General features: G+C 47.8%; 1 protein-coding gene across 2 annotated transcripts; it reads right to left on the bottom strand.

Annotated features, from left to right (window-relative positions):
• Positions 1 to 9054: 9054 nt before the first annotated feature.
• C1QTNF12 (C1q and TNF related 12) lies at positions 9055 to 49209 on the bottom strand. 2 transcript variants are annotated; one of them, XM_061601485.1, is made up of 8 exons: positions 43328 to 49207; positions 29689 to 29808; positions 27385 to 27496; positions 24745 to 24926; positions 20620 to 20728; positions 18230 to 18320; positions 13862 to 13940; positions 9055 to 12406 (listed from the first exon to the last, which is right to left on the bottom strand). In XM_061601485.1, exons 1-8 carry the CDS (start codon positions 43514 to 43516, stop codon positions 12308 to 12310), a joined length of 981 nt encoding a protein of 326 aa, XP_061457469.1. In that variant the 5' UTR covers positions 43517 to 49207; the 3' UTR covers positions 9055 to 12307. The 2 variants fall into 2 exon arrangements, with proteins under 2 accessions (XP_061457469.1, XP_061457470.1); XM_061601486.1 differs by lacking the exon at positions 29689 to 29808 and having other exon boundaries at positions 43328 to 49209.
• Between the last annotated feature and the right edge of the window lie 2930 nt (positions 49210 to 52139).

Below are 52139 nucleotides of genomic sequence, written 5' to 3' on the forward strand. Positions count from 1 at the left end.
GTGGCATGCCTGATGGCTCTGAGAATTAAAGGACAAAATTGATGGCTTGCCCCTGAATTTCTGATAAATGTTCAGAGATAGACTACTTCTGAACATGGAGGCCCCATTCCGTTTGTTTTTGTACGTAACCCAGAGAACTATTGTGACTGCGTGGCTGACACATGGAATAAATAAAAACAAGGAAATTAGAAAAGCTAACATTTTACCATTTTAATGTACAAACACAGCGACCACAGAAGATAAAATCAGAGGAGTGGCAGAGAACGTGGCGATGGATTCCTTCCTTCCATGGTCATAAGTGGATTACGCTCTTGAGCGGCTGAGCTTGGATGTTGGAGTAAAAGAGCCATTGATTTGAGAACACCGCCTCAGCAGGTTTATGATGGCATTAAAGAGGGAACTAAGGGGGTCCACCCTCATGCACATACCCTCCCCTCTGAAACTGGTAGGGTTGTCACTGAGGAATGTGTGAAAGAATGAGATTAGGAAGAGGTTAGGAAAACAGAGAGGGGGCGTCATGTCGTGGCCCAGAGGCCAGCTGCCAACTGGGACGCCCTGAGTTCGAATTTCACCTCTATCCAGAGAGACAGCAACTTCAAGCCTCCCCATCACCATTCCTGCTGTCGCTTTGTAGAGTTCTTCTGGACCTTTAACCCAGGCGTAAAGCCCTTCAAAGAGAGGATTGGTTTGTCTTCTCCGAAGCAGGAGATACGGCCACCCTGACTGTTCATCACAAAGCAAACCTTGGCCAGTCCCTTCATGGCGAATGACTACCCTATCCATGCTGATTGCTCGTTGCTTCCGAAAACTAGGCCTCAAAGGAACATTTCCCCACCCATTGGTTCCTGAGATAATTTGCTGGGGCTCCAGGGTGAAGGGGCAAGAATTGAAGCATTATCGAAATGGGAAAACAGCACCATGCTGTTTATTTATTTATTTATTGCTGTAATTACCTATATTTCTGGCATTTATACCCCGCCCTGTTGCCCAGAGGGACTCTCAGGGTAGCTTACAAAAGAAAATTAAAAAATAAATCCATACCAAGATGGTCCCTGCTCTCAGGCTTACAATTTTTAAAAAGCACATGACACACAAGGGAAAAAAGCCTTTCCCCTCAATATAACACATTTTTGGGTGTTATTTTATTCTGTGTTTTTGCTAATTTATGCATTTCTACGCACACTTCGCCCAGCCTATGCGTTTTTGAACACTATTGCTTTGCTGGAGAACCACACGGCAAAATTTGGAGAGGTGCGAATTTTGACGGTTCCCGTAGCGTTTCGAAAAGTGTAAATTAGGCCAATGCAAACGGAATCGAATTTCCTTCACATCCGTCGTTCCTACAGTCCTCAATGGAAATGAGACATCCTTCTATGCTGGAGGTATGTGAAACCCTGTAGATTCTCCTTTTCTGAAAAATACCGCCTGCCCAGGAGCCTTCAAATTCCCTTCTTGCAAAGCAACAAACAAATTCAGTTTAACTCAGTTTAGGCAAAATCCAGTGGAACCCAGGGACATAAATCTCCCTGACCTTCTTGAGTACATCTGCTCATCTTTTCAATGCCCTGATATTAAGCTATCCATGAAAGGCCTTCGACGTTTTGCTTAAGAAGGAAGAGACGGTGTTCACCTGAGGAAGGAATGTACCTTGGTGGTAGAGCCTCTGCTTTGCATGCAGAAGGTGCCAGGCTCAATCCCCAATGGCATCTCCAGGTAGGGCTGGGAATGTCCCCTGTCTGAAATTCTGTGGAGCTGCTGCCAGTCAGGGTAGACAATAGTGAGCTAGATGGACCAGAGGTCTAACTTGGTCTAAGGGAACTGCCGTAGCTCAATGGTAGAGCCTTGCATGCAGAAGGTCCCAGGATCAATCCCCAGAATCTTTAAGTAGGGCTGGGAGTGTCCCCTGCCTGAAAACTTGGAGAACAGCTGTCAGTCAGTGTAGACAATACTGAGCTGTATAGACCTACGGTCTGACTCGGTATGAAGCAGCTTCTTGTGGAATATGTTTACTCCAGGTGAATTTTGACAGGGATTCCACTATGGGATGAAAAAACTTAACAGTGAATCCCAGGCTGCAGGCTGGGGTTAAAGGTGGATTTGGGTTTTCGGAGGAAAAGTGAAGACTATTGTAATAGATTAATGCAAAGTCTTTCCTCACCACCATTGCGCCTTCCCTTCTGTCAGGCACACAAGCCTCTCTCTCATCCCCGTTTGTTATCAGATTCGCCATCCTCACGAGGCTTAGGCTAATAGCGCCATCAAGTATAGTCAAGAGAGTGAGAGAAAAAATGGTTCTTATCAGCAGAGATTGGTATCGTTCCTTAATATAGCTCAAGGCTCAGCCTTAATTTGCTAAAATTGGCGGGAAAAAGCTTGAAGAATGTGGTTCATTAAGAAAGGCTGGAGAGGGAGGCAATTGTGGCTGTAGATTTGGAACTAAGATGTCTAGCACCTCAGACCGTCTGTCTGTCCATCTCTCTGTTTCTGGCCTTTGTTGTCCAGAATTATAGAGGCTATAAAATATAAAGGTTATAAACGAAGGAGAAAAATTGGTGCCATTCATAATATATATTATTGTTATTGTTATTATTATTATTATTTCTTCTACCCCGCCTTTTGGCCAAAAGGCCCTCAAGGCGGTTTACAAAAAAATAAACACAAATATAAAAATGCATCAATGAAAGCAATTCAATTTACAAAAAGCAGCAGTTACAACATGCAATAAAAATACATTAACAAATCACAAAGCAAAAATATATAATTAATTGTTGCAGTAATAATATAACATAATACTGCAACAATTCATTGGTTAATTCATTAGATTGATTGATTTCAAAACGTTTCACTGACATAGGCCACATCTGCACTGTGAAGTGCTATGACGCCACTTTAAACAGTCATGGCTTCCCCCAAATCATCCTGGGAAGTGTAGTCTCTGACGGGTGTTGAGAGTTGTTAGGAGACCCCTGTTCCCTTCACAGAGCTCCAATTCCCAGAGTTCCCTGGGAACAGAGATTGACTGTGAAACCACCGTAGGATTCAGTAAAATGGCAGGTAGGTGGGGGCTGGTTGAGGTTGGTGGGGCACTGCCCCATTGAACTGTGGGAGACAACACAGCACATGCCCCAATACCATGCCCAGGTCCCTGCTCCATTGCCTCCCCATCACTTCACCCCATCTGTGCTTCAGTAAACGGAATCTCATGCAGCTGTGCCTTGTGATGCAGTGGCAGGAAGCATCAGCTCTGTAAACCAACTTCCCAATCAATAAGGGAGGCTGCAAATTGCCATCCCCGCAGGTCCTTTGATTTACTGCCCGAAGACAGAATGATCGCCTCATTCCAACTGCGGGCCAAACCGAGCTCTCCAGTCTGCAAGCCAGAGCAAGAGAAAGGGGTTGGCAGCCTTGCCATTCTAGCAAACCGTCCTCCACAGCTTTTCCTCTCACCTCGTTTTCCCTTGAGAAATCCAAACAGAGACATTATGGATGGGGGTCAGCCTTTGTGAACAGAAGAGGGTATAATGTTTCCCACAGTGTTGTCAGTCCGCTCCCAGTTCTTTTCCCCACCATACCAGGTCATCAAGGAACCAGTCCCGGCGCCAGCAGTCAGTCAGGCCGGGCACTTGCCAGGGACCCAGAAGCTTGACAGGGCCTCTCTCTGCCTTGACCCAGCCACACTGTCATTTCATCACCCTTCCTTTTCAGCAGCAGACTACAGTGCCGCTTTTGAATGGGAGCCATGCCCAGTTCCCACCCCTTCTCTCTTGTACCCACCTCACCCCAGTTTCACAAAAATATTCCCCCCTGCAGAAAGAGACTGTTTGTCTGCTTTCTGGGAAGAGACCTTTCTCTGAAATTTTCAAGAGGTGGGGGTGCTGCTTACCTTACTGGTCTCACCAGGAAGTGAGGCTGGTAGGAAGCTGTAAAGCAAGGAGGGAACACCTTTGTTCAGCCCGAGGGTCACGTTCCCTCATCAGCAAGCTTTCAGGGGCTGCCAGCCAGTGGTGGCTGGGGTGCCAGATTCAGTCCCCAACATCTCTAGGTAGGACTGAGAGACACCCGTCTGAAACCCTGGAAAGCCGCTGCCAGTCAGTGCAGGCAGTACTGAGCTCGATGGACTAATGATCTGACTCTGCATAAGGCAGCTTCGATGTTCCTGTGTCTTAAGGGCAGGGCCGTGGTTCAGTGGTACAGCATCTACCTTGCATGCAGAAGGTCCCGGGTTCAATCCCCAATGGCATCTCCAGAGAGGGCTGGGAATGTCCCCTGCCTGATACACTGCCAGTCAGTGCAGACAATATTGAGCTAAACAAACCAATGGTCTGGTTGGGTATAAGACAGCTTCCTGTGTTCCTATAGTGTAAAATTGGTGGAATATCCATGGGGTGGCCCTAGATTTTGCCATGGGTTGGCTGTTTATTTAAACTCTTCCTTTTTGTCCTTCGAAGACAGCTCTGGTTTTTCAGGGTTAAGGCCTGCTGCATGCAGAGAGGCAGGAAAACAGCAACGGCGGTATCTCGTTGCTAAGCTCTTGCGGCTGAGCCAAATTTCAAGGGATAGATAGATCGAGGACTGTGATGATATTCCCAGTTCTGATGCAACCGATGAATAGTTGAAGCCTCCAGCAAGATCTTAGGAAATATTACCTCCAACAGCAAATTACCCTCACATCCTGCCCCACCCAAAAACATACAAACGTCCCACCCTAGCAACAAAGAGCTCGTCGAAGCCCCCTCTCCACCAACAGTGATCCACTGCCCATGGCAGACCCCCAAGAAGTTCCCTGCCATCCCTCACCCTCGCCTTGGACGTCCTTGATGTCACAGGTCAGGACCAATCTTCCATTTTGGTTCTCTCATTTTCTCATTTTTCCAATCTTAAATTTCGTTCTCTCCATTTCTGCCTTTGTTCAGCACTAGTTAGGCCTCATCTTGAGAACTGCATCCAGTTCTAGACACCCTTTAAGAAGGATGCAGACAAACTGGAACGGGTTCAGAGGAGGGCAATGAGGTTGATCAGGGGACTGGAAACAAAGCCCTGTGAGGAGAGACTGAAAGCACTGGGCATGTTTAGCCCGGAGAAGAGAAGACTGAGGAGAAATATGACAGCACTCTTCAAGTACATGAAAGGCTGCCACACAGAGGAGGGCCAGGATCTCTTCTCGATCATCCCAGAGTGCAGGACATGGAATAATGGACTCAAGCTGCAGTAAGCCAGATTTCAGCTAAACATCAGGGAAAACTTCCTAACTGTTAGGGCAATACAACAATGGAACCAGTTACTTAGGGAGGTGGTGGGCTCTCCAACACTGGAGGCCTTCAGGAGGCAGCTCGACAGCTGCCTGTCGGGGATGCTTTAAGTTGAATTCCTGCATTGAGTAGGGGGTTGGACTCGATGGTCTTATAGGCGCCTTACACTCTATTCTTCTATGATTTTGCAGCAATTTGCAAATCTTTTTTTTAAATTTTCATGAAAAATCTTCAGCATTTTCGTGCGTCTCCTAAGAAGTACATTTTGGTATGTTGATTTGACTAGTGCACACATTTTTGCAAGCAATTTCTCTTCAGAGAATGCATTTCTGTATGTTATTTTCACTCAGGTATGCATTTCAACGCACACTTTCCTCTAACATATACATTTTTGTACACATTCCTTGACTGGCGAGCCGCATCCAAAAATTTGGGCAGGTGCGAATTTTAAAGCATGGCTATGTTTCACGTCCTGTATGTTTTCAAAAGTGCAAATTTGGTAGATTCACCTTTAAATGCGAACTGAATTGAAATTCTCCCCTTTTCCTAGTCAGTCTCAGCTGCAGGTATGAGGCTTGCGTTACACAAGTCTGAATATTCCATGGGCATGCAGTCAGTCCCTCTGTCTCTCACATACACACAACTACACACAGCCAGAGTCTCACGTACACAGACTCATGCTCCACACCCCAAACAGACCGTCAGTCACAAATCCACGCACGCAAATCCACCCACGCGCACGTTGTTTGCTTGTAAACTCCCCAAGGATAGCTATTGCTTAAGCAGAGGAATGGTTCCGCGGGGTGCGGCTAGAGGCATTTGGAGACAAGGGGAATTGTTTCCACGGAATTGGTAGACCTTCTTTGCTGATTGGGAGTGCCCCTGTTCATGGTCTCAGCCAGCCACTCAAGCCCTCCTCTGGCATACTCCATTCCATGCCCCCTCCCCTTTGTAGAGTGCTATGGAGCTCAGGTCCTACTTGCGGGCTTCTCATTGGGGAGTCTGTTTAGCCACTGTGTGAACAGGATGCTGGACTAGATGGGCCTCTGGCCTGATCTAGCAGGCTCTTGTCATGTTCTACCTCCAACGTTGGAGGCAGTATGAATGTCAGTTCCTGGGAATCGCAGGTTGGGAGAGCACTGCTGCACCCATGTCATAAACATAAAGAGAGCCCTGCAACATCAGGCCAGTGGCCCATCTAGTCAAGCATCCTGTTCTCCCAGTGGCCAACCAGATGCCCACTATGGGAAGCCCCAAAGCAGGACCTGGGCACTAGAGCACTCTCTCCACTCGTAAGTCCCAGCAACTGGCATTCAGAGGCATCCTGCCTCCGACAGTCGAGGCCATCGTGGCTGGTAGCCATTGCTAGCCTCCATAAATGTGTCTAAGCCCTTTTTGAAGCCAGCCAAGGAGAGGACAATGGATAAGAACGTAAGAAGAGCCCTACAGTTGGAGTAGGCCTAGTGGTGCCCATCTAGTCTAGCTCAGGTCCTGCTCGCGGGCTTCCCAGAAGCATCTGGTTAGCCACTGTGTGAACAGGATGCTGGACTAGATGGGCCTCTGGCCTGATCTAGCAGGGCTCTTGTCATGTTCTACCTCCACAGTCGGAGGCAATATGAAAGTCAGTTCCTGGGAATCGCTGGTCAGGAGACCACTGCTGCATCCCTGTCATAAAAATATAAGGAGAGCCCTGCAACATCAGCTCTTGTTCTGACAGTGGCCAACCAGGAGGCCTATGGTAGGGATGGCATGAAGTGTCCATTTCAATCCTCTCATTTTCTCATCTTTCTAATCTTAAATTTGGTTCTCCCCATTTCTGCAGCAATTTGTGAATGTTATTTTTTTTAATCCCCACGATTTCTTTAAAATCCTCATGAAAATTCTTCAGTATTTGAGTGTGACTTTCTCCGAATAAATACATCTTTGCAGCAAGTTTTGACTAACGTGCACATTTATTGTACGTTGTTTGTATATGATTTTATCACCCGTATATTAGTTTTTGTGCACCCTTTCCCCTAGTAGAGGCATTTTCGTACAAATTGCTTGGTCAGAGAACTGGATCACAAAATCCAGAGAAGTGCGTATTTCCATGGATGGCTGAGTTTCAGTGCTCATCTTGTTCTGGAAAGTGCAGATTTTATAAAATCAGCTTTGAATGCGAACCAAATTGAATTTCATGCACATGAAGGGAAGTGGACCAGCAGGACCCGAGTGCGATTGCATTCCCCCCTCCTGCGGTTTCCAGCAACTGGTAGACAGAAGCTGCCTCCTCCTGTGTCCTGCTTGCTGCTTCCTGTAATGGGCATCTGGTTGTCCACTGTGAGCGTAGGATGCTGGATCAGATGGGCCTCTGGCCTGATCCAGCAGTGAGGCTCTTCTGATGTTCTTATTGCTAACCCACTTCTCATGAAATGCCAAGATTTGTTTTTCTTTTGTTATTATATGAAAAAAAACAGGACAAGGGATTTTATACAAAGGGTTAAACACTCTGCCCCCTCGGAAGACGTTTACATACCCTGAGCTTTTCGCCTTTCCTGGACGAGTGAAAGCTGCGAGCCGCAGCTAATCCAACGTAAATACCCATGGAGTCAGTCTGGAGTGTGGCATCAAAATCATTCACAAAAACCTGAAATCTGAAGAGGGCTTAAAGAAACACACAAAAACACCCCAAACTTGTCAAATCCCTGCCAGGGAAAATATTCAAAGGCTGCACGAGAGTGGAGCCACAGCGCTGTCTGGGTGCCAGAGGGATTGGCCATATTAGCAGCCTACGAACAGGAGGTGATGGGGGGAGAGGGCTGGGGGAGGTATGGAACCCTCGCAGTTCGGACAATCTGCGTCTCGTACCCTGACCCAAGCCGGCATCTACTTGGGGACAAGCTCTGTTCATTTGAATGAGGCTTACTCATCAGCACGGATAGGTGAGAAATTTGATTCGGTTCGCATTCTGAGCCGAACCGATCAAACTGGCACGCACTTCCCTGAACGTTTGCAGTGCAGTTCTCCAACCAAGTAAGGTCGACAGAAATGCAGATATTAGGGGGAAATGAACGTATTCGTGAAAATAACATATGTATCAGCAAGTGTGAATTTGATGGATTCCACTCTGAATGTGGACCTAGTCAATTTTCTTCCCCGTCTCTGTTGGGAGGCCCTTTGAGATGGTTGCTGGACTCCAAACCCCCATCAACCCTGACCATTGGCTGGGGACTGACAGAAGATGGAGTTGAATGACCTCTACTGGGCCACCTGATCTCCATACCTGCCTTAGTTGCAAGGAAGCTGCCCATCATGCTTGAGAGCAAAAACGTATTTGGTGCTTTCTGGGATACAATGCACATCCCCTTTTGGTCCAGAAAGAACAAGAAAAAGTGTACCCCAGTTATCAAAAGACTGGGAAATGCTGCACACTCTTTATGCCGGTCACCAGTTCCCCTTCAGCCCTGGCCACTGGCCACTCTGAAGCTCATGAGAGATGGAGTCCAACAATAGCTGGAGGTCACCAGGTTCTTGGTTCCTGTCCTAACCACTGTGTATCTACTACCCACTGAAATTCATGGGCATGGCACACCTACATGCATCAATTTCGGTGGGCCTGCTTTGATAGAACTAATGTTGGATACAACCTCATAATAAACAAAATAACAGACATATGTTGGGTTGTATCCAGTGTTAGCCCTACTTGGAGTAGACCCACTAAAATTAATGGGCATGACTAATTTAGACCCATTCATTTCAGGGGATCTACTCCAAGTAGGACTTAGATGCAACCCAATATATTTGGGGGGGGGAAATTTGCTATACATTTGGACACCTCTTAAGACAGCGTAACCAAATTTGGGATGATCGTTCCTGAGATGAAGGACCCAGTTTTCCTCTATGCTTGGATACAATTGGACACCCTTTTGAAGCAAGACAGCAGACTGAACCTTCCAAAACTGCACTGTTTAATCAAATTGGACATGGTTGTTGCTGAGATCAAGGGCCAGGTTTTCTTCTATGTTTGGAAACAATTGGACGCCATTTTGAATCAAGAAGGCAGACCGAACCTTTCAAAATGGTAGAATTAGAATTCCCGAGCTTAGAATTCCCAGGTACAAAACTGCTAGTTTAAAATATTTTAAACCCATTGGGTTTTATCCAATTACGCCCTACTCAGAGATGACTCACTGACATTAACATATCTAAATTAGTCCTGTCCATTAATTTCAATAGATTGTCTCCAGTGCTGTGCCAGCGGACTTTAGCTGGTTCAACGGGACTTCTGTCTCCTCCCTTCCCCCTGTGCACCCCAAACTCTGTTCTATCCCTCCAGATTTTGAGGGCAGATGGGGAGCTGGGGGGGGGGAGAGAGAGAGATGAAGTTCCATTTGCGTGCACAGAAGTCCGTTGCGCTAGCCGAGCTGCTGTGCTGGATACGGCCCAATGAGTCTACTCTAAGTAGGACTAGCATTGGAAACAACCCATCATGGGGCTTAAATGAGAAGCTGAGAGCCAAGTTCTCTCTTATAAACAGAGCTTTTAAGCAGGACTTAAAATAGCGCAATAAAAAGAATGTTCATGCCACATTTTTCAGCGCATGTGCTCATCGCCACTGAGGCCAAGCAGGCCCCATAAAGAAGTCAACACTCTCCTCGCCAGTCAGCCGATCCCGTGCCAGGCTGCTTGGCAGCCAGTCCAGTGCGCAATGATATGTTTACAACTTTATATGCGTGCCCAGGGGGCTGCTGTGTATACCGTATGACTAAATACACAGATTTATTTATATATCTTATTAAAACATAAGATGATAAAAGAATCAGCCAAGACTCTGCTATAATGGTTGCACTTGTTTGAAATACCTCCCATTTCTTGACTTCCTCTTATACAATTATTTTTAAACTAACAAACAAAAATCACCCAGCTTGCAAGAAATGTTTAATTTTTACGAGACTCGGGGCAGGACTAAATGTTGTAAGAGAAGTGGAATGGCCGCCATAAAGGGCAGCTCTGCATCAAGTCTGTCTCCTTGGTCATTTGTTCTGATTAAACAATGTTGTGTGTTTGTCAGGACCCACCCGAGCCTGGCCCCAGAGCATAATAAGTCCTCCTCCCCAAAAGGAAGAACATCTAGCCCTTACCATGGCTCCCGGCACGTATTAGGATCATGGGGAATGACATTTCTCATGGCTCCATCTGAGGCCACCATTCCAGATGACCCTATGCCCTACGAGGCTGAAATGCCAGGAGTTGTGTCCAAAGCTAGCCCTACTCAGTGTAAACCCATTGAAGTTAATGGACCTGATTCGCTTAGGTCCACTGTTGTCAGTGGGGCTGCTCTGAGTTAGGCTTAGTTGGATACAACCCCATGGGACCCAATGCCCCCTGATGGCACCCCCACCCAGTTGCAGCTCCTCCATTGTCACATCTAAGACTGTAAAAGCACAGGCAATGATGGGTCCATCCCAAATTCCAGCATCGGAGATGCAGTAAGTACTTCGCAGGCCAAGGATTCCTCTCCTTCATCTGCACTTGGGATGGACACATGTAACATTTTGTCCTACCCTAAGAGAGTGACTTTGAAATCCAACAGAAGTCTGAAGGGGATTTCGTAAACACTCAGAAACAGCACGGAGGGTGCAGGATTGGTGCCGATTGTTAGCAGTCCACAGTTATATGTCAGACGTCAGCACGGCAGAACAGAAGTTAGCAGAGATTTGCCAGCCAGCGTTGCAGGGCTTGCTCCCAAACATGTCCATTCGTCTGGTTTAGAGGCCGTATGCGGATGGGGCGGTTCCCCTTTTCATTCACTTGTGAAGGAGCGTGACAAAACCCACACCTTGGTCTTGGCAGAAACCAGTGTGGCGATACAGCGCCAATTCCAAATCGCTCCAGTCTTTGCGCTCCTCAGCCATCGTATAGTGAGGCGGGGAGCTTGCGGTCGAGGAGGGATAATTTAAATAATATACAGTTCTCTTTCCCCCCAATTATAATAATTAAACTATTTCTTCAACTCACACAGAGCCATCTCATATCTCAAAACAACAACACCACCACAACCCACACACTTGAGAAGCAGCTAATGACGATCTCTTAAAACGGTTGGAATATCAGTGGAATTCAGGGGTGTTACAATGACAGAGAAGGTGGATAGGTGGGACCTCTTTCTTTAAATGGGGCAAAATAGGGATTCATCATTTCTTAATCAACTTTTTCCTCATAGCTCTGACTCACCCCCCCCATTTGAACAGTTTTGCAATTATTTTACATTATCTTATTTATGATATTTGTATCCCTTCCTTCCTTTGGGAAGGCCTAAGCGGCTGACGGGGTGGGAGAAGCCCTGCTGCTCTCTGCATCCATTTTTGCAAGACGTACATTTGCATCCTCAACAGGAACGCTGAGGAAATGGTTTGACATGAAATTGCAATCATCGTGTGCATGTTTTAATTAAACAAAACTGAAGCAAATCAGGCAGGGTGAAATCAGAAACCAGGCACACTTGCAGGAGGGTGACTGTCCCACTGAGTGTGGACAGAGAACAGGGACAAAAAAGCCTGTATGCAACTGACTTGTGGAGTTTCCTAAATGATGCCAGGGACCTTCCTCGTGAAAAGCAGGTGCTCTGTTATTGAGCTACCTTTGTTTTTTTCCTTATGCCCTCAACATCCCAGTCACCCACAATGCCCCAAAGGTCCCCAATTGGTTTGAGACGGATGTCCCTGGACGTTTGGTCCTAAACTGTACCCCAAAGCCAGTGAAGTTTTGGTTCTACGAGCTGAGACCGTAGGCCAGGATCTGAGGAAGTGAAGATGACCTGTGGATATATTTGGGACGGAAATAAATCTGGTCTTTGGTTCAGTGGCCAGAACTTATCTCTACCCTTGATTTTTGTTGTCCCGCATTGCTGCTGCACCCCTGGAAGAAGAGAGAGTTTTTTGCGTCGCTCAGTTAGAGAACGCCAATGGCAATGAGGAGGCAATCCTCCGGATTAGGGGTTTGTCAAAGTACAGACGTGCAGGTCCTCGGATGCATTATTTCCCCCATACACACCGTCCTGGGTTGAGGGTTTTCCCGGATTAGACTCCCACAAGCATTCCCATGAAATCGGATCCATTCTGAATGGTGACGGGGGCACCAGCACTGTTATCTACGAAGATGGATGTGTACTGCCCGGCCTGCATCATAGACGTCAGAAGGGGAGGGGAGAGAGAGAGAGAAGGATGAAGTGTAATGTATAAAGGCTACCTGTGAATTCCGGTTGGATCAACAAAGTGGTCTGTGAGCAGCCTTCACCAGCATTGGTGAGCCCTCCAAATGGTTTCAGCTACAACTCCCATCCAACCCTACCCTGGGGCAGGTGAGAGTCAATGGAGCTGGTGCTTATTGGGACTGGTAGGGCAGAAGGCAGGAAAGGCCAGAGTAGGTGGAGACAGTGTTGTTGTTATGTGCCTCCAAGTCGATTACGACTTATGGCGACCCTATAAATCAGTGACCTCCAAGAGCATCTGTCATGAACCACCCTGTTCAGATCTTGTAAGTTCAGGTCTGTGGCTTCCTTTATGGAATCAATCCATCTCTTGTTTGGCCTTCCTCTATTTCTACTCCCTTCTGTTGCACTCAGGTCCTGCTTGTGGGCTTCCCAGAAGACTACAGAGAATCTGGGGTTTTATGGTTTTGTTTGGCCAAAATTTCAGGATCCCTCTAGGAACATGCGAAGCTGCCTTTGTCAGATCGGCGGTCCATCTAGTTCAGTATTGTCCACACTGACTGGCAGCGGCTCTCCAGGATTTCAGGCAGGGGGCCTTCCCACCCCTACCTGGAGATGTCATCGGGGACTGAACCGGGGACCATCGGCCGTGTTGGCTGGGGCTGATAGGGGTTGGAGTCCCAGCCACATCTTGAAGGCACCCAATGTTGGCTGCCCCTGTTCTACAGCAGGAGTGGGGAGCCTGTGGCCATTGGAACATAGGAGTGTGCCTTATACTGAGCCAGACCCTTGGTCCATTGAGCTCAGTATTGCCTACTCTGGCTGGCAGCAAGATGCCAGGCAGGAGCTTTACCCAGCCCTGCTTGGAGCCACCAGTATCTCCAAGGTGGAGCTATCTGCTTTGCACGCAGAAGGTCCCAAGTTCAATCCCCAGCATATCCGGGTAGGGCTGCCCAAAGCCCTGGAAAGCCTCTGCCAGTCCGTGTAGGCAATACTGAGTTCCATGGACCAATGATCTGACTCGGTACAAGGCAGCTTCCTGTGTTCTTCTTGTGAACCTGGGACCTTCTGCATGCAAGGCAGATGCTGTTCCACTGAGCTACAGCCCTTCCCGTCAGACATAAGAAGCTGCTTATGCTGAATCAGACTGTTGGTCCACCTAGCTCAGTGTTGCTGACACTGACTGGCAGCAGCTCTCCAGGGTTTCAGGAAGGGAATCTGTCCCAGCCCTACCTGGAGATGCCGGGGATTGAACCCAGGGACCTTCTGCATGCAAGGCAGACGCTCTGCCACTGAGCTATGGCCCTTCCCCTCTGCTGGTACCTATTGTAAAAATGGCAGCCCCGTGGGCAGGGCATGGAGCTTGTTGCAATTAACTGTGGTGTCCCCCACGCTATGAGACCACGAGGTGCATAACCCTCACCTGTAGCTGCAGCAACCCATGGACATAAACGGTGAAGATCTTGCTGTTACTTTCCAGGCCAGTAATAACTTCCAAAGACCTACAAGACACAAAAGAAAGGGAATCCGGTGTTCACTGGCCAGTGTGGCATAGAGACAAGCTATGAACTGGGAGTTCAAATCGTACATAGTCTCCATCATGTAATAGCTGGTAATGGGGACATGCTTAGGTAGTACTTATTATCCATATCCTTGCACCAGAAATACCATCTGAGCTCCACCAGCAGCACCACCAAACCCCCAACCACAGGGAGGAAGTCCTTTGCCGACTTGCTGTATGCTATGCTCACCAATGGCTCGTGGCCCCCAGAAGGCTGCCCAGAAGGGAATATGGCCCTCGGGGTGGGAAAAATGTCCCCCATCCTGCCTTTTAAATGACTGATGGTGCCTCCAACCTCTCCCACAAAGCTTCCCCTGTGCATCAGGAACAAAAGTCAACACGAGAGAACTGATGGGACTTTTTTTTGCCATAACCTTCTTTCCAAGGAAAAGTGTTTCCAAGAGGTTTGGGGGCTGGGAATGGGGAGCTGAGGAAGGTTTGTCAACAAGAGAAGAACTGGCATGGAAGCCCAGCCGCAGCCACATCCCGACAGGCAGGACCTCCTGATGGGAAAGAGGGACAATATGGATGGGAACGTTTGCAAGCAACATACCAGAGAAATTAAAAGGTCCTAAGGGTGGTATTCAGTTAAGTTCTACTCAGAACAGACCCACCCAAATTAATGGACCTAAGTTAGTCATGCCTGTTCATAATAGTGAGTTGCAGTCAACTAACGTCTACCCAGAGTAGACCCATTGAAATTAATGGAGGTAAGTTGTATTTTTTATTATTATTATTATTATTATTATTATTATTATTATTATTATTATTATTATTATTATTATTATTATTAATCTTCTGCCCTTCCTCCCAGATTCCAACACAGACGGAGACTGGTATAAGGTCTCTACTGCAAAGGCTTGTTGGAAGGTGAAGGTCTTCAGTAGGTGCCGAAAAGGCAACAGAGACGGCACCTGTCTAGTATTTAAGGAAAGGCAATGGGTTAAAGTTAATGGGTTGTATTCAGCTAACTTCTACTCAGAGTAGACCCACTGAAATCAACAGTCCTAAGTAGTCCTGTCCATTCATTTCAATGGATCTGCTCTGAGGGAGACCAGCACTGGCGGCAAAATTCAATGGGTCTACTCTGAGCAGGGCTAACGGGGATACGACAGTAGGTCTGCTCTGAGTAGGACTAACTTTGCTGACAATCCCATGTTTATAAATGACTCTCCCTCCCTCCCACCTCACTCTCACCACTCTTGCCAGGGTGTGGCTTGTTTGGGCTTGCTCTCAGATCGGCATTGCAACAGGCCTTATACCATACGGAGCCAGGTTGCCACACCCAGCAGGTGCAGGCAAAGTCCTCATGAAGCGACACAGCCAAGCTGGGCAGGTGGAAAAGGCATGCCCTGAGCTAAAGAATGCCCTGGCCTCATGAAGTTTCATAACCAATGAGGTAACGGAAGGAAGCAAAACATGATCATGTCATGCCACTGCTCCAATTAAGGTAATTTTTTAAAAAAGAAAGTTGACAGCCACCAGGTCCAAACCTATCTTCTAACGTTCACCCATATCCACTCTTAATCAGAGATGGTCCAGTGGCAACAGCCCCTAGTGAATCAGGGGCTCTTTTCTTTTGGAATTGCGACAGTAAGAATCATTCCATTGATAGCTTAAGGGTTAATTCAGTTAATGCTGAAGTCAACTAGCCAAGAGGGGGACAGATGGAGCTATTGCTTAGCAACCAGGCAGAGTGGCATGATCTTCGCTGAGGTAGCAAGTGCTTTGATTGACTGTGTAGTTCTGAGGGAGTTTTCCTCTCTCTGTATTTTAATTGAGTGCCTTCCTGCTCTGAACAAGGCCTGAACCAAGAAAGACAAAACATCTCTCTTCCTTTCTTCACAAATTATACCATAATTTCCCCCCGCTGATGTTGTTCAGTATACTCAGTAAAGTATTATCAGAATGTTTTTCTCTCCAGAATTCATCTGTGTTATTTAAGTGACTTTGCTAATGTTTTCCCACCCATTCCGGCAATTTGAGTAGCTTTTTCGAGCATGGTCAATCACTCCAAAATGGAAACAAGGCTGTGGCTCACGTGGTAGAGCACATGCTGTTGCTGATAGAAGAGGCTGTAGGTTTAATTTAACCCCAACATCTCCAGGTAGGGTTGGGAAAGATTGTTGTCTGAAACCCTACAGGGACTGCTCAATCAAATTCTTCCCAATCCCTAATTGGCATTTTGTCGCCTGATCACCTAGGCACTCTCTTAGAGGTGATCCTGCAACATTGATGTAAGCTGATCCACTGACATATTTTGTGCTTGTTTTACAAATGTAATGTTATTGTTGACTTTATGCTAGCCACTGCTATATCTGCCAAACCATCAGGGGTTCTGCTGGCTGCCACCATGATATCTGCCAAACTAAGAGGGGTTTTGCTGGCAACCACCGTAACTGCCAAACTATCAGGGTTTCTGCTGGTCACAGCCATGATATCTGCCAAACTATCAGGGGGTCTGCCGGTCACAGCCATGATATCTGCCAAACTAAGAGGGGTTTTGCTGGCAACCACCATAACTGCCAAACTATCAGGGTTTCTGCTGGTCACAGCCATGATATCTGCCAAACTATCAGGGGGTCTGCCGGTCACAGCCATGATATCTGCCAAACTAAGAGGGGTTTTGCTGGCAACCACCATAACTGCCAAACTATCAGGGTTTCTGCTGGTCACAGCCATGATATCTGCCAAACTATCAGGGGGTCTGCCGGTCACAGCCATGATATCTGCCAAACTATCAGGGGTTCTGCCCAGAGCTTGGAAAAGTTACTTTTTTGAACTACAACTCCCATCAGCCCCAGCCAGCGCCATGCTGGCTGGGGCTGATGGGAGTTGTAGTTCAAAAAAGTAACTTTTCCAAGCTCTGGTTCTGCCCTCTGCTCTCACCCCTGCTACAAAGAGGAACTTATTGCCATCTCCAAGGCTTCTTGCAAGCCAACAAAAGGTAAGAAAGAGGCCAGTGGTTCATTTTTCTTTTTTAATTCTCTGGCATCCCACATCTTCTGCTCCATTTCTCCAATAAAACTGTTTCAATTAGAACTTCAACAGCGAGATTGGTTTCCATCTGAGCCACATGGAAAGGGCTTTTAGGTACAGCCGTGTTCCCAAACCCTGCATGTGGCTCTGCTTTTTGGCTCCTGTGGAGTTTCAGGGGCTGTCAGCAGAGAGCCGTCTGAGGGCATTATTTTTCTTTCTTTGTGGGGGCCGGTAGCGCAGGTGTGATGGACAAAGAACCATCAGGCGGGAAAAGGCCCAAGATGGAAATTCTTATGCAAGAGAAACATGGAAGGCATGTTGGAAAGGACTGAGTGAACACCGTTGCCCTCTGCTGAATGAACCACAGATCTTTAAACTTTGACACAGGCTTTCTGAGAAGGTGCAGACCTCTCATGAGGTACAGATGGTTGCCATGGAAGCCTTCTGAGGAGGGACTACACTATCCATTGAAGATGTAAAAACAGAGGGTAGGAAATGTTTTTCAGCCCAAGGGCTGCATTCCTTTCTTGCCATAACCCAGTGGTGGGCGTGCCCACAGACAAAAGTAGGTGGAGCAATGAATGTAAAAACTACCTCTGTACCGTAGGCTCGTTTCTACGCAACCCTTTCTGTGTTCCATCCAGGAAAGGCAGAGGCATGATCAGAGTTCAGAGTTCACATTCCAGCCAGACAAAAACATTAAAGGACGGTGCAGCACAGCCGGCGCCAGAGGGCGGTCAGGTTGGGCACTGGCCGAGAGCCCCTGCAGCACAGAGGGCCCCCTGAAAGGTCATTCCTTAGGGTGGGAAGGTGGCGCTCCCACTCTGTGATCTGCGCCAGCATTGGGTCCTGCAACCCAACCCTGCTGTGGATCACAGAGAACTCCCAGGCACCCCCCCAATATAGACAATGCAGGCTTCAATAAGTCTGCACACATGTTCCACCTACCTCTCCTGTCAGTGTGAATGCCGTGCACCCTGTGCGCACATGCTTGCCATCACCCAAGGTAGCGGCAGGGGCTTCCCTAAGGGGCTGACGCCCTTGCCACCATCTTGGTTGATGGCAGGCATGCGCTCTACACACGCACTTCATTCAACATGACACAAGAGGTAGATTAGCTTATTAGCCCCACACCATCTGTAGGGGGTATTGGGTTATGGCCCTTCAGGCCCACGGCAGGCTGGTGCCCAGTCATGCCTGGCACTGGCCCCTGTGACAAAATAATAATGCAGCAGTATTGAGGCAACTCACGTGTAACGATGACAGAGAGATTCAATACAGATCAGCACCCGGACGTTGTCTCTTGCCCGAAGCTGCAGTTTGCTTTTCAGCTCACTGTGGTCTTGAGGAGAAAAGTTATAAGAAAGAAAGAAAAATTACAGAGATGAAGCGAAAGAATTTCCGCATAGATTTTGAATATGGGTGAAATTGCCAAGCCTGAAATGCTGAGTTTTTAAATCTCCGTTTTCCATTTTAAAACAAAGACACCTCCAAATCTTTAAATGTGTGAATCCATTTAAAAAGAGGCATGCCGGCCGTGTCGGCTGGTGCCCCTTGCGACTGGCGGGGCGGAAGGGTGGGAGCCCAACAGTAGGCTGCGCCTGCCCTCTTCTCTGCTGAGTTCTACGAGGGGCAATCCTGAGACGAAGGGGAAGGAAGCTGATGGTCAAGGCCGCCTCTTAATTGGCTGTAAGTCGGAAGACAGACAGGTGAGGGCAGGCTGAAGTTGGTGCAGCAGCAAGCTCAAAGGGAGTGTCCAAAGGATGCTCAATTATTCTGATGACACTGAGCATCAACCGGGATGCCAGCACAGAACAGGAGGAACCAAATAGGTCCAGAAATCAAGCAGTGGAAGGTGTGGAATTGGGCCCGGATGCCGCATTTGAACTGGAGCCTGTCAGCTGGGGAGGATCCTTGACCCAGAGCCCCCTTGAACTAGCATCCCCTGAGGAAATGACCCACTTTATGTCAGGGGTCTCACATGACCTGGTGACTGCTGGCTCAGCGCAGGCAATGCCAAGGAGAAAAGCTGACTGCAAGGCAAGGGAAGGGGAATCCTTTCCAGCCCAAGGGCCACATTCCCTTCTGGGTGACCCTTTGGGGGAAGCCACATGCCAGGGGTGGGTGGGGCCACAGGCAAAAGTGGGCGGATCAAAGGATGTTACCTTTGTATGGTCGGGTAGCTTCTACACAGACTTGCACACCCCTTTCTGGCCTCCATCTAGGCAACCAAGAGGCATTAGCAGGATTCAAGGACACGTTCTAGCCAGGGAAAAACACTCAAGGACAGTGCCCAGCAGGACCAGTGAGGGATGCAGCCTGGGGGAAGAGGAAGTGGCTAGGAATGATCCCAAGGACCAGACAGAGAGGGCTGGAGGGCCACATCCAGACTCTAGGCCATTCAGACCCTAAGCCAATGAGGTGCTGGCACCAGGCTCTCCACTCCTCAGGGAGGGAGCGGTCCCTGGAAGGATAGTCTGGAGCAATCAAAAGGCGCAGTTGAGCTGTGGATTTTGTTGCAGCAAGTTGGCTGCTTGGAGCTATCCAAGGTCCTGATCAACCCTACCTGCCCGACTAAAATACCATCATGCATCTGGCAGACCCCCATGGGCTCCTCTGCATCCACACTGTGCATTTAAAGCACTATTGTGCCACTTTAGCAGTCATGGATCACCCCAAAGAACCCTGGGAAGTATCATATGTTAAGGGTGCTGAGAGAGATCCACATTCCCCTCACAGAGCTACAATTCCCAGAGTTCCCCGGAAAGAGGGATTGATTGTTAAACTCTCTGGGAATTATAGTTCTCACAATTCTCAGCACCATTAACAAACTACAGTTCCCACGATCCTTTGGGGAAAGCCATGGCAACTAAGGTGTTATAATAGTGCTTTGAAATGGATAGTGCAGATGCGGCCGCTGTCAACTAACTCCCCGTCAGCAGCATGCCTCAAAATGAGGAGGCAAAAAAACCACTTTTGCAAAGCTTCCTTTTCTTGCCGCTCGCGGGTGGTTTTTAACTCATCAAAGGCCATTAGGCAAATGTTTATTGATCTGCCTGCACAAGAATTGTATGACCTGGCTCCACGCTTTACACATCAATGGCTTGCTTTTCCTTTGTGCGTGAAATCAACAGCATCCACCATTACAAATGTTTGAAAAACTGGTTTCTCAATTTGTTTTAACTCTCGTGGCTTGGGTGGGGAACCTCAGTCCTGTAGACGAAATGTGACCCTCCAAGCCTCTCCATCTGGCCCTCGGGACTCTCTCCCAGGCCGCTCCTCTCACTGGCCCTTCTTTGCGCCCTCCTGGAGAGCTTTTGCCTGACTGGAATGTGTCCTCATGCCTGTTGTTTGCCCGGATGGAGGGCACAGAAGGGAACGTGAGTGTTTGCAGAAACTAGATTACTGCACAAAGGTCAATTGTACATGCGTTGCTCCACCCATTTTTGCCTCTGGCCCCGCCCACCACTGGCATGTGGCCCTCAAAAGGTTGCCCAGAAGGGAATGTGGCCCTCAGGTTGAAAAGGGTCCCCCACCCTTTGTTGTGGGAGCCTGTCTCCACAGGCTGAAATTCAACATTCGTTTTCCTGGTTGGCAAAGCAACAGGATCTGCAGCGGCACAAGCAAGAGCTACCACTCACCAATGTGGATGTTGGCCGAAAACTGATAAATGCCCGGTATAGATGCTGTAAATCTCCCGGTTGTTAAATTTAACCCAGATCCTCGAAGGAAAGCGCCTTTGGCTAAAGGCTGTGGAGTAAAAGAACGTCATTGTCATGAATAAAAGATTATATTTGAGGGCCTGTCCAACTTTATGATGCAATTCAATTGTACGGAGCAGGTAATAGGAAATCCCTCTCATTGACCCTGGAGAGCTGTTGCCAACCCAAAGAGAAATGCCAGGCTCCAAGGACAAACGTTGCAATCTGGCATGATGCAGCTTTTAAAGTACCTAAGTGGATAGACGACGCTTTCAAAGGGAACCAAGCATTTCAAGTGTCTCAGGGAGGTCTCACACATACACTCCCTAGCCTAGGGATGCCAGTGAATTCTGACAAAAGCAGAGATGCGAGCAAGATATGCCGATGCTCTCTGATTCATCCAGTGTCTGCAATGTGCACCAATCCAGTGAACAGAACCAGTATGTACTCTTTTTGTTGCTTTCAGACTGGCAATGATAAGTAATTGATTATTACCCCCAAAACCCTTTTGCATTGCGCTTCCTTTGCGTTGAAATGAATGGGGGCGGAATGACATCACGACAACGTAACTCATGACATTTACATAATCAATTACGTAAGTCACATAATTTTGCCACAGTGCACAGCAAGACAAAAAACAAAACAAAACCACAACCCGCAGCTATTGGCAGAAGACAAACTGCAGCAGGATGGAAACAGTGATGCAAGTGACGAAGACAGGACTGGACAGAAAACAATGCCTTCTTACAGCCTCGCCCTGGCCCTACCAAAATCGCTTTCTTTGGGAGGAGGAGGATTTAGCGACCTTTGTTTTTCTTCACCGTCATCTCTACGTTTTTGTAGGGGGAAGCGATGAGGCCCAAAGGCCCCCCACCCTCCCGATTTAGCTGCACCCACACGAGGGAGATGTCTCCAATCACACAGCTCGCAAGAGAGATTATCGGATTTAGGCTAAAATAAACTCAGCGCTGTGTGTTTATTGTTATCTTTGGCTCGCACTTTGTAGGTTTGGCTCAAGTCAGGGCGAAAGAGAAAATTAGCTTTAATGCGCCAAGAAAATAGAAGAGTTTCTGCTGTTGCTGCCACATCAGAATTTGGTTTACTCAGGATGGAGAGCAGTCTATTTTTGCCTAGGTAACTTTACTACTACGACTACTACGACTACTACGACTACTACTACTACTACTACTACTAATAATAATAACAATAATAACAATAATAATAATAATAATAATAATATGCATGACGATTAAGATGATGTTTGTAAAGGCCCCCAAAGTGGTGAATAGCATAATACAACAAAAGCTACCACAAAAGTACAAATACAGATACACAATAAATCATCAGTCAAAACAGTCAAAATAAGATAGCAAAATCATCAAATAACTTACCAAGACTAAAAGAAAGTCTTCCCAAGCTATATGAATGCTCTCACTAACCCCGACATCCACCCTCTTAAGGACTAGAAACCTGAACAGATAACCAGGGGTGTAGTCATCCAGGGTCTTGGGGGGGGTCTTAGACCCTGGGGGAGCAGGGTCTCTATGTCTCCAGCATCCTACTAGCCAATCAGTATGAAAAGGGAGTGTGTTGCTACTGAGAAGAGTCTTCTAACTTGCTTTCTTGTCCGTTTCTGCTGATTGGAGCCAATTCGAGTGAAAGGAAGTGAGTTAGCCACTGAGAAGACTCTTCTCAGTAGCTAATACTCTCTCTTTTCATGTTTATTGGCTCCTAGGGACATCTGTTGTTGTGGGAGAAGTCATTAACACGGATCTGATTCTCAACCCAGCAGCAAAAAAAAGGGGGAGGGGTGCGGCTGTGACTATCATGAAGGGACCCTGCATGTCTGAATTTGCCACTACACTACTGCAAACAAGAAGAAATACTGGAGAAAAGCTTCAAGGCACTGTTGCCCAGCTCCATTGCAGAGTAGATCCATTGAAATTAACAGACACAAGTAACTAAGGTCCATTGATTTCAATGGGTCTGCTTAGAGTATACCTTAAGAGCATACAACCCTCACGTGCCTTTTGGTCCATGTAGAACAGACAGGTTTGTGCTCTTAGTCTCCCAGCACCATCTTCACTGCACGGTTGCTTGAGTTAATCCAACGGCTACAGAGTTAGAGTTGAGCTACATGATCAGCAGACTCACTTGATCCATCCGCTGGAGGATTGTACCACTTCAGAGTCCAAGCCGGGGGGGGGGACAGGACTAAATCTGGCCAAAGGCCATGCATAAGGCAGTTTTGGATTTTTCTCAGTTGCTGGGCCTTTCACTCCCCTTTCAAATTAACACACACCCCCAAATTTTAGGGGAAAGCTGCCAGCTCCATTCCTTATCCATTTCATGAAAAGCAATTACATTAAAACAGAGGCAGCGACTTAATTCCTCCGAAACCGCGGACTTGAAATGGAAGGCAATTTTCCGGCACCAGCAAATTGCCGCTTGATAAAACATTCCTGTTCCTTCATGTCTTTCTCTCTTAGCGGCTTTCCCGTTCTCTCTCTCTCTCTCTCTCTCTCTCTCTCTCTCTCCCTCCGTCTCTCTTCCAAAAAGAAAGAAAGTCTCCTTCCTTCAGAGAAAGGCCACAGCTCAGTGGCAGAGCATCACCTTTACAAGAAGGATTAAGACACAAGATCAACAGATTGGTTCTGATGTTCTTAGGTATAAGGAGGTCAGAAGAGCCTGGTTGCTGGATCAGGCCAGTGGCCCATCTAGTCCAGCATCCTGTTCTCCCAGTGGCCAACCAGATGCCCCAATGGGAAGCCCCCAAGCCGGTCCTGAGCGCAAGAGCAACTCTCCCCGCTTGTGATTCACAGCAACTGACACTCAGAGGCTTACAACATGCAGGTACACCCCAAGGCAAAGGTGTTGAAAAACGCTGCTATGACAAGGGCCTATTTTCCCTTTTCGCTGCCCTGAGACAATTCCCTCTCATCACGCTGTTGGCGCCCACAGCTGTGCCGCAGACACGGCGCTGCGTTCATGCACCAAACAGGTCCCGCTCAGGCTCACAAGAGCTGGCACACAGTCGCCCGTTGGCATGGGCAGGCACCAGGAACCCGCCAAACGTAATTAAGAAGTAACTGATTCCCTCCATGATGGCTCCGGCCCACGCACTGATGGCTATTAAGATGTCTTCAGCTTCCTTCTCTGCGCCAATTAGAGTGGCACCGGGATTATCCTTCGAAAAGGCTCTGCTCCCGTCAACACATCCATGCATACCTGTGAATCAGAGATGCAAGGTTCTCTCCAACAAAGCAGAGGAGGCTGGTCTATTAGGCCCCAGCAGTCTTGGCCTTCCTATTGTCAGCACCCACTTGTCTGTTTACTTACAAGCTGCCCAGGGTGGGTGGGGATAGGAACAGGGGGGAAATTTGGTTCAGTTAGCATTTCAAGCTGAATCAAATGTACCCTTTCTGAAACAATACGAGGACCAAAACACAGCCCTCCTTCAAAACGTGCACTTGCACGAATTCTGCAATGTGGTTCGCCAACCAAGCGATCTTTACCAAAAATAATAACAGATAAGGATAAAGTGTGCATAAAATGTGAGTACCACTCCCTATATAAATGTATATATGTGTATTTGTTGCTTTGAAAACTATCTGTGTGTGTGTGTTGTATTTTATGCATTTTAATTGCATTTTATGTCTTTTATTTTAATGTTTTTGTGATCTCTACTGTGTACAATGTTTATTGTGTACATGTTTGATTTTACCGTAAGCCGCCCTGTGTGCCCTATTCTAGGGTAGAAGGACGGGACAGAAATATTTTAAACAAATAAATAATTAAAATGAACCTATTGCTGAAACTCACACGCAAACATGCCTTACCTGTGGAGAAATTGCTTGCTAAAAAAAAAAAAAAAAAAGTGTTTATTTGGAGAAAATTGCATTACACCCTCAGGTTGCTGCGGGAATGTCGAGAACTGGATTTCAGATTACCAGTCGACAGTACAGAGCTAGATGGACCAACGGCCTGACTTGGGGCAAGTCAGCCTCCTACGCCCGTACGAAAGGCACCAAGCACACACGCCAGCCAAGCCATCCCTTTCCTCACCATCTGGAAGTTCTGGAGTTCCACCAAAGTTTTCTTATCCACCACTATCTGGCCTTTCAGTTTGCAGTGGAAAGCCTCCTCTATTCGCCGATAGGGAGAGAGATCCTCCAGGGAGAGCAGCAACGGGGGCGCCTCGCTTGGATGGGCTGGCAAAGCGGGAGAGGCCCGCCGTTCGGTGGCTTCTGTAGGAAAAGGAACAAAGTAGAGAAAGCCATCTTACTCTCTGCCGTTGGCCCTTGGATTTTTGGTTCTCTTCCTCGCTTGGGCCAGTGTGGCGTAGTGGTTAAGGTGCTGGACTGTGACCTGGGAGACCAGGGTTCAAATCCCCACACAGCCATGAAGCTCACTGGGTGACCTTGGGCCAGTCACTGCCTCTCAGCCTCAGAGGGAGGCAATGGTAAACCCCCTCTGAATACCGCTTACCATGAAAACCCTGTTCATAGGGTCGCCATAAGTCGGAATCGACTTGAAGGCAGTCCATTTCCATTCTTCTGTTAGATACATCTGTTAAAGTCTGTTTTTATGATGTTTTAGAGTATTTATAGAGGGAGAGCCAGTGTGGCGTAATGGTTAAGGTGTTGGCCTATGACCTGGGAGACCAGGGTTCGAATCCCCACACAGCCATGAAGCTCACTGGGTGACCTGGGACCAGTCACTGCCTCTCAGCCTCAGAGGAAGGCAATGGGAAACCCCCTCTGAATACCGCTTACCATGAAAACCCTGTTCATAGGGTCGCCATAAGTCGGAATTGACTTGAGGACAGTCCATTTCCATTTCCTCACTTGGAATGGAAGAGAGCATTCGCTAATTTATTTGTATGATTGCATTGATATCCCACTTTTCTTGCAAGGAGGTCAAGGTGGCATACAAACATCGTCCCCCCCCCTTCAGTTGTATCCTCACAACAAAACCTGCAAGGTAGGTTAGGGTGACAGCCAGTGACTCACCCAACAAGCTTCATGGTGCAGTGGGGATTTGGACCCTGGTCTCCCAGGTTGTAGCCCAACACTCTAACCGCTTTGCCACACTGGTTTTTTTAAAAAACCCTTTTCTGCAGGCTCTTAAATGACATGATTGCATCCAGCAGAGATGCTGGTGGCTAAGCATTGCAATCTCTAGTGAAAGTTCCTAGCCTGAACATCGGAAATGGAAGGAACAATGCTTTGCAATTCAATTCTGTGGTCAGTGGAGCTCACTCCTGAGCAGGGGTGTAGTTGCCTGGGGTCTCAAAGGGACCTTAGACCCCTTACTTTTTTGGGAACAGGATCCTTAAGTCTCCTGCATCCTTTGAGCCTATCAACATGAAAGGGGAGTGTGTTAGCCACTGATTTGCCTCCTTGTCCTTTCCCGCTGATTGGAGCCAATCAGAGTGAAAGGAGGTGGGTCAGCCACTGAGAAGACTCTTCTCAGTAGCTAACACTCTCCCGTCATGCTGACTGGCTCCTAAGGACATCTGTTGTTGTGGCAGAAGGTGTGAGCGGGAAGTGTGGATATGAAGATGGAGAGCAAGCAAGCGAGTGAGGGGGGCGTGGCTGTGACTATCATGAAGGGACCCTGCACTTCTGAATTTGCCACTACACTACTGCTCCCAGGTAGGGACGGGGGTAGAAATTGGATGCACTTCATATTTAAATCCGAATTTATCAAATTCTCACTTTCCAAAACAAGATGACAATTGGGGGGAAAAAAACCATCCTACAAAATTCCCACTTATCCAAATTTTGCAATGCAGTTCTCCGGCTGAACGGTGTATTCAAAAAGGCATATATTAGATACAAGCGTGCATCAAAACACACTGATTCATGAGAGCGACGTACAAAAATGTATTATATTGGGAGAGATTGCAAAAAACGTGCACACGAGTCAAAACTGCATACTCAAATGTGTGCGTCAAGAGAAATCCTCATTAAAATGCTGGAGAATCCGTGGAGGACCGAACGGAAAAATGGGTGAAGTGAAATTGACAGAGCCTTCCATGCTTACTCCCAGGTAACCAGGCGTTTACAATGTCCGAAGCAGCGGCTCCCAAACGTTTTGTCCGCAGACCACTTGAAAACTACCAAGGGTTCATGATTTTCCTGCATGGTGCTAGACAGGAACATTACAAGCTCCCATATACTGAGTCAGAGCCCTGGTCTGTCTAGCTCAGTATTGTACACAGTGAGCGGCAGTGATTTCTCCAGAGAGACTTTCCTAGTGCCACCCAGAGATGCCACTGGGGATTGAATGTGGGACCTTCTGCACACAGAACAGGTGCTCTGCCCCAAGCTACGGCCCTTTCCCCAGCATATTGAATTCTTCAATGTCTTTAACAAGACGTTTTAAACTGTGTTTGCGTCGCTTCATTCATTTCTTATACTGCACGTTCTTGTACTACAATTGATTCTTCGCAGACCCACTGCTGCCCACCTGAATGGATCTCGCAGACCACCATTTGGGAACCCCTGTCCCAATACCAGGGCCATAAAGGAAAGCCACTGACAGGCTTTTCTTTGCAACAGGCATTTTACACCTGAAATCAACAGCCCCTCTAACCAAGTCACAAATGATGGCGAGAAAGGTGAAATGCGGGAGGCAGCTTGCGAGAAAAAGACGCTTGCTGATCTTTGAAGGAGACGGGCCTTTCTAGGACCTACTTACCTCTTAACATCTCCTTAAACTCCTGCAATAAGATTTCCTGAGTGACTTCCGCCCCCGGGGCACCAGGAGGTCCCGGAGGTCCCGGGGGGCCCGGAGGTCCAACAAGCCCTCTCTAAAAAGACAGGAGAGAGGAGAAGACTGTCAGAAACATCCCGAGGCAAACACTTATTTATTTATTTACATCTCACACTTCCTCCCAAAGGAGCGCAGAGCAGCCAACACCCCAAGGACAAAAACATCTGAAAAACAATTCCAGTACGCATGCGGACTGGGAAAGGTCTCTGGTTGGACAAGGAAGGTCTTCGGCAGGCGCCAAAAAAGACAACAGAGACGGTGCCTGTCTGATATTTAACGGGAGGGAATTCCATAATCCCAATATTGCAATCTCTGCTTTTCATGGTCTTTCCATTTTGCACAGGCCCCAAAGGTGGGCTTCAACATGAGCCTGTTTTAAAGGTGCCATCTATTTTGATCCGCTGTAAACAAGGACAAATGTCCTACGCTGGGTCAGAAGCGACAGGTCCACTGCGCCCAAGATCATCTCTCTGTAAGATCTTAGGCAGATCCATTTAGACAAAAACCACAGATCCTTTTAACTGGAGACACCAGGGACGGAATTTGGGGATGTTCTGAAGGCAAATCATGTGATGTTCTGCCAGAGGAGGAGAAGGCCATCAATGTCTACCAACCATGATAGCTATATGTTCAACCTCCATTGCTGGAGGCAGTAGGCCTATGAACACCACTCGCTGGGAATCACAAGTGGGGAGCATTGCTGTTGCACTCAGGTCTTGCTTGTGGGCATCCCATAGGCATCTGGTTGGCCACTGTGAGAACCACAATGACGGACTATTTCTTTTTATTTATTTATTTAACAAAATGTATAGACCACTTGACTGCAGGAAACCTCTAAGCGGTTTACACGACTAGATTAGCCTTTGGCCTGATCTAGCTGGGCCCTTCCTGTTTTCTTATGAGGTGGCCCCTTCCCAACAGCCTGAGATCCTCGAAATGGAGATGCAAGACACAGAGCTGGAGATCGGCGACTTGCAAAAAGAACATGTACCAACCACAGGGGAACACAATGTTCCGACACATACGCGCACACACACATGCACTTAGACTGCAGTCCTGTACACCAAGTGTGGGGAACCTGTGGCCTCCAGATGTTACTGAACTACCAGTCCACTGGCCATGCTTGCCAGGGCTAATGGGCTCCTACTGGGAGGAAGGGCGGGATATAAATCTAACAAATACATAAATAAATAATGGGTGTTGCAGTTCAGCCACATCTGGAGAGCCCAAGGTTCCCCCACACATGGTATACGCCCTTACCTAGGAGTAAGGCTCATCGAGTTCAAGGGAATTACTTCTGAATGGACAAGCAGGGAATTGCATGTCCCCACCCCACCAATGTTTTTGTACTTCTGCAAATCGTGGGATTCCCCCACCCCCAAGCCCACTGATTCCTCCTTCCTGTGCATGGACGGTGCTGTTTTGGTTACATAGGCATCGGAACTCGCACTCTGAACAGCAGAAATAGAGGAAACCAGGTATTATTATTATTATTATTATTAACATAAGAGCATAAGAACAGGCTCCTGGATATAGGCCAATGGCCCATGTAGTCCATCATCCTGTTCTCACAGTGGGACAACCAGATGCCTCTTCTGGGAAGCCCACAAGCAGGATCTGCGCGTGACTGCAACTCTCTCCCCCTGCAACTTCCAGCAACTGGCTTTCAGAGGCATCCCGCCTCCAGCATCATGACTAGCAGCCACGGACAGGCTGATCCTCATTGAATTTGTCTAATCCTCTTTTCAAGCCATCCAATTTGGTGGCCGTCACTGCCTCTCGTGGGAGTGAGTTCCACAGGTTAACTGTGTGCTGTGTGAAGAAAGACATTTCTTTAGTCTGTCCTGAGTGTTCTGACATTCAGCTTCATCGGATGTCCCCGAGCTCTACTGTTAGGAGAGAGGGAGAAAAATGTTTCTCTGTCCATTTTCTCCATGCCAGGCATAACTTTATCTGATTCTATCACGTCACTTCTGACTTGCCTTTTCTCTAAGCTAAAAAGCCCCAAATGCCGCAATCTTTCCTCATAGGGGAGTCTCTGTTCATAATTATTAATATTATTATTAGGTTGTCTCCAATGCTATTCCTACTCAGAGGGGGCCCACTGAAGTGAATGAACATGACGGTTCATTCATTTCAGTGGGTCGATTTAGCCGGCTACAAACCATTATCGTTACTTGTGATCATAATGATTGCAATGGCGAGCAAATGCTTCCAGGGATAACCTACTAATTTCGTATCTTTCCCTTTGCATTTCTTTTTGGAGTTGCTGCCATCATCGGGACGATGTACAAATGAAATCCACGTCCGACGCGGGTCAGTGATGCGGGGGTCTGGGGCCTCTAGCATCTAAGAAAAGAAGAAGAAGGATTGAGGGCATTGTGAGTCTTTTATCCACAGCCAATTTTATGTATGGGTGGGTGAATATGTTGGTCATGTCAGTTGGGTGGGTAATGTCCAGAACAACTGGCCATTGTGCACATTCGCCAGGCCTCACAGAAAGCGCATACACAATCTGTCCATGAAGAGGGAATGACTGTGCAGATTTTCCAGTCGCTATACATAATCTCCAGCAAGTCTCGGGGAATGTGCACTTTCCCCAAAGCCCGTCGGAGATTATGCATATTGGCCGGAGAATGTACAAAATGCACTCAAGGTATGCACGTTCCCCAAGGCCTCTGGGAGATGACATATATGGACTAGGAAATGTGCGGAGTTCCCTCTTCATGGAGGGATGGCAGGCACATTCTCCACGAGCCCTGGTGAATGTGGACAAAGGCTGCTCGGTCTGCACATTAACTTCTCATTGCACAATATATCCAACAGTGTTGCTCAGCTGAGAGCAAGGCTTCCTTCAACAGAACAGAGAGGAAAGCCATTTTCACTTATTCTTGGAGACCTACCCCCATCCTAAATTTGCTGTTGAGGCTTGGGAGGCCCCTCTGGAGCAGATCTAGGGAGTATGGGGGGTGCAGGGGTTTGGTGTGGTTAGATTCCCTCCCCCATTCCACTGGCATCTGCTTGCCATCAACTAAGTGATGCCATATACAATGCTATGTCTTCTCTAACATGCAATGCCCCATTTTTGCAGTGAAGTCTGATGGCTCCAATGTCAGCTGCAGTGAATCCATTCCAGGATTTACTCTGAGCTTTCAAGGACCTGTCCAGTGCTGAACCTGTTTGTGGAATTGCTTTCAGCACTTTGGACAGTTCCTTGACCATTCAAACTAAAACCCGGAGCAGATTCACTGCCCTGCTGACATCAGGGCCACCAACCTCCATTGCATTATTGTCCTAGGACCTATAAGAACTGGATCCTGGCTCTGAGACAAGAGGCAATGCATTTGGGGGCTGAACGTTCTTAGCTGGACGGATCCTTAAATTTCCCCACAGGAGTCTCCCAAACTGAAAATCACATTTTGCAATTCAGAAATTCAGATTTCAGAATGGTTTAATTGATACTTATTTGCTTTTCATTTTCTGTTCACCGAAATTTACAATCACATGTATGCTTGAGGAGGAAAAATTATTTTTAAAAAATGGGAGGAATGTGAGGCATGGGGAGAGGGGAAACAACTAGCACAAGGATAGCCATGGCAGATGTATTATTAGTAAGACCTCTGAATTTTAAGAAACAGCAAGTTGTGTCCGCACTCTTGTATTAAGGCCCATTTTACAGCTAGGGAATACTGAGGCTCAAAGTAACATACAGCTTGTCCATGGATTAGGCAAGTAATTGTGCATAAAACTGAAGCCTTTTTTTCTTGTTGAATGAGGAATCAGAAATCATATACAGAGATCCAGTAGATCTTGATCTACCCTTCTGTCTGCCCCTGCTATTAACCATTAAGGCACTGTTCTCCAGAATTTTAATAGCCACAGAACACTTTTTTCCTGTGCTGACCCATGCAATGTCACCAGATGTAGGAAACTCAGCTACAAAATTGAAAGTAGTCTTCGCTCATACCCCCCAAAAAGTTTAGATGGAGCCTCCTCCCCACCCACTCACCCTCAAATGTTTTACTTGTGGTTTTAAGGAACAGTGATTTTAAGTGTAAAATCCCATTTCACAGCTAGGGAACACTGGGGCTAGTCCTCCTGACTGAAAGGCGACAAGCCCAGAGACCTGAGTCTTGCAGGGAAGCAACGGGCACCTGCTCTGAGGGTAGGTAATTCCGCCGGTTCTGGAGTGAGTGGATAATCGTAGTCATAGAGCTGAAAGGGTTGCCCTAACAGACTACCCTCCTCTGCCTTACAGGGGTTACCTCTCCCCATCAAAACTGACTTCTGAGCCCATTTGGTCCTCCCATCATTGGGTGCCCCCTGCCCCACCGATTGCTTGTCAGAAGAGAAATCTTTGGGTGATTGCAGACTCCCAGCCCATCCACACCGCCTCCTCTTGCCAAGGTTCCCTCATCGACAGGGGGAATGAGACAAGCCCTCAAGTCACAGGAGCCCCTCCAAGGAAGGACCTGTCAACTCGGGAGCTTTAATGAATCACCTCCTGGAATCTGGGCTTGTTAATGAAAGGGGGGGGGAGAGAGAGAACACGCTGGAAAGAATGTATCAAAATGTGAAAAGAAGAATGCATATTGGCACATGTTGGGATTTATCTAAGAGGGGGTTGGATGGGGCTTGGATCTCTCTCAGGTTAGGGTGTGGGTACAAAACATATATATATTGAAACAGGAAATCAGAAACACTCAAACCAGAATTACTGGATGGTCTGGAAAACTAAGAGCCTCGTTGAGAGTTCCCCCCCTTCAAGTCCCCCCCCTCAAGAAAGGTCTCAATTCAGTATCAGCTTGGTATTTAGAAGCGGAGTCAGAGAATCCTTTCTAAGAGATCTCTCTCAGCTGCCTGTCCCTTATCAATAATAATAATAATAATAATAATTTTAAATGGTTGCAACCTGCCCAGGGATCCGATGGTGAAGGGTGGATCATACATCGAAATAATAATAACTTTATTATTGTTGTTGTTGGCTTGCAGCCAATGTTAGTCCTACTCAGAGTAGACCCCTCAAAATTAACAGGCACGAGTTATTCATTTCGGTGGATCTACTCTGAGTAGAACTCAGTTGGATGCAACTATTAATTTAGTAGCCGTCGCAATTGTATTTCCAACCTGCTCTTCACCAGGTCACAGGGCAGATTGTAGCATTTTTCTCTTGTCCGCTTTTTTCCACTGTCCAACTTTCACATCCATACATAGAGATCAGGAACATCATGGTCTGAATGGTCCTGACTTTAGCGTTCAGTGATACATCTTTGCATTTGAGGACCTTTTCTAGTTCTCTCACAGAGTAGACCCATTGAATGAGCATGGCTGGCTAAAGTTGATTAATTTCAATGGTCTACTCTGAATAGAACTTAGTTGGCTGCAACCTAAGGCGCTGGCCAAGATGGATCCTTCCATCTGATCCAGCAAAACTCCCATTTAGGTATCGTTACATGTAAATCCACGCGCTATTTATTACCGGCAAAATACAAAGGGCATTAAAAGTGTGAAGTCTCTCCTTTCTCACATCTAGATAATATCTTTCCTAGCGGCCCCTGAGGTCACATCAGGCCCGTGGGCCACCCTTTGGAGAACCCTGGCTCAGCCACCTCCGCTCCTCACTCTTTCACCCCCGGCGGGGGCTTGCAGAATAGCAGCTGTCTGCCTTGCGAGCGAAAGGAAGGGGGTTCTTGAGTCATTTCGAAGAGAGTGTTTGTGCATTCCACGGTAATTGAGTAATTAGTGTCAATGTTGGAACTGTCAAATGCACCCTCAGGTCAGGCAGACATCCTGAGGACGAGATCAGGAATAAACTATTTTACAGGATCCCAAACTGCTATCTCTAAAACAAACATTTTTGGGGGTGGGGTGAAATAATTCTCAAGCAACTTCTCCAGCCACAAACGCGCCCGCCAAAAGTCAAGTTTCCGCAAGTGTGACCTGCAACGGAAATGTTCAGGTTTCCAGAAAGCCAGCCATGCCACTGTCCATGAGATGCCATTTCATCCCTGCCAATTTTCAAGTTTACCACCCTCTCCCAGATAGTTGCTGTGCTCACTGAACACAATCAGTCCTCACTGGCATTGGGGGGGGGGGTTCCCCTCTGTAGGTTTTTTTCCCCTTTTCTGCAAATCTTTGGGTTTCTCCAATTCTCTTGTGTATTTGTTTTATTTTATTATTTAATAAAATGTGTACCCTACTTAAAACAAAACCTCTAAGCCAGGGGTTCCCAGACTGTGGTCCGTGGACCATCAGTGGTCTGCAAGATTCATTTTAGTGGTCTGCGGCATGCCTGTGCAAAATATTCAGACTGATTTTTAATCGTATTTCTGCCAAGACCCTCATCCATTTCCCAAAAGATTGGGCACCACTGCTCTAAGCAGTTTTCAAAGGTTGTGTCTGCCTGTGTGAATGGTGCCATTTTGCCTATGTACAGATCAGTACCCAGAGGATCAATTCGCTATAGGTTTACCATATATTTATTTATTTATTACATTTATGGTCTGCTGGTATAGCACACTGGGGGGGAGAGCCTGGCTGGGAGTCCAGAGTCTGTGAGTTCAAATCCCCGCTCGTGTCTCCTTGGTGACAAGGGCCAGCTAAAGATCACCCCCACAGGGAGTGGCTCAGGGGTTACGTGCCCTGCCACCTGTGCAGCCGTGGGCAAGCTGCATAGTCCCAAGGAGCCCAGTTGCCCCCCAGCTGGCAGTTGTGGACAAGGAAGGGGCTGGCTTGTGCAGCTGTGGCAAGCTGAGCAGGCCCTAGCCAGCTGGGGAGGACTAGCCTCAGAGGGAGACAATGGGAAACCCCTCTGAATACTGCTTACCATGAAAATCCTATTCATAGGGTAGCCATAAGTCAGTATCGACTTGAAGGCAGCCCATGTCCATTTTTTTTCTTTTCATGATAGACACCCAAGACAGCTTACATACGGTTTCCAGGTGGTCTCCCATCCAGGCACTGACCAGACTTGACCCTGCTTAGCTTCAGCAAGGAGCTGGCCTCATGTGCCTTCAGACCCCAGTCTACCATTAGTTCTCCCAACCAAAGGTCCATCCTCAAAATGAGAGAAGGGGAATCTTTTTCAGTGTGAAAGCCGCATTCCCTGCAGGGCAAGCTTCCAGGGGCCACCAACCAGTGGCGGGAAAAGCCAGAGGCAAAAGTGGGTGGAGCAATGAATGCACATTTTTCCTGTTGTACAGTAGGGTAGTTTCTATACACCCACCTCTACCTTCCATCCAGACCAGCAAACGACCAGGGTCATTGTCAGACTTCGAGGACTCATTCCAAGTAAAAACACTTGAGAATGAAAAGCAGGGGCAGTAAGGGGTGTAGCCTGTAGTTCTGAGGACCGATAAGAGAGGGACAGAGGGCCGCATGCAGGACCTGTCTTTGAGGTCCCCTGCCTCAGCTCATGTTTCAGGTTCCACTTTTCCAAAGGAGGGCTTTGGGCTTGCGTTTCTTGAAGGAAAACCACCCCCATGCCAGGATAAACTACTTTCAAAGCTGCAGAGATTTTCCCAAGCAGGCCGTGATAGGGCTGAAAAGTCACGCTCTCATTAGGACATACAAAGGGCCTGACTGCGGGACCGGGCCAAAGGCGCATCTGGTCACAGTGGCCAACCGGATGCCCCAATGGGAAGCCTACAAGCGGGACCTGAGTGCAATAGCAACTCTCCCCACTTATTTTCTTTATTATTATTTGATTGATATCCCGCCCTTCCTCCCAGCAGGAGCCCAGGGCAGCAAACTTCTGATTCCTAGCAACTGGCATTCAGAAGCATACTGCCTCCGACAGTGGAGGCAGAACACAGCCATTGTGGCTAGTGGCCACTGATAGCCTTCCCCTCCATGGATTTGTCCAACCCTCTTTCAAAGCCATCCAGGTCGACAGCCATCGCTGCCTCTTGTGGGAACGAATTCCACCGGTTAACTATGCACTGCGTGAAGAAGCCCTTTGTTTTGTCTTGTCCTGAATCGCCCAACATTCAGCTTCATCGGATGCCCACGGGTGCTAGTGTTCTGTGAGAGGACGAAAAGCTTTTCTCTTCTCCACACCTTGTGTAACGTTATACACCTCTATCATGCCACTCACCTTTTCTCTAAACTAAAACGCCCCCCAACGTTCCAATCCCTTGATCGTCTTGGTTGCCATTTTCCAAACCTTTCCCAGCTGTCCCATAACCTTTTTGGTGGGAGGTGACCGGAACTGCACACAGCGGTGGTGGCTGATGATCAGTGGGGCAGTGGAATCCGCTCCGGGTTTTACTCTGAACTTTCAAGGAGCTGTCCAAGGTGCTGAAAGCTGGGACTTTAAACCCAGAGTGGGTTCCACTGCCCTACTGACATGGCGTTGCCAACCGCCACTGGTAGCCTCAGAGACGAGTTCCAGCCATCTCCAAGCCGTCTGCAAGCGTCTCCCTTTGGCTGCTGGAATCGACTCCTGCCAAGATGCACAGTGAGCGGCTTCCATGCTTATTCCCGGGATTGCTCATGCATGCCATAGTAATTAAATAATAATACCGCAAGGACAGAACATTCATTTTAGCTGTCAGTCACACTGGCTGCTGGTAAGGAAAGCGGGGAGCGGCTTGCCTGCCTCTCTCCGAAAGGGATTTGTAACTTAAGGATACCAGCAGCAGCAGACGACCGCCAGCCTTGCGTGGTTTCTCTGTGGCCGACACAAAAGAGAACCCTTCGAAATTGCTCTCCGGCTTGAGGTTCTTGAAGACTGGCAATGAGCAAGGGCTTTGCTCAGGACTTTGCGTTCTTTCCCACGCCCGGGCAATCATTACACGCTGAGCCAAGTTTGAAAGCTCCATTTTTTAAAAAAAGAAAAAATATTGTTATTTCTGCTCTTGATTGGTGTTTCTGCTCTTTGAACAACCTCCAGGCTGGATTACTGTAATGCGCTCTATGTGGGGCTGCCCTTGAGGTTGGTCCGGAAGCTGCAGCTGGTGCAAAATGCGGCGGCGAGACTGCTCACTGGGGCTGGGTATCACCAACATGTCACCCCGCTGCTGAAAGAATTGCACTGGCTGCACATTTGCCACCAGGCCAAGTTCAAGGTTCTAGTTTTGGTGTACAAAGCCCTATACAGCTTGAAAGATTGTCTTACCCCTTATATACCCAGTCGATCAGTGTTCTGCAGGTGAGGGCCTTCTGCAGATACCATCTTATCAGGAGGTTCGTTCTGCACAATATAGGAAACGGACCTTTAGTGTGGCGGCACCTACCCTGTGGAATTCCCTCCCCTTAAATATTAGGCAGGCGCCATCTCTGCTATCTTTTCGGCGCCTTTTGAAGACTGTCCTCTTTCAAAAAGCCTTTTAAGTGGATACCCAGTCTGCGTCTGTGTTAGAATTGCTTGCTGATATGTTTTTTATAATGTTTTTAACCCTTTTTAAAAGATGTTTTTAAAGCTTTTTTAAAAAATGTTTTTAACATTGTTTTAAAATATTTTAAGGTCTGTTTTTTATGATGTTTTAAAGTGTTTTTAGCGCTTCTGTTTGCCACCCTGGGCTCCTGCTGGGAGGAAGGGTGGGATATAAACCAAATAATAAACAAACAAATAAATAATAAACAACCTTGCCCATTGCTCTGCAGAAGTTACACAGGAAGCTGCCTGATCTCCCCAGTCAAGCCAGCTGGCCATCTAGCTCAATATTGTCCACACTGTCTGGCAAAAACTACCTCAACTTTCCTGACGCTACCTGGGGATTGGCCCTGACAGCTTTTGCATGCACAGCTCATTCTCTACGCCTGAGCTATACAGCTGCACCTTTGTAATGATTCAGATCAATCTAGCTCAGTATTGTCAACACTGGCTGGCAGCAGCTCTCCAGGATTTCAGGCAGGTCGTCTCTCCTAGGCCTACCTGGAGACGCCGGGGATTGAACCTGGAACTTCTGCATGCCAGTCAGGTGCTCTGCCACTGAGCTATGGCCCTCCGAATTTTGCAAGGAACCCCCACAGCCAAGCGACGTGTACAAAACTCCATACACGGTACTAGAGCAAAGTGTGCATATCAACAGATTCCATGCATGAGAACCGCTTTGCAAACACATATAATCTTGCGGGGGGGGGAACGCCTACGAAAACGTGTACGGTCGGAAAAATTCGCACAAAAGTGGGGACGTATTTTCACGGGAGCTTTAAAGAAAAAAGGAACCCAGACTGACTGATGTGGGGAGCCAAATTTAAGATTGGAAAAGCATGAAAGGGAATTTGACAGATGCTACCCTCCCTGGGGCTGTAAGGAAGCACCCCATTTTTCCATAGCTAGTCCTCCCCCCCCCAAAATAGTGCCTCTTTCTGCATGAGCAATCTCCCTCCCAGTCAACCCCACGGCTCAGCCAAAACCCAGAAAACTTACCAGCAGATTTAGACAAAAGCTGTTTACCACGCCATCAAAGGCCACTCCCTCCCCGCTAAGTGACACACACACTCCTAATTGCGCAGAGAGAGAAAGGCAGCAATTGTCTCTGAGCTGCTGTCTGGAGGGGAAAATCTCTCTCTTCCCACCCCCAGGAGGGTAATTAGCTCCTATTAGCTAATTAACCACAATGGGGTAATTGCCTGCTATTAAGCCCCTGCGCAGACATCCACAGATTACAGAAATGACACTTCTCATGATTTTAAAACCCTAACTAGGAACAAAGTGTCTATAAGGGGTATTAAGTGTTGCATCTCAGCGGTCACGCCCCTCGGCATCGTGGATTACGGGTTGCACCGTCCCCATTCCCCCCCCCCCCGCCTGGAGACAAGGCAAGCCACAGATTGTTCTGTGGGCCGCATCAATCGTTGAGTCGCCCGCTCCTGCGACGGCGGCTGTGGGGTGCTGTTAAATAAGGCTGTGAGGTCTGCTGCAAAAGGCAGTGGTGGAGGATGTGGAAACGGTCCTCCGGGGGGGGGGCAATTTGGCTTCATGGTGGCGCACCTGCTTTCGCAGCATAGGCAGCTGACTTCTAAGTTGGATGCAATACTGTCAACCTTGACTGGCAGCAGCCCTCTCTAGAGTTCTCTCCGGACCCTCACTGCAGATGGCAGGAACTTTCCGCATCCAAAGCAGATGCTCTGCAGCTGAGCTACACCCCCTAATTTTATCTATACGGATCGCCGCTTCATTTCCCACTTAGCTATTCCAGGTGACACACTTCATACCTTCTGAAAATAAATAAGCCAGTTGTGGAGCATGTGAACTCTGCAAGTACAGCAGGAGCGGTGAACCTTCTTCAGCTTGGGGGCCGCATTCTTTTCTGGGCAACCTTCTGAGGGCCATATGCCAGTGGTGGGCAGGGCCCAGCAGCATAAGTCACACAGGGTTTCAGGGGGGTGTCTTAGACCCTTTACTTTTTGAAGAGCAAGGTCCCAGCAGGGTCCCTATTGTTATGGGTTTGGGGTTGAGATAGATGATTTCTAGGAGTCCCCTTCCAACATCTGATTTGGAACCTTGCACCTGGAGCTGGGCTCTGTAGCTGAGAGGCCTGCTTTGTTGGTGAGATGAGTCTCCTTGTTAGCCGAATAGAGTGGCCAGGTGGGCTAATGGGTCTTCCAAGTGCCCGTTAAGTGGAAAATGGGCCAGAGATATCCTATTGTTATTGAAACTCTTCAGGAGAGCCCCCCACTCTGGGGGCCAAAACAGAGGCTTGTGTTTTTAGTTTAGCTGGAGGAAAGGCTGGGAACTGGAGGCAGGCAGAGAGGCTGGCTCTCTGCACCATGGCTTTAGGATGCCTCCTGTAAGCCTGACAAAAAAGCAAGATCTATTGGACCACTAATGCTTTGAACCCCTCCATCCTAAGCTCAGGTTGGAATGTGTGTAAATAAACAAACCATATTTCATAAAGGCACCACAGACTCCGCTGACCTTCTTTCCAAGGAAACCAAACCCTGGGCAAGCTCAGGGACCCCTGGAGATCTCTCACTGCTCGGAGATTCGGGTGGCGCACAAGACTACATCTCCAGCATCCTATGAGACAATCAGCATGAAGAGGGGAGTCTGTTGGCCACTGAAAAGAGTCGTCCTTGCCCTTCCCTGCTGATTGGAGCTAATCAGAGTGGAAGGAGGAGAGTCAGCCACTGAGAAGACTCTCTTCAGTAGCTAACACTCTCCCTTTTCATGCTGGTTGGCTCCTAGGGATGCCTGTTGTTGTGGGAGAAGGCATGAACAAGGATCTTTCTCAAGCCAGCAGCAAAGGATAAAAAGGAGGGTAGGGGTCTGGCTGTGGCTATTGTGAAGGGACCCTGCCGTTCTGAATTTGCCACATTACTGGCAAGGCCAGAGGCAAAGGGGGTGGAGCAACATGTGCAAATATTACCTTTGCGCCGTAGGTTTCTAGGCACACTCTCAAGGGTCTTCATGCTCCACTGAAGAACCCCTGGTCCAGATCAAGGGTGAGGAACCTGCAGCCCTCCAGACAGCTCTGCTCTCCAGAACCCATCAGCCCCGCCAGCCAGGGGTCAGGGCCGATGGGAGTCCTAGTCCATCATCTGAAGTGGTGCAGGTTCCCCACCCGTGGGCTGCATGCAGGACGGAGAGTTGGAAGCCTGGCGATTGCATCCAGAGCTAGCGCTGCTCAGTGCAGACCCACTGAATGTGACTAACTCAGGCCCATTCATTTCAATGGGTCTACTCCAAGGAGCACTAATGGTGGGGCTGCAACAGCAAAGATTGCATCCAACTAAGTCTGACTCAGAGCAAGGAACCGACACGAGTCATGTCTGTTCACTTCACTGGGTCTACTCTGAGTAGGTCTAATGCTGAATAACTACCCTTAGCCCCACTTACCTGGGAGTTAGCCCCACTGCAGCCATTCAGACTTGGCTTCTGAGTAGACACAGGACTGTGCAGGGGGTTATTTTATTTTATTTATTTATTAGATTTATATCCCACCCTTGCTCCTAGTAGGAGTCCAGGGTGGGTTATCAACTTCACAGTGTTTGGGGGGGGTCATCATAACTCAGCCAAAGAGGACCTGCTTTGCATGCAGAAGGTCCCGAGTTCAAATTCCGGCATCTCAAATGAGAAAGGCTCAGGCAGGACAGCATTGGAGAGACCCTTTGCTGTCCAAGTGAGCCCCCTCAGCAGAGAATATTGGCATAGAGACACTGCCCAGCCCTACTCATTGCAGTTAATAGACCTAATTACTAAGACCCATTCATTTCAATGGGTCTACTATGAGTAGGACTTAGCCGGCTTACCACCCCTTGTCTGACCTGGCAGAAAGCGACTTCCTGTGTTCCTCATACGAGGACCGCCTTTTGCTGAAAGCAAGCTGCCAAGAAACAGTACAGGGTAATGGTTAGGGTGTCAGACCGGGACTGGGGAGACCCAGGTTCAAAACCCTGTCCAACCATGAGCCTCCGGGGGCAACCTTTGGCATGTTGCTCTCACTCCCGGCCTAACCTATCTGACAGGGTTGTTGTGAGGCTCAAAGGGAGCAGAGGCAAACTTTTGTATTCTGCTCCTTGGAGGGAAAACCAGGACAAAAATGCAATAAATTAAAACAGGCTATCTTGCATCACAGGCTGCGTACACCTACCATATTTTTAAAGAACATCTAAAGCACACACCCCTCAAAGAATCCCGGGAGCTGTAGTTTACCCCACACAGAGCTACAACTTCCAGCACCCATAAGAAACTACAGTTCCCAGGATTCTTGGGTGGGGCATGTGCTTTAAATGTCCTTTGCTGCAGATGCCTCTGGGACTTTCACAAGCAGTCAGCATGCTGGAAATAGCCACTTCCTCCCGTCTAAGATTCTGATCATCACCACACAAGCTTTATTAAGAATGTCAGAAGAGCCTTGCAGATGAATCAGGCCAAAGGGGCCCATCTAGTCCAGCCTCCTGTTCCCATGGTGGCCAACCAGATGCCCCAATGGGAAGCCCACAAGCAGGACCTGAGGGTAAGAGCCACTCTCCCCCCCCCAGCGACTGGCATTCAGAGGCACTGCTGCCTCCAGCAGTGGAGGCAGGAGACAGGTTGATCCTCCTCTAGATCTAACCTTTTTTTACAGCCACCCAAGCAGGGTGTAGTGTAGTCATCCAGGGAGTCAGCAGGTCTTAGACCCTTTCCTCTCCAAATCCTGTGACGCAGTGCTCCAACCAAGTCACATGTACAAAATTAAATGCATATATTCAGTGGAAATTCACATCGAAATGCACGTGTCGGTATAAAGAAAATGCAAAACCAGGTATTCCGTTATGAGACACTGCTTGCAAATATGTGTCTGTTGGGCAAAGCGGAGTGCAAAGAAGTGTATGTTGCGAGAAATGTCTGCTGATTAATTTTCCTGAGGACTTAAAAAAAGAAAGAAGCAAACTAATGCAGAAAATCTGTAGAACTGAACTGAAGCCTGGGGGAAAAAAGGGAAACTAGAGATACCAAAAGTGGCAAATGTTCTTGTCCCTATCAGTCGGATTATAAAGGCATGATGGAGACGCCTGCCCCGTGACAATTGTCTCCAACGTCTGGGAATGGGCGATGGGGGACCTGTGGCACTCCAATTGTCCTCAGCTCGAGTCATCATGACCAGTGAACGGTCAGGATTCCACCTGCTCTCTGGTACATCCACCTCCCGAAGACCCATCTTGTTTAAGCAGGCTTTCCCTGGCTCCTAAGATTGATGGCACAGCTCTTTTATTACTTATTGAAATTCCATTATGCTTTATTGATGGATGCTCTGCTTTTAATGACGCATTCCTTTGCAATTTTGGCAATCACGTTATGTGCGTATAACAGTATTGGGTTTTATGTAAACCGCTTTGGGGATTTTGCATGTTAACGAATGAATGAATGAAATCTGCCACTGAAAACAAAGCTGTATTCTTGGTCCTCACAAAGATGCACCCAACACTAATCCTACTCAGAACAGACCCACTGAAGTTAATGGGCATGACTGACTCGGGTCTGAGAATTTCAATGGGTCTAATTCTCAGCTGGCTACAACCAGTAACAATTAAGCGCCTGTATCTCTGTGGTTGACTTTTTTCATCTAAAGCAGCAACGGGAAATCTGTGGCCCTTTAGCCGGTGTTGGGACTACATCTCCCATCATCTTTACTAGTAGTCTTTACTACACCTCATGGCAATTGCCTCCATGAATTTGGACAACCCAAGATGCAGCTATGCCCAGGGTCTGCTGAATTTGGAAGGAAGGGTGGGATATTATTATTATTATTATTATTATTATTGAACCCATGGAGGAGACCCATTGTTGGGATGGAGGAAAATTTTGTTCATTCCTTTTTAACGTGAACTGGTCTCTGTCCTAATTTGCAGTTTCCTGACTTAGGAAACAGATCAGAACCTGGTTAACTAAACGGATGGCGCACTTTTCCAGTGCATACAAAAATGCTGTTTTATGGGGGAGAAATGCATACAGTGTCATATTTTTTAGGAGGACATGCCTGCCAAGTGCATGTTTTAGATGAAAGCATGTGCTCAACACTGGGCTCCTACTGGGAGGAAGGACTGGATATAAAACTAATAAATAAATAAACAATGCATATAATTTTAATGTGACTTTTTGTGCATTTAAAAAAAAAACTGCAGCAGAGACCGAATTCTGATCACACACACACAAAACTGACATGGAAATGGAAGTGGGCTGATCTACCTACTCCTGCCCCTGGGCTTGCCTGCTCTTAGATTATTTGCTCTGTGCCTTAACTTTCTGCCTGCCTCAGTTTTCCCCATCTGTGAAATGAGAATCCAAGTGCGCTGCCTCACAGCCCTGTTCTGAGGATGAAACAGAGATGGCTGGGGGAGAAGGAGATACTGTTCCACCTGATTCTAGGGGTTCGACAAGGAGGGACTGAAATAGAGAGAAATACATTGAAACAAGTATATCTGTTTGGAGACCTACCTTGGAATGAGCGTCTAGCTCTTCACTGTTGGAAAGAGTCGTGTTGAAGGGCTCCGTGTACTGATTTGGATCCTTCAGCTTCTTCCGCTCCTTTCTGGCCACCGCGACTCGGAAACGGGCAAACTCTTGGCACACCAAGGCAGCTAAAATAAGCCAAGTCCAGCATCTTATCTTGGCTTTGGTGGACATCTTCTGGACAGAAAGCTACGAGAGGCGGGGGGGAGGAGGGAAACACTCTCCAGAGATGGAAATCAAAATGAAAAACAGAAAAAAAAGTCTTGGAGGGAAAGGAAGATGTGGTTTACTTTGCTTCGCCTCTTGAAAAGCAAAACACAATGTAGATGTTATTTCTGTTTGCTCCAACTGAGTCCGTTTGCCAGCAGCAAAAGATCGCCACAAACAAATTTGGTGCACCTTTCTGAATGGATGGCCAATCAAAGTAGACTCAGCCAGAAGGACGCACACTTTGAAGTTCCTCCTTGGCAATAGCACTTTGGGAAGACCAAAACCCAGAATCTAAGTGGCTGTTTGACGGGAACGGCCACCTTTCCAAACTTTCACATTTAAATCTCCATCCTTGCCAAAGGTTTTCAAAACCTCAAGCTTCAGATTTGCAGGGGGATGGGGAGAGAATATGGGAGGAAATCACATGCAAGGAACTAACAGCAGAATGAACAAAAAAGACACATAAATGGTTGTTCTTTGCTGTTCAGTGAGAACGTTCACCTCCTGGCCCAGAGGATCTCCAAAGCTGTCCACTCAGCACTGTCCATCCACCTCGAAACCAGCTAAAAAGTCCCTTCCTTACCAACTGGAAAACTTCATGTTTGTTGATGCTCAAGCCTTAGAAGGACCTCAAAGCCATCAGCTTCCCACATCTCAAGAAGTTCAAAGTCAACTCTCTGATTCTTCTTCCGGACACACTAAAATGTCCTTGCCGCAACCGAGAATAAACAATTCGGCAATCCCTTCCACCCGGCGGGGGGGGGGGGGGGATAAATCTTTTCTGCCTGGATCCTATTAATTCCAAACACAAGCGTCCTGATTTTTTTCTGTTCTCTTGCAGTTCCTTCTTGAATTTTCTTCTGCTTCACGAATTTTCTTCTCTTGCCTTCTTTTCCCTTCAGATGCAGATCGGCAAAAGCTTCCTTGGTTGCACCTCAGCAAATAAATACTAGTTTTGTGGGAAAGTTTCCCATTAACTTGGAGGGAGGGAGGGAGGGAGGGAGAACCATTCAAAGAGGGAGGGATCACCTTCTAATGAGCTGTCAGGACCGGTCTTTTCAGACTCCTATTAAAGGGAGACAGCCCGATAAGTGGAATCTTTCCCCTGTGCCAAAGAAAATTTAAATCAAGAAACTTCTCTCTCCACAGTCCCTCCCACCTACCCTTCCAAATCCTCTTCTTCGTAATCTCAAAGGGATCACCTCTTTTCAGCGGAGAGCCCTGTGCAAATGTGGCACCATTACGCATATGCCCCCTGAACATTAAAAAATGAAGGGCACTGGAAAGCAAATCTGACAATTGCCGTTTCTCATGTTTCCAAACTCAAGTTCACTTCTCCACACCGGTTTGTGATATTTTTTTTAAGTCCCTGTGAAAAGTCATCAGCATTTTGGTGCAAACCCATCCTGATATAAGCACATTTGTCTGCAATGCACCCAAGGACACACATTTTTGCAAAGCAATTTCCCCCAATATAATGCATTTCTGTATGTTCTTTTTATGAATACAGTGTCTTTTTACGCACGCTAATCGATGCATTTCTGTACACGCTACTGGACTGGAGAATTTCACATTGTAACATTTGGAGAGGTGCAAATTTCAAAGGAGGCCTGTGTTTCGGTTCACATTTTCCTTTGGAAAGTGCGAATCATGTAGTTCACCTTTGAATGTGAATTGAACCCAATTTCTCCCCATTCTTTGACTCACTAAGTCCACAGGGCAGATCTTTCCAGGGTCTGAATTAGAAGCATATCAGAAGGGGGAAGCAAGCAGGATGCACGCACAGGTGCCAGAAAAGCAGGACTTTAGGGCAGACCTCCGGGGCCCCACTCAGCAAGAGGGACCCCAAATGCAGCAGGGCTACCTTACTCCAATTTGAAGGAAGTCAGACCATCTCAAGAGGGTGTCCCCAGAAGGACCATTAAGACAGCAGTCTAAAATTGCCTAGCCTCTCCACCATCAACAGACTTGTCCTCTGTGAAGCTGGTTAACTGTCTTTTTGGAAAACAGTAAGCTGCCTTGTACCGAGTCAATCCAATTGGTCCATCTAGCTCAGTACTGTCGACATGAACTAGCAGCAGCTCTCCAGGGTTTCAGACAGGGGACATTCCCAGGCCTGTCTGGAGATGTCTTTGGAGACTGAACCCGTGAAGTCCTCCATTTTGCCCATTCCATCACCACTGCAGAGTCTACTGGAGCCTGCAATTGTATTAGCCTTTTCTGCAGTCACACCACGCTGCAGGCTCATGTTCAGGTTAGTAATATAGGAAGCTGCCCTACTGTGAGTCAGGCCTTTGGCTCATCTAGCTCAGTATTGTTTACGCTGACCGGCAGCGTCTCTTCAGAGCTTCAGGCAGGGGACATTCCCAGTCCTACCTGGAGGTGCCAATGACTGAACCTGGGACCTCCTGCATGCAAAGCAGATGCTCTACCCACTGAGCTATGGGCCCTCCCTTGTTAATCAACACCACTTTGCATTTGTTTGTGGAATTTCATTTTGTTCCCATCCAAGTTTTTCTCCACTCTGTCAAGGCCATTTCGAACCTGTATGTTTTTAACGTGCCTGGGCACAGTTAGATCATCCCACAACAAACTTCACAGGGTGATGCTCATGAAACAAAACTGGGGTTCTTGAGCAGACAGATCTAATTGAGGTTGTGGGAAAAGGTCCCTGCAGCAAGAGAGTTTGCAACACACTTTTGCGAGGGAGGGGAGGGCATTAAAAAGTACTGATGCTACCATAATTTGTTCCACTTATACTTATCCACTAAGTCATGGGGTGGGTCAGTGTATCTTTCACTCGGGAGATGAAATGTTATTTGAAATTTAGTGCTGTCGTCCCTTTACTGTATGCTGTTGAACTGTTTGTTGAAACATGACTTGTATTTGAGTATGCATTTTTATTTTCCTTTCACACGTGATGAATTGTGGTAGCCCATGGCTCTGAGCGATGAAGATTCATTTGATTTCATTTCGTTGTTCCACTTGGAGATGTCGGGCACAGAACTTGCTTAGGTTTTGATGCCAAAGACATACAAAGTTCAACTCTAAACATGCTTAAGAGAAGGTTGCATGCAGACTCCCGTTTATGGAGGGGTGCGGGGAGGGTGAGGAGAGGAAAATGCCGCCACGCCGCTCCTCGCCAGTCTGCGGAACCGTCTGGATTGTTTAGCTGCAATATGACAGATCGTCCTATTAACGTGTCATCGGGTACACTTACAAATTTGTGGGCCGTCTGCAGCTAACCTGAACAGGAGCTTAAGTAGGAGCACGCCGCCAGTGAAAGTTAAATATTATTAACAAAGAATGGCTTGCTACATAGTTCTCGAGGAATGCAGGATAGCTATTTAGCAAGGGGAGAGGCAAAGAAAAGATGATGTGAGCGAGGGAGGGAGGGAGGGGCTGTTAACTATTTCATCATTCCACTAAGGTTCTGGCTTTTGAACCTGGGGATGAAGCTAGGAATGGACAAACTTCTCTATTTTGGTTCGCAAAGCTCCACGTTTTCCCACTCTGAAATTTGGTTTTCGACATTTCCACGGCGATCAGTATGCCAGCGCCAGTCTCTCCAAACACACCCGTCTTTTCTGCCATTCTGACTCACGTACACAGTTTCGTAAGCCAATTCCATGGGCCCACCTACCTCAGTGTGGTCTACACTGACCGGCAGTGGCTCTCCGGGGTTTAAGACAAGGGGCATTCCCAGTCCTACCTGGAAATGTTGGCAGGGATTCAACCTGGGACCTTCTGCACGAAAGGCAGATGCTCTACCACTGAGCTACTGCCTTTCCTAGTTAAAAAGAATAAGCAGGAAAGGGAAGCAGCACACCCTATAGAGCTGCTGCCGGTCAGAGTAGACAACACTGGGCTTGATGGAGAAGGAATCCCTGGCCTTGTTACCTCTCCCCTCTGAGCTGCTTCCCTTCAAACAGACCATTCTAAGTAGCTAATATAGAAGTTAAGAGTGTCCGCCTAGCACCTGGAGGGACCAGGGTTCAACTCCCCACCCCACCACAAAGCTCACTGGGTGACCTTGGGGCCAGTCACCCTCTCTCAGCCTAACCTGCTCAGAGCGGCGTTGCGTGGATAACATGAGAAGCGTAGCCACCACTTGAAAGCTCCTTGGAGGAAAAGTGGGCCAGAAGTGAGGTAAACAAATTAATTACATACTGCTTCTTTTTCCTCTTCCCTCCTCATCCCTTTTCCTTTAGTGTCTCACTTTTCAGATTGAAAGCCTGCCGCTTTTAAGTTGCAAAACCGCCTCCCTTGTCAAAGGGCAGGGGCAGTGCTTAGTACATTTTAGACACTTTATAAAGGATACGAATAAAAGTAAATAATAGACGTGTCTGCTTCCAGGATCATGCAGTGGAGAAGATAGGGGACAGTCTTATACCAGACCATTTGACCATCCAGTCCCATGCTGCAGGGGTGGGGAACCTTCCGAAGCCTAAGGGCTGCATTCCTTCGAGACCTCCCTACCGGGGTCCACATACCAATGGACAGGGCCAGAGGCAAAAATATGGACAGGGCAACGTACACAGCTACTACCTTTGTGCAGTAGGCTATGTTTCTATGTGTGCTTCTCCCCATCCAAGAAAGCAAGGGCACATTCCAGCCAGGCCACACACCCCGTCCATCCCTAAGGATGGCTTCAAAAGAGGATGAGACAAAGTCACGGAGGATATGGCTATCAGCAGCAACTAACCTCGATGGCTGTATTCGCCCTCCACTGTCTGAGGCAGGATGCTTGTGAAAGATCAGTTGCTGGAAACCGCAGGAGAGAATTCTTGTTTTGGGGCATCTGGTTGGTCACTGTGAGAACAGGAGGCTGAACTAGATGGGCCTTTGATCCAGCAGCCGGGCTCTTTTTCACATTCTTATTCACTGAGCTTTCTTTGGGCGGCTTCCAAAGAGGGTTACACGAATCCGAGAAGGCTAGCGATCGCTACTAGCCACCTGCGTCCGCAGTCAGAGGCAGACTGCTTCTGAATGCCAGTCGCTGGCAACGGCAGGTGGGAAGAGTCGCTGTTGCGCTCAGGTCCTGCTCGGGGCATCCGGGCGTCTGCTGTGAGGACACTGGACTAGGTGGGCCACTGGCCTGATCCCGCAGACAGGCTCTTCATATGTCTGTGATGCCTGGAGAAAGTCCCAAGGGCCAGCTAGAAAGGCTGGGAGGGCCGCACTCATCCGCCAGGCCTGATGCTAAGAATGTAAGAAGAACCTAGCTGGATCGGCCAAAGGACCATCTCAAGCCCGCATCTGACCAGATGTCCCAGTGGGAAGCCGGCAAGCAGGACCAGAGCACCACAGCATCTCACCCAGTTTGTGAATCCCAGCAGCTGACATCCAGAGGCATACTGCCTCCGTCAGGGGAGGCAGCAGACCCTTCTCTGGCTCTCTAGGATGTCAAGGTGTCACCCATCCCCTGCTACGGTACCTGGTCCTTCTCAACTGCAGACGCCATGACCCTGGAGCCTTCTGATGCAAAACGGGTCCTCTGCCACTGGTCTAGGGGAAGCGTAGAGGGGGGTCACCTGTATCGTTAAGAGGCCGGCCTTACCTGTGGTGGAAATTCCCCTTCCAAGGGCCACAGCTCAGTGGCAGAGCATCTGCCTGGCATGCGGAAGGTTCCAGGTTCAATCCCGGGCATCTCCAGGTAGGGCTGGGAAAGACTCCTGCCTGAAACAATGCAGAGCAGCTGCCAGTCAGTGTAGACCATGCAGAGCTAGATGGACTAAGGGTCTGACTCAACATCAGGCAGCTTTCTATGCTCCTACTCCAGCTTTCTCAAAGGGTCTGGGATTGGCGGGATTAAACCAAATAGCGTGAGCAAGGGATTTCTTTTTTCTCATTAATGTCCCCTCTTTTTAACACACCACTGGTTACAGCAGTAAGCCAGAGGCGGCGGCAGAGGAGGACGCCTCCAAATCGAGAATCCCCATCAATCGAACGCAAGGCGTGATGTGGGTGATTCGGGTCTCCCTCTCCACACTCTGGTTTAAATTTGGATAGCATCACAGCACCACCTCCTGGACAGTTTATTTAAAGAGCAACCACGCCAGCCAGTTAACTGAGAAGCAACCAAGGGTGTCCGAGCCAGGTGGCCGTAGGAAGATCATAGAACAGTAGAGTTGGAAGGGGCCTACAAGGCCATCAAGCCCAACCCCACAGTTGCCCAATCCCAATCGCAAAGATCGCCCAAGCCCAATCACACAGACAGGATGTGAAGGGGGCAGCCTGCCTGTGCAGCTCTTCAGAGGTATACTGCCCATGAACAAGGCGGCTCCATCCAAAAACTATCAGAACTAATTAAAACACACACACAGAAGTGGCATGCTATGTCTGAGGTGGGCAGCTGGTATAGCACAGTGGAGAGGAGAGCCTGGCTGGGAGTCCAGAGTCTGCGAGTTCAAATCCCCGCTCGTGTCTCCTGGGTGTCAAGGGCCAGCTAAAGATCACCCCCACAGTGAGTGGCTCAGGGGCTACGTACCTTGCCACCTGTGCAGCCGTGGGCAAGCTGCAGAGTCCCAAGCTGGCAGTTGCAGACAAGTAAGGGGCTGGCTGGTGCAACTGTGGCAAGCTGAGCAGGCCCTCGCCAGCTGGGGAGGACTAGCCTCAGAGGGAGGCAATGGTAAACCCCCCTCTGAATACCGCTTACCATGAAAACCCTATTCATAGGGTAGCCGTAAGTCGGGATCGACTTGAAAGCAGCCCATTTCCATTTTTCATGTCTGAGGTGGGGAGACAAAGTAGATCCCTTCTCCGAGTGATTTGCAACAGATCCCAAAGAGTTTCTGACCATTATCTCCCTATAGGGCTGGGAGCCCTGGAGAGTCTCTGCCAGTCAGTGTGGACAATACTAAACTAGATAGGCCAATGGTCTGACTCCATATACGGAAGCTTCCTCTGTACCTATGTCTTAAAAGAGAAGGATGGGGAACCCATGGCCCTCCAGATGCGGCTGAACAACAGCTCCCATTTATTTATTATTTGATTTCCATCCTGCCCTTCCTCCCAGCAGGAGCCCAGGGCAGCAAGCCACTGCCAGTCAAAGTAGACCCTGCTGGGCTAGCCAGAGAAATAGTTTGACCTATTTAAGAAATTCATTTGAAATGTGGTGTTGGAGAAGAGCTTTGTACATACCATGGACAATTGGGTGTTGAGAACAAATTAAACCAGAACTATCACTAGAAGCTAAAATGATGAAACCAAGGTTATCATACTTTGGACACATCAGAAGAAGACATGATTCACTGGAAAAGACAATGATGCTGGGAAAAACAGCAGGGAGTAGAAAAAGAGGAAGGCCAAACAAGAGATGGGTTGATTCCATAAAGGAAGCCACAGACCTGAACTTACAAGATCTGAACAGGGTGGTTCACGACAGATGCTCTTGGAGGTCACCGATTCATAAGGTCACCATAAGTCATAGTCGATTTGAAGGCACATAACAACAAATTTTAAGAAGTGTGCATGCCGGGGGGGGGGGGGATAAGAGGACAAAAGCCCAGAGTTTGCACCAGATATTTTTGTGCTGCAGATGTAGGCTGTTTTTTTAAAAATTGTACCACAAGTTCAAGGAATTTGGACTGGAGTCACAAGGAACAAGCCAGTAGATTAAGAACAGGGAGGTGTGCCCAATTCCTGGTACAAATGCAGAACTCTGTTCAGAGTTCAGCCTCACGAGACTAATGGAGACAGTGAGGTATAGTGGCTAAGAGAGCACAGTATGAACAGGAATGGCCTTGATTGAAATTGTACCTACGTGGCTCCCCCCCCCAGGTAAAGGTCACTATCTCCCAACTTCAACCCAGTTTCCCATTTGCAATACAGGAGAAGCAATGCTGACCTCAACTTCAAAGAGCTGTTGTTAACAAGTCCTCATCACGTGGGCCATGTAGCTCAGGGGCAGAGGACCTGCTGTTCTGCACAACATAGGAAATGGACCTTTAGTGTGGCAGCACCTACCCTGTGGAATTCCCTCCCCTTAAATGTTAGACAGGCACCATCTCTGTTCTCTTTTCGGCACCTATTGAAGACCTTCCTCTTTCAACAAGCCTTTTAACTGGAGACCTTGTCCCAGTCTGTGTCGGAATTGCTTTTTAAGATGTTTTTAAACCTCCTTTAATGTTTTTAACCTTTTTTTAAAGATGTTTTGAAAGCTTCTTTTTTTAAAAAGTTTTTACAGATGTTTTGTTTTCATGTATTTCAAAGTCTGTTTTTATGAGTTACGTTTTAAAGTGGTTTTTAGTGCACTTATTTGCTGCCCTGGGCTCCTGCTGGGAGAAAAGGTGGGATATAAATCAAATAATAAATAAATACATCTCCAATGGCATCTCCAGGTAGGGCTGGGAGAGACTCCTGCCTAAAACAATGGAGAGCTGCTGCCAGTCAGTGTAGACAATACAGAGCTAGATGGACTAATGGTCTGACTCTGTATAAAGCAGCTTCGTATGTTTCTGTATACGGCAAGACCCCCTGAACATTTAAAACACAGAACGTAGGTTATACTGAAAGAGACTGTTGGCCTAAACAGCCAAGCTATTGCCTACCCTCTACTGATGGGGAGCTCAGAGGTTTCAGGAAG

Source organism: Rhineura floridana, chromosome 18 (genome assembly GCF_030035675.1).
Source record: "Rhineura floridana isolate rRhiFlo1 chromosome 18, rRhiFlo1.hap2, whole genome shotgun sequence".
NCBI lineage: Eukaryota > Metazoa > Chordata > Lepidosauria > Squamata > Rhineuridae > Rhineura > Rhineura floridana.

Coding starts and splice junctions, on each gene's coding strand:
- C1QTNF12 (XM_061601485.1), bottom strand. CDS start 43,516: ATGTCCACCAAAGCCAAGATAAGATGCTGGACTTGGCTTATTTTAGCT. Junction 29,809..43,327: donor AGCTAGACGCTCATTCCAAG/GTAGGTCTCCAA, acceptor TTCTTTTCTTAG/ATGCTAGAGGCCCCAGACCC. Junction 18,321..20,619: donor TTCGGCCAACATCCACATTG/GTGAGTGGTAGC, acceptor TTTCTCCTCAAG/ACCACAGTGAGCTGAAAAGC.